A 72089-nucleotide genomic window follows, 5' to 3' on the forward strand; every position below is an offset into this window, starting at 1 on the left:
CCTAGGCTTGGAAAGAAATATACTACAACTAAGCCCTCTTGTAAAGTCAAATTAAAATGAAGATTATTGTTTAAATTAATTACTCGACTGGTGTAGGTGTTCTCCATCTGTTGCTGTGCAACACTTGCATAATAAGTTATCTATATTTTCAGCACTCCCTATTGATTGCGTTGCAGCGTTACGTTTCAGCACCACAAAATGGTCCGCTGCCTGCTTTATTAGTTGTTTTTGTTTTTGTCGTTTTGCTTTATCTTGACCAGGTCGCAGTTGGAAGTGAAAACTTGTTCTCAACTGGCCTACCTGGTTAAATTAAGGTGAAATAAAAAATAAAAATAGTCCTGGAGTACTTCTCCTGTCTTATCCGGTGTCCTGTGTGAATTTAAGTATGCTCTCTCTAATTCTCTTTTTCTCTCTTTCTTTCTCTTTCTCGGAGGACCTGAGCCCTAGGACCATGCCTCAGGACTACCTGGCATGATGACTCCTTGCTGTCCCCAGTCCACCTGGCCGTGCTGCTGCTCCAGTTTCAACTGTTCTGCCTGCGGCTATGGAACCCTGACCTGTTCACCGGACGTGCTACCTGTCCCAGACCTGCTGTTTTCAACTCTCTAGAGACCGCAGGAGCGGTAGAGATACTCTTAATGATCGGCTATGAAAAGCCAAATTACATTTACTCCTAAGGTGCTGACTTGCTGCACCCTCGACAACTACTGTGATTATTAGTATTTGACCATGCTGGTCATTTATGAACATTTGAACATCTTGGCCATGTTCTGTTATAATCTCCACCCGGCACAGCCAGAAGAGGACTGGCCACCCCTCATAGCCTGGTTCCTCTCTAGGTTTCTTCCTAGGTTTTGGCCTTTCATGGGAGTTTTTCCTAGCCACCGTGCTTCTACACCTGCATTGCTTGCTGTTTGGGGTTTTAGGCTGGGTTTCTGTACAGCACTTTGAGATATCAGCTGATGTAAGAAGGGCTATATAAATACATTTGATTTGATTTGAAATGTAACTTTTGCATTATTAGGTAGGGTAACTTCCTTCTTGGGACATTGCATTTGGGAGATTTTGCATCTCGGGTCATAATTTTGGGGCTTTGGGGGCCAAATACTATTGCTGGCGGGATTTGGCCCACGGGGCATCAGTTGGGGAACCCTGCTAATCACAGTATTTCTGACAGGGAGTTACTCCAGGGGCCTCCAAATCACTAAATCCACCCATGCATTTACTGCACTACTGAAACTACAGTATGTAACCTAATCCTATGAGGATGATATGTCAAATCCACAAACAAACAAATTCACAAAGAGATCAATTCAAAATGATTGAATACATCCAATACAACATAACAAAGAAAGAAAGAGAGAAAATAATTCATATATATTCGAAAGAGTGTAAACTGCCTCACACGCAGAAGAAAGAAAAAAAAACAGTTTACTTTCTCGCGATGTTTATTTCTGGTCCTTTGACGTTTGCGTGATTTTGTGAAGCAAGTGATGCGCAGTAGCTTGTAGGTTATACCTGCGCAGTAGCTAGATCTACATGGAAATGGCGCCTGCGTTGAACTCTAGCAAGTAGACAGTTATCTCGTAGCTAGTGCAACTAATTCAGTAGACACGGTCCTTCATACTGAAACATTTGTGGGTTTTCGACAGTTGTCCTAAAAAAAAAAACCGTGTTTACAAGAAAATCGGATTATTATGACAGGGCCGAGGAAGAGTCCCAACGGAAAAGACATCACATTTTATTAGCTACTAACGTCGTTGGTAGTAGTGCGTTACGACGGTCAACATCAGGTAACGTATAGTTAGCTAAGGTTATAACGTTAGTTACCTTTAGGTAGTTACTCTAACAACACTACCAGTTGGAAGAACGGGCCGATTAGCTTCCTTTAAGCACACCGGAACAGTTAATAGGTTTGTACCCAAAGTTGGCTAACTATTTAGATACGTTAGCTTGCTAGCTAGGCGGTTAATTTTAGCATAATGCTACCTCATGCGAGGTTTTGATTCACCCGCCTCACACGTTACTATGATTTAACTATGTCTAACGACGTTACGGGGTATTTACAGGATGGTTACGTTAGCATAACACCGGTTATTTGCCAATATGTAGCAAGACTTGTAACTAGCGCACAGCATATAGGAGTTAGCTAGCTAACGTAGCTAGTTTACTGCAGCAGCTCGTTGCTGCAGTCTAGCTAGCTGGCTAGCAAGGCCGTTTAAATATTGGGTAACTCACGTTAGCTAGCTAGTTAAGTCAACGGATGCAGTTTCTTGTAATTACTGTTTTCGCTACAGTCCCCAAAGTCACTGTCAACTAACTATACTAGTTAGTTAACTGAGATATTAAGTTAGCTGGCTAGTAAAAAAACTGACAGTGGTGTCGGAATGAACTATATGTCCGAGAGACTGCTAGCTAGTAAAGTTCGTTAGCTTAAATCAGAAGTCAAGGGTGTCATTTCCCCTTGCCTTGGTTTAGTTAGCTAGCTTAACGTTACATTGTTACATCACAAATGTTTAGATCGACAGCCATGCATAACGTTACTTATAAAATTAAGTAACTTACATGGTTCTGAATTTCGGCATTTAGCCTAGCTAGTTACTGTTAGTAGGACATTGTTTTGAACACGTTAGTGTAGGCAAGGTGTGATAGTGATACCGACACACAGGTAACCAATTACGTTTTACATTAGCTAGCTAGCTAGCTAGCTAGCTATATTAAGTCTTGGAGTTGCTCGTTAATCGAGGTAAGAGCATGTTAGTAGATTCCGTTTTATATATACTTTGTTTTGGGGTATTTAGATGTCAGACGGTACTCGACTAGCTACTCCAATACTCTGCATCTAACCGTACCACGCCTTGTCAATCTGCGCGGGAGTAGTCTCGGTTTCTTTTACATAGATAGCAAGTAAGTTAGCTAGGTAGGCTACTTGCTTGTGAAAGGGGTGGTATTTTGCATGATGCATTGCCGTATGCATGACACATGGCATGTTAGGTGAAATTCTGAGGCTAGTCAAAGTAATCAATTGGTGAAAGAAGTTATGACACTAACTCTATATGGTGTTTTGCTCTATATGGTGTTCAATACTTAACGTTACCCTTTAATGTACGTTTATACAAGGCTCTCTAAGATAGTGTTGTCTTGTGGACCATGCACTCTTCATTGGGAATCAAGTGTGTAAACAGTAACGCAGTTTTAACATGGTTAACACATAGAGCAACGTGCCATTTCGGAGGTTTCCGATAATTATATAACTTCTCACGATACTGTTTATTTATGTGATTGTGTCAGTTGTTTAGGCTGCTACTGGTAATATGGTAATAGCCTACTAGATAATCATCTGTCAACGCTTTACATGCACACAAACACGCCTGCAGCTTTTATGCCAGCAGGCCCAGAGCCCAAACTGCTGACAACTGGGAACCAAAACGCAGCATAAATACCTCTTTTGTCTCTGAGTCCCCTCATAGCCCCAAAGGCAAAACCTGGTGGAGGCTTAGAGAGGAACTGTTTTCTTATGGTCTGATTAGAGCTCAGTTGCTGTGCGTGGTGCTGTCATTCTGTTACCAAACTTTGTTTCTGCACTGTTCAAGTAAATGTGTTTTTGTAACGTTTTCAGTGGAAGTTAAAAGTAGTCATTGTACATAATTGTATGGATTGTTTAACTTTAGAATCATTGGTTTTTGTTTGCCATTTCTAAGGTGAAAAATCTGAGTCTCAACAACATTCTGTTACTGTGGAATTGCCAAGCAACAAGATAACCGTGTAGGTTTTGGCACGCATATGTGCCTCAAACCTGAAGTTTGAAAGAATCACAAGTAAAGCAATGTCCGTTTTTGTCTTTTGTACATAATGCAGTGCAATGTCATGTTTTGTGTGTAGTGAACATGCGTGACCTGGCTGCCCAGGTCACCAGCAGCCTGCTGCGTTTCCCGGGGGTGACTGTAGATGCTCTGGGGGAGGATGAGATCACCCTGGACTCTGTGCTTCATGGGAAGTTCACTGTCGGTAAGTCAGTGTGTATGCACGGCGGCCATCTCTCACAAACAACCCAATGCATTTAGGTTTTCTTTATTTTCTCATTTCAACTGATTAGAGGTCGACCGATTATGATTTTTCAACGCCAATACCGATTACTGGAGGACCAAAAAAGCCGATACCGATTAATTGGCCGATTTTTATTTATTTATTTGTAATAATGACAATTACAACAATACTGAATGAACACTTATTTTAACTTAATATAATACATGAATAAAAATCAATTTAGCCTCAAATAATGAAACATGTTCAATTTGGTTTAAATAATACAAAAACTAAGTGTTGGAGAAGAAAGTAAAAGTGCAATATGTGCCATGTAAAAAAGCTAACGTTTAAGTTCCTTGCTCAGAACATGAGAACATATGAAAGCTGGTGGTTCCTTTTAACATGAGACTTCAATATTCCAAGGTAAGAAGTTTTAGGTTGTAGTTAATATAGTATTTATAGGACTATTTCTCTCTCTACCATTTGTATTCCATATACCTTTGACTATTGGATGTTCTTATATGCACTTTAGTATTGCCAGTGTAACAGTATAGCTTCCGTCCCTCTCCTCGCTCCTACCTGGGCTCGAACCAGGAACACATCGACAACAGCCACCCTCGAAGCAGCGTTACCCATGCAGAGCAAGGGGATCAACCACTCCAAGTCTCAGAGCGAGTGACATTTGAAACGCTATTAGCGCGCACCCCGCTAACTAGCTAGCCATTTCACATCGGTTACACCAGCCTCATCTCGGGAGTTGATAGGCTTGAAGTCATAAACAGCAGAGCTGCTGGTGCCCACGACCGCTCAGTCAGACTGCTCTATCAATATCAAATCATAGACTTAATTATAACATAATAACACACAGAAATACGAGCCTTAGGTTATTAATATGGTTGAATCCGGAAACTATCATCTCGAAAACAAGACGTTTATTCTTTCCGGGGAAATACGGAACCGTTCTGTATTTATCTAACGGGTGTTATCCATAAGTCTAAATATTCCTGTTACATTGCACAACCTTCAATGTTATGTCATAATTACGTAAAATTCTGGCAAATTAGTTCGCAATGAGCCAGATGGCCCAAACTGTTGCATATACACTGACCCTGCTTGCAAGAGAAGTGACACAATTTCAACTGGTTAATATTGCCTGCTAACCTGGATTTCTTTTAGCTAAATATGCAGGTTTAAAAATATATACTTCTGTGTATTGATTTTAAGAAAGGCATTGATGTTTATGGTTAGGTACACATTGGAGCAACGATACGCACCGCATCGATTATATGCAATGCAGGACACGCTAGATAAACTAGTAATATCATCAACCATGTGTAGTTAACTAGTGATTATGATTGATTGTTTTTTATAAGATAAGTTTATTCCTAGCGAGCAACTTACCTTGGCTTCTTACTGCATTCGCGTAACAGGCAGGCTCCTCGTGGAGTGCAATGAGAGGCAGGTGGTTAGAGCGTTGGACTAGTTAACTGTAAGGTTGCAAGATTGAATCCCCGAGCTGACAAGGTAAAAATCTGTCGTTCTGCCCCTGAACGAGGCAGTTAACCCACCGTTCCTAGGCCGTCATTGAAAATAAGAATTCGTTTTTAATAACTGACTTGCCTAGTTAAATAAAGGTGAAAAAAAAAAAAAAAGATTTCCGATTTTTATGAAAACTTGAAATCAGCCCTAATTAATCGGCCATTCCGATTAATCGGTCGACCTCTACAACTGATATTGGGGGGGAAACGTATGTCTGCCACTATAGCCAACTGCCCATACCTTCCCAGCATACGTTGTTTGCAGGAGGCAAGCTTTGCATTCCTGCCTTCTTCAGTCTTAAAATAACAAAATACATCTCAAACAATCCCTTCTCAGAGGAGAGGTTTTACAATAAACCACCATGAACCAGTAGGCCTAACTTGGCTGCTCCCTTTTCCCTACCTCACTGATGTGCCTCCCTCCCTGGGTGCAGGTCGTAGCGGGCTAGCTTGGCTTGCCTGTGGGCCCCAGCTGGAGGTGGTCCATGCGGTGACGGGTGAGCGCCTGTCCGCCTACTGCTTCTGCGGCGATGGGGAGCACCCCCCCAGCGTGCTGGCGGCCAGGGACTTCTCCTGGCTGAAAAGGACCGGGCTGCTGGTGGGCCTTGAGGAGGCCCAGGGCAGCATGCTCTGTCTCTATGACCTGGGTATCTCCCGAGTGGTCAAAGCCGTAGTCATACCGGGCAGGGTGAGTGCGCTCTCACCATCTACTACTGTCGCTTACATCAACCGGTTGATTTGATTGTGATGTGGACTGACTAACTGATGATTGGCAGATCAGGGCCATCGAGCCCCTGGTGAGCTATGGCGGGGCCAGTGCCAGCACACAGCACCTCCACCAGAGCCTGCGCTGGTTCTTTGGCGTGGCAGCGGTGGTCACGGACCTGGGACATGTCCTCCTAATGGACCTGTGTCTGGATGACCTCTCCTGCAGCCAGAGCGAGCTGGAGGCCTCAGGTCAGCGTGTGTGTGTTTTAACCTAACACAGACAAAACATTACTGGCCCACAGTTCCTCTCAAGATTGTGAGAGTTTGATGTGTGTGTGTTTTCTCTCCCCCCTCTCTAACCCACACCCTCCTCTGTCCTCTCCAGATCTGGAGGTGGTGAGTAAGTCCCTAGCTGAGATCCCCCGGCTACGTGAGCAGGAGACGCGTCAGGGGAGGCATCTCTGTCTGCAGCTGAGCAGCCCCACGGGCACAGGGGCCACAGCTCTGCAGTACATCCCTCGCACCAACCAGCTGGCTGTGGGCTTCTCCGACGGATACCTGCAACTCTGGAACATGAAGACGCTCAAGAAGGAGTGAGTTAACGACCCAGGGATGACATGGTGGCTATGGTAAACCTTCAGTTATAGATTTTTCTGACTGTCTCTGCTGTGTTCTCCCACAGGTATCACTCCCAGCTGGAGGGCGGCAGGGTGCCAGTGTACGCCTTCACATTCCAGGAGCCAGAGAACGACCCCCGCAACTGCTGTTACCTGTGGGCCGTCCAGTCTGCCCAGGACCAGTGAGTTCTCCCTCCCCACCTGTCTGCCTGCTAGAGGCACAAAGTTCTATTTCTCTTGGAATAGGCCACAGTGTGCACACCAGATCAGGATGTGATGTATTTGAAATACTTGAGGGTGTTTTAGTTTGTCCTGGACAATGGAACCAATGGAATAATTGCAGCTCCATGTGGGCTCCCAGCTCCTTCCCCTCAGCCCCAATCCCCTTTGGTATTCACATACAGTACCTGTCAAACACACCTACTCATTTAAGGGGTGGCAGCGTAACCTAGTGGTTAGAGCGTTGGACTAGTAACCGAAAGGTTGCAAGATCGAATCCCCGAGCTGACAAGGAACAAATCTGTCATTCTGCCCCTGAACAAGGCAGTTAACCCACTGTTCCTAGGCCGTCATTGAAAATAAGAATTTGTTCTCAACTGACTTGCCTAGTTAAATAAACAATTCCAGGGTTTTTCTTTATTTGTACTATTTTCTACATTGTGGAATAATAGTGAAGACATAAACTATGAAATAACACATTCAATCAAAAAGTGTTAAACATATCAAAATGTATTTTATATTTGAGATTCTTCAAAGTTGTCACCCTTTGCCTTGATGACAGCTTTGTACACTCTTGGCATTCTCTCAACCAGCTTCATGAGGTAGTCACCTGGAATGCATTTCAATTAACCTTTCTGCGCACAGATCCCGATTACGGGATCATTTCCCTAAACAACCGCTGAATTGCAGGGCGCCAAATTCAAAAATATTACAAAAAATATTTATAATCATGCAATCACAAATGAAATATACCAAAACACATCTTAGCTTGTTGTTAATCCACCTATCGTGTCAGATTTTGAAAATATGCTTTACAGAGAAAGCAATCCAAGCTTTTGTGAGTGTATCAATCAATGCTAGAACAGTTAGCCTTATATTAGCTTGGTTAGCTTGGTCACGAAAGTCAGAAAAGCAATAAAATGAATCGCTTACCTTTGATAATCTTTGGATGTTTGCACTCACGAGACTCCCAGTTACACAACAAATGTTATTTTTGTTCGATAAATATTACTTTATAAGAAAAAAACGCTGTTTGGATTGCGCGTTATGTTCAGAAAACTACAGCCTCGTTCCGTTCAACGAACATTCCAAAAAGTATCCGTAATGGTCGTAGAAACATGTCAAATGTTTTTTATAATCAATCCTCAGGTTGTTTTTAACAAACATAATCGATAATATTTCAACCGGACCGTAACCTATTCAATAAGAGAGAAATGGAAAATGGAGAGCTCCCCTCTAGCGCGCAGGAACTATTCAGAGGACACCTGACTACTTTTGAAAAATCTCGTTCATTTTTCAAAATAAAAGCCTGAAACTATGTCTAAAGCCTGGTCACAGCCTGAGGAAGCCATTGGAAAAGGAATCTGGTTGATACCCCTTTAAATGGAAGAAAGACTGTCCAGGAAACACATATATATATATTTTTTAATATCACTTCTGGGTTATATTTTCTCAGATTTTCGCCTCCGTAATCAGTTGTTATACTCACAGACAATATTTTGACAGTTTTGGAAACTTTGGCGTGTTTTCTATCCTAATCTGTAAACTATATGCATATTCTACGATCTGGACCTGAGAAATAGTCCGTTTATCTTGGGAACGTTATTTAAAAAATATATTTTAAAAAATCTGACCCCTAGCGTCAAGAAGTTAACAGGTGTGCCGTGCCATGTTAAATGTTCATTTGTGGAATTTCTTTCCTTAATGTGTTTCAGCCTATCTGTTGTGTTGTGACAAGGTAGGGTTGGTACACAGAAGATAGCCCTATTTGGTAAAATAACAAGTCCATATTATGGCAAGAACAGCTCAAATAAGCAAAGAAATGACAGTCCATTACTTTAAGACATTAAGGTCAGTCAATCGGAAAATGTCAAGAACTTTGAAAGTTTCTTCAAGTGCAGTCGCAAAAACCCTCAAGCGCTATGATGAAACTGGCGCTCATGAGGACCGCCACAGGAAAGGAAGACCAAGAGTAACCTCTGCTGCAGAGGATAAGTTCATTAGAGTTAACTGCTCATTGGATTGCAGACTAAATAAAAGCCTCATAGAGTTCAAGTTACAGACGCATCTCAACATCATCTGTTCAGAGGAGACTGCTTGAATCAGGCCTTCATGGTCGAATTGCTGTAAAGAAACAACTACTGAAGGACACTTATAAGAAGAGACTTGCTTGGACCAAGAAACACAAGCAATGGACATTACACCGGTGGAAATCTGTCCTTTGATCTGAGTCCAAATTGGAGATTTTTGTTCCTAACCGCCGTGTATTTGTGAGACACAGAGAAGGTGAACGGATGATCTCCGCATGTGTGGTTTCCACCATGAAGCATGGAGGAGGAGATGTGGGGGTTGCTTTGCTGTTGACACTGTCGATTTATTTACAATTCAAGGCACTCTTTACCAGCATGGCTACCACAGACTTCTGCAGCGATACGCCATCCCATCTGGTTTGCGCTTAGTGGGACTATCATTTGTTTTTCAACAGGACATTGACCCAAAACACACCTCCAGGCTGTGTAAGGGATATTTGACCAAGGACAGTGATGGAGTGTTGCATCAGATGACCTGGCCTCCACAATCACCCGACCTCAACCCAATTGAGGTGGTTTGGATTGAGTTGAACTGCAGAGTGAAGGAAAAGCAACCAACAGGTGATCAGCATATGTGAGAACTCCTTCAAGACTGTTGGAAAAGCGTTTCTCATGAAGCTAGTTGAGAGAATTCCAAGAATGTGCAACGCTGTCATGGCAAAGTGTGGTTACTTTGAAGAATCTCAAATATAAAATATATTTTGATTTGTTTAACACTTTTTTGGGGGTTACTACATGACTCCATATGTCATTTCATAGTTTTGATGTCTTCTATTATTCTACAATGTAGAAAATAGTGAAAATAAAGAAAAACACTTTAATGAGTAGGTGTCCAAACTAGAGATCGACCTATTAATCGGAATGGCCGATTTCAAGTTTTCATAACAATCGTCAATCGGTATTTTTGGACACTGATTTGACAAATATTTTATTTTTATTTTATTATTACATTTTCTTATTTTATTTTTTACACCTTTAACTAGGCAAGTCAGTTAAGAACACATTCTTATTTTCAATGACGGCCTAGGAACGGTGGGTTAACTGGATTCGTTTTTGCAATCTTCCGGTTACTAGTCCAACGCTCTAACCACCTGCTGCCTTAGATTGCACTCCACGAGGAGCCTGGGTGGCAGGCTGACTACCTGTTACGTGAGGGCAGCAAGAAGCCAAGGTAAGTTGCTAGCTAGCATTAAACTTATCTTATAAAAAACAATCAATCTTAGCAAAATCACAAGTTAACTACACATGGTTGATATTACTAGTTTATCTAGCGTGTCCTGCGTTGCATATAATCGATGCGCCTACTTCGACAAACAGTGATGATTTAACAAGCGCTTTTGCGAAAAAAGCACTGTCGTTGCACTATGTACCGAACCATAAACATCAATGTCTTTCTTTAAAATCAATACACAAGTATATATTTTTTTAACCCTGCATATTTATTTAATATTGCCTGCTAACATGAATTTCTTATAATCAAATTATGTCACTTCTCTTGCGTTCCGTGCAAGCAGTCATGGTATATGCAGCAGTTTGGGCCGCTTGGCTTATTGCGAACTGTGTGAAGTCCATTTATTCCCAATAAAGGCCTTAATTAATTTGCCAGAATTGTACATAATTATGACATAACATTGAAGGTTGTGCAATGTAACAACAATGTTTAGACTTAGGGATGCCACCCGTTAGATAAAATATGGAACGGTTCCATATTTCACTGAAAGAATAAACGTCTTGTTTTCGAGATGATAGTTTCCGGATTCGACCATATTAATGACTGAAGGCTCGTATTTCTGTGTGTTGTTATGTTAGACTTAATTATATGATTTGATAGAGCAGTCTGACTGAGCGATGGTAGCTTTCGTGCGTTTGCCAGCAGCTATTGCGCTGTTTATGAATTCAAGGCTATCAACTCCCGAGATTAGGCTGGTGTAACCGATGTGAAATGGCTAGCTAGTTAGGGGGGTGCGCGCTAATAGCGTTTCAAATGTCACTCGCTCTGAGACTTGGAGTAGTTGTTCCCCTTGCTCTGCAAGGGCTGTGGCTTTTGTGGAGCGATAGGTAACGATGCTTCGAGGGTGGCTGTTGTCGATGTGTTCCTGGTTCGAGCCCAGGTAGGGGCGAGGAGAGGGACGGAAGCTATACTGTTACACTGGCAATACTAAAGTGCCTATAAGAACATCCAATAGTCAAAGGTATATGGAATACAAATCGTATAGAGAGAAATAGTCCTATAATTCCTATAATAACTACAACCTAAAACTTCTTACCTGGGAATATTGAAGACTCATGTTAAAAGGAACCACCAGCTTTCATATGTTCTGAGCAAGGAACTTAAATGTTAGCTTTTTTACATGGCACATATTGCACTTTTACTTTCTTCTCCAACACTTTGTTTTTGCATTATTTAAACCAAATTGAACATGTTTCATTATTTATTTTAGGCTAAATTGATTTTATTCATGTATTATATTAAGTTAAAATAAGTGTTCATTCAGTATTGTTGTAATTGTCATTATTACAAATAAATATAAAAATCGGCCGATTAATCGGTATCTGCTTCATTGGTCCTCCAATAATTGGTATCGGCGTTAAAAAAATCATAATCGGTCGACCTCTAGTCCAAACTTTTGACTGATACAGTGGACTGGATCAGTGAAAACAGTATGGTGGAAGCTCCACACTTTACAGCTTGTATGCAAATGTAGCATTGGTCCAGTGAATACAGCTATGGTACTCAGTGGTCATAGCACATTGTTGTCCTTTATTTTGCATAAATACTCATGCAGCATTAACCACCTCATGTCAATGCACATGACTTGGTGTATTTGCTGCCCTTTAACACATCTCCCTCTCCCCCCTCTTTCTCCCTCTCCAGTGAGGGAGACGTGGTCAGTCTGCACCTGCTCCAGCTGGCCTTCAGTGAGAGGAAGTGTTTGGCCTCAGGAAAGATCCTCTATGAGGTAACCGTAATTTCAACCCATGTTCTTACCTCAAAGATTTTGTTCTGTCTAACTGAAATAAGTAGCTATTCCCGCTTCCAGCAATGGATCGAGACACCTCCCGGGTGGCGCAGTGGTCTAGGGCACTGCATCGCAGTGCTAGCTGCGCCACCAGAGTCTCTGGGTTCGCGCCCAGGCTGGGCTGGGTTCGCGCCCAGGCTCTGTCGCAGCCGGCCGCAACCGGGAGGTCCGTGGGGCGACGCACAATTGGCATAGCGTCGTCCGGGTTAGGGAGGGTTTGGCCGGTAGGGATATCCTTGTCTCAGTATGTAAAAATGTAATAAAATGTATGCACTCTACTGTAAGTCGCTCTGGATAAGAGCGTCTGCTAAATGACTAAAATGTAAAAAAAAAAATGTAAATGTAGGTCCAATTTCTGTTCAATGCACCTTTTGTTTGGTAAAGACTGTACTGACTGTCAACTGCATGTTCAGTGTCAAGTGTTTGGACCGCGATTGTAGTGTTAAAGCTCAAAAGCTTGCTGGTTTCCAACAGTTCTTCTCAATGTTTCAGTCCTGAAGATGTCATTTAGTCATCTATTATGCCCAACCATATTTATTTCTTACTAACATGTGGTGCTTTCACTGCTTTGAGACCTTTAAATCTTTCCACTCGTGCTGTATTAACGTTAATCGTCTCTCCCCCTCCGTCTCCTTCTCTCCTAGGGTCTGGAGTACTGTGAGGAACGGTACAGTCAGGAGCTGAGCAGCACAGCCTTCCCCCTGAGGGCTCAGGCCACCAACACCCGCCTGCTCAGCTGCCAGACCATCGAGAAGTTCCGACACCATCCTGACAGAGACGACAGCATGAACGAAGGTACCTTTTCCTTCATCTCAACTCAAATCTTTTCAGGATTATATTGGTGTCTAAGTGACCAGAAAACCACAAAAAAATGGCATGTGTTCTTTATTACCTACGTGGGTGGTATTCACTTACTAGACACCAAACAGACCGAAAAGGAGTGGGGATACCTGAACTTGTCTAACAGGAAATGCACGTTTGTTTTCCTTTGCAAAATTATTTGCCACAGTGTGCTTTAATGAATGCGACCCCGGAGCGAAAAGGATTTACAGTTGAAGTCGGAAGTTTACATACACCTTAGCCAAATACATTTAAACTCAGTTTTTCACAATTCCTGACATTTAATCCTAGTAAAAATTCCCTGTCTTAGGTCAGTTAGGATCACCACTTTATTTTAAGAATGTGAAATGTCAGAATAATAGTAGAGAAAATGATTTATTTCAGCTTTTATTTATTTCATCACATTCCCAATGGGTTAGAAGTTTACATACACTCAATTAGTATTTGGTAGCATTGCCTTTAAATTGTTTAACTTGGGTCAAATGTTTCGGGTAGCCTTCCACAAGCTTCCCACAACAAGTTGGCTGAATTTGGGCACATTCCTCCTGACAGAGCTGGTGTAACTGAGTCAGGTTTGTAGGCCTCCTTGCTCACACACGCTTTTTCAGTTCTGCCCACAAATTTTCTATGGGATTGAGGTCAGGGCTTTGTGATGGCCACTCAAATACCTCAACTTTGTTGTCCTTAAGCCATTTTGCCACATCTTTGGAAGTATGCTTGGGGTCATTGTCCATTTGGAAGACCCATTTGCGACCACGCTTTAACTTCCTGACTGATGTCTTGAGATGTTGCTTCAATATATCAACATTATTTTCCTCCCTCATGATGACATCTATTTTGTGATGTTCACCAGTCCCTCCTGTCTCAAAGCACCCCCACAACATGATGCTGCCGCCACCCCCGTGCTTCACGGTTGGGATGGTGTTTTTCGGCTTGCAAGCCTCCCCCTTTTTCCTCCAAACATAACGATGGTCATTATGGCCAAATCGTTCTATTTTGTTTCATCAGACCAGAGGACATTTCTACAAAAAGTACAATCTTTGTCCCCATGTACAGTTGCAAACCGTAGTCTGGATTTTTTATGGCGGTTTTGGAGCAGTGGCTTCTTCCTTGCTGACCAAGGAGCACTTTTTGCACCAAAGTACGTTCATCTCTAGGAGACAGAACGCGTCTCTTTCCTGAGCGGTATGATGGCTGCGTGGTCCCATGATATTTATACTTGCGTACTATTGTTTGTACAGATGAACGTGGTACCTTCAGGCATTTGGAAATTGCTCTCAAGGATGAACCAGACTTGTGGAGGTCTACAATTTATTTTCTGACGTCTTGGCTGATTTCTTTAGATTTTCCCATGATGTCAAGCAAAAAGGCACTGAGTTCGAAGGTAGGCCTTGAAATACATCCACAGGTACACCTCCAATTGACTCAAATGATGTCAATTAAGCCTAACAGAAGCTTTTAAAGACATGACATCATTTTCTGGAATTTTTCAAGCTGTTTAAAGGCACAGTCAACTTAGTGTATGTAAACTTCTGACCCACTGGAATTGTGAAATAATCTGTATGTAAACAATTGTTGGGAAAATGACTTGTGTCAAGCACAAAGCAGATGTTCTAACCGACTTGCCAAAACTATAGTTTGTTAACAAGAAATTTGTGTAATGGTTGAAAAAAGAGTTTTAATGACCCCAACCTAAGTGTATGTAAGCTTCCGACTTCAACTGTTTGTGGTGCTTGCTCTTTCGTTGTTGTGGTCACTGCTTGTACTAAGGCATTCTCTCCTTTCTCCCACGTCAGTTGCGTCTCCAGACACCAGCGTGTCCATTTTCAGCTGGCAGGTGAAGGCCTACGGACAGGGCAACCCCTCCACTTACATCGGCGTCTTTGACATCAACAGATGGTACCATGCACAGATGCCTGACTCTCTGAGGTAACATTCTGACATAAATATCCCATCAACAGCCGCCTAAATTGCATGGTGTGTCCAATTTCCCCGAATACCAGGTGTTTATCAATCAGGTTATTTATTCATTTATGAATGTAGTTGGTTTCGATTTGTTTTACAAACAAGTCTACTTTTTGGGGGGGGGGGGGTGTTGATGGGAAATAATTTTTGGGGTCGATAGAAAGATTTTACATGAATATGAAACCAACGTGTGTGTGTGTCAGAACGGGGGAGTCTTTGCGCAGCTGTCCCTACCTGGCCGTGTGGTCTCTGGATTCGGTGGTGGAGATGACGTCACCCTGCCCCCTGTTGGACGTCCTGGTGCACGAGCGCAGCCTGAGCCGCGGCCTGCCCTACACCTGCCCCCCGCCAGAACAGTTCTTCAAACCCACCACATACAACTTTGGCAAGTTGGACACACAATGCAAGCCTTTTCACACAACACCCTGAGCAAATAGAAATACATTTAGCTCTTTAAACCCATTCAGATAAGTTTTGTAAATGTTGTCATGACTTGGTAATTTGTTTTTCCTTGGAACAGATGCAACCTGTTTGCTCAACACTGGTATTGTGCACTTAACTTGCTCTGGGTATCAGAAAGAGGTGAGTTTATTTTCTCCATCTGTATCTTTGCAAAGATAGTTATAGTGCATGCGGAAAGTATTCAGACCCCTTGACTTTTTCCACATTTTGTTATTTTACAGCCTTATTCTGAAATGTATTAAATTAAAGATTTTCTTCATCAATCGACACAATACCTCAATGACAAAGCAAAAACGGGTGTTTTGACGTTTGCAAATTTATGTTAAAAAAATAACTTTATTTACATAAGTATTCAAACCCTTTGCTATGAGACTCGAAATTGAGCTCAGGTGCATCCTGTTTCCATTGATCATCCTTGATGTTTTTTTCAACTTGATTGTGAAGTCCACCTGTGGTAAATTCAATTGATTGGACATGATTTTGAAAGGCACACACCTGTCTATATAAGGTCCCACAGTTGACAGTCCATGTCAGAGCAAAAACCAAGCCATGAGGTCGAAGAAATTGTCCGTAGAGGTCCGAGACAGGATTGTGTCGGCATTGATCTGGGGAAAGGTACCAAAAATGTCTGCAGCATTGAAGGTCCCCAAGAACACAGTGGCCTCCATCATTCTTAAATGGAAGAAGTTTGAAACCAACAAGACTCTTCCTAGAGCTGGCTGCCCGGCCAAACTGAGCAATCAGGAGACGAGGGCCTTGGTCAGGGATGTGAGCAAGAACCCGATGGTCACTCTGATAGAGCTCCGGAGTCCCTCTGTGGAGATGGTTTTCCTTCTTGAAGGTTCTCCCATCTCTGCAGCACTCCACCAATCAGTCCTTTATGGTAGAGTGACCAGAGAGAAGCCACTCCTCAGTAAAAGGCACATGACAGCCTGCTTGGAGTTTGTCAAAAGGCACCTAAAGGACTCTGACAATGAAACAAGATTTTCTGGTCTAATGAAACTAAGATTTAACTTTTGGCCTGAATGCCAAGCGTCACGTCTGGAGGAAACCTGGCACCATCCCTACGGTGAAGCATGGTGGTGACAGCATCATGCTGTGGGGATGTTTTTGAGCGGCAGGGACTGGGAGACTAGTCAGGATCGAGGGAAAGATGAATGGAGCAAAGTACAGAGAGATCCTTGATGAAAACCTGCTCCAGAGCGCTCAGGACCTCAGACTGGGTTGAATGTTCACCTTCCAACAGGACAGCGACCCAAAGCACACGGCCAAGTCAACGCAGGTGTGGCTTCAGTACAAGTCTCTGAATGTCCTTGAGTGGCCCAGCCAGAGCCCGGACTTGAACTCGATAGAACATCTCTGGAGAGACCTGAAAATAGCTGTGCAGCAACACACCCCATCCAACTTGAGAGCTTGAGAGGATCTGCAGAGAAGAATGGGAGAAACTCCCCAAATACAGGTGTGCCAAGCTTGTAGCTTGTTTTTTCTATGTCATTATGGGGTATTGTGTGTAGATTGATGAGGGGAGGAAATGATTTAATCCATTTTTGAACAAGGCTGTATTGTATCTTTCCGAATGCACTGTACATGTGGCCATACAGCAGGATGTTATCTTGTGAATCACATTAACTCTCTCTTGCTGTCTCAGACTCTGAGCTACTTGAAAAAGGCTGCTCCCTGCTCCAGTGATGTCATCTCAAACGGCTACTCCCGCTGCCTGATGTCTGGCCTGCTCTCTTCTCGCCTGGCCGACGTGCAGCCCTCCAGCCTCTCTCAGGTACACACACAGCTTCTGAGAGGGTGACGGTTATTCCTTTTTGCTGTACAAACTTTCCAGTGTCTAAAGGTTAAGGACTATTTTATATACACTGCTCAAAAAAATAAAGGGAACACTAAAATAACACATCCTAGATCTGAATGAATGAAATATTCTTATTAAATACTTTTTTCTTTACATAGTTGAATGTGCTGACAACAATCACACAAAAATGATCAATGGAAATCAAATTTATCAACCCATGGAGGTCTGGATTTGGAGTCACACTCAAAATTAAAGTGGAAAACCACACTACAGGCTCATCCAACTTTGATGTAATGTCCTTAAAACAAGTCAAAATGAGGCTCAGTCGTGTGTGTGGCCTCCACGTGCCTGTATGACCTCCCTACAACGCCTGGGCATGCTCCTGATGAGGTGGCGGATGGTCTCCTGAGGGATCTCCTCCCAGACCTGGACTAAAGCATCCGCCAACTCCTGGACAGTCTGTGGTGCAACGTGGCGTTGGTGGATGGAGCGAGACATGATGTCCCAGATGTGCTCAATTGGATTCAGGTCTGGGGAACGGGCGGGCCAGTCCATAGCATCAATGCCTTCCTCTTGCAGGAACTGCTGACACACTCCAGCCACATGAGGTCTAGCATTGTCTTGCATTAGGAGGAACCCAGGGCCAACCGCACCAGCATATGGTCTCACAAGGGGTCTGAGGATCTCATCTCGGTACCTAATGGCAGTCAGGCTACCTCTGGCGAGCACATGGAGGGCTATGCGGCCCCACAAATAAATGCCACCCCACACCATGACTGACCCACCGCCAAACCGGCCATGCTGGAGGATGTTGCATGCAGCAGAACGTTCTCCACGGCGTCTCCAGACTGTCACGTCTGTCACATGTACATGTGAACCTGCTTTCATCTGTGAAGAGCACAGGGCGCCAGTGGCGAATTTGCCAATCTTGGTGTTCTCTGGCAAATGCCAAACGTCCTGCACGGTGTTGGGCTGTAAGCACAACCCCCACCTGTGGACGTCGGGCCCTCATACCACCCTCATGGAGTCTGTTTCTGACCGTTTGAGCAGACACATGCACATTTGTGGCCTGCTGGAGGTAATTTTGCATGGCTCTGGCAGTGCTCCTCCTTGCACAAAGGCGGAGGTAGCGGTCCTGCTGCTGGGTTGTTGCCCTCCTACGGCCTCCTCCACGTCTCCTGATGTACTGGCCTGTCTCCTGGTAGCGCCTCCATGCTCTGGACACTACGCTGACAGACACAGCAAACCTTTTTGCCACAGCTCGCATTGATGTGCCATCCTGGATGAACTGCATTACCTGAGCCACTTGTGTGGGTTGTAGACTCCGTCTCATGCTACCACTAGAGTGAGAGCACCGCCAGCATTCAAAAGTGACCAAAACATCAGCCAGGAAGCATAGGAACTGAGAAGTGGTCTGTGGTCACCACCTGCAGAATCACTCCTTTATTGGGGGTGTCTTGCTAATTGCCTATAATTTCCACCTGTTGTCTATTCCATTTGCACAACAGCATGTGAAATTTATTGTCAATCAGTGTTGCTTCCTAAGTGGACAGTTTGATTTCACAGAAGTGTGATTGACTTGGAGTTACATTGTGTTGTTTAAGTGTTCCCTTTATTTTTTTGAGCAGTGTATGTGAATGCATTAGCTCAATGTGCCGAACTCTCTCCCTCCCTCTGGTCAGGAAGAGCAGTTGGACGCCATTTTGTCTACAGCCATAGAGACCAGCTCCTTGGGCCTGATCACCAGCTGTATCAAGCAGTGGACTGCTGAGGGTGAGACACTGCATAACAACACTGGCACCCTGTTATTTAGATCAACCCTGGCTTCATCTCCTCTACTACATGTACACTGATCCGAACACACACAACAGGGGAATCACTTTCAGATATTCACATCCTCGCAGATAGAGGAAATGAGACGAGGTGACACAGCCAGTTTTGGTTATTGAGATGCACCCCTAGATTGGATTTCTCTCTAATGTAAAATGGTGGTGTTGGCTTCACAGAGCAACCAGGCTCTGCGGTGAACCTGCGCTACATTCTGGAGTGGGCCTGGGACAAGGTGGTTCACACCAAGGAGCAGCTGGATGGCATATGTGAGTGTTTCCTACCACAGTGATCAGCATGACACTGTCAACACCTTGTTGATCTTCTGGTTTACATTAAAAAGAATACTCATGGCTGCGTATTTGGTTGGTAACTGTAGCAACTTGCAGCTGTGTTGTAATGTGATTTCTTCAAGCATTTTTGGATTTGATATGTTTTCCTAGGGCAATAGATTTTCTTACAAGTGAGGAGGTCCAGCAATCGGGACTGTGTTTTCTGATTTCCATCTGCCCTTATTCTTTGTCTCCCCCCAGGTGCTCCCCTGTTTGACAGCTCGTCTAACTTCACGGACTCCCCGACCCTTCAGCTGCTGCAGCACAGCCAGAGGCTACTGGGGAACCTGAGCACCATCTTCCACTGTCTGCTCAGAGAGGCACAGGAACTCACTCAGCGAGGTGAAGCCTAATTCAGACAAGGGGCACCGTTGCAAGGAGGCTTATTTATTTCAACGTTGAAGCACTGGTCGTTGACCGAGCAGAGCGGCTTGCGGTGCGCATGCACCTGAATACCACTTTGCTTCTGTAGAGAAAATGTACAAAATATCAATATTTTGAGAGGCAGAGAGGGGGTTCACATTAGTTTCTTGGTTGGTGGCTTTCACTCCCTGTGGTTAGAGCCATTAACACACCCTTTACTAAAATGGCGCTAGAGAAGAAGGCTGACGTTCTACGTGTCCCCAACCAATTGTTTTTTTGTTTATTTGCATTTGTAACATTTTTAAACTTATTTTGTACATAATGTTGCCGCTACCGTCTCTTATCACCGAAAATAACTTCTGGACATCAGGACTGCAATTACTCACCACGGACTGGCAGAATCCTTTTTTTTTTTTTTTCTTTTTTTTTGCGAGTCTGATGAGCCCGAAGTGAACGATATACTGCTTTCTCGGAACAGGCCCAGATCCCCGTGATTTGTGTGAAGAGGAGGCGGAGAAAAAGGGGCCAGAGGGCAGGTTGCCTTCTGAGAATTTGTAGGCGATCGAATAAACCCCCAACTTCCTTCCATTCTGCTATCAAACGTGCCGTCTTTGGAGAATATAATTGATGATTTACGAGGAAGTTTAAACTACCAATGGGACATTCAAAACTGTAATCTTATGCTTCACGGAGTCGTGGCTGAACGACGACACTATCAACATACAGCTGGCTGGTTATATGACGTACCGGCAGGATAGAACAGCGGCGTTTGGTTAGAAAAGGGGCGGCGGGGTATGTATTTTTGTAAACAGCTGGTGCACGATATCGAAGGAAGTCTCGAGCTATTGCTCGCCTGAGGTAGAGTTTCTTATGATAATCTGTAGACCACACTACCTACCGAGAGAGTTTTCATCTGTTTACATACCACCACAGTCAGAGGCTGGCACTGAGATAGTATTGAATGAGTTGTATTCCGCCATAAGCAAACAAGAAAACGCTCACCCAGAGGCGGCGCTCCTAGTAGCCGGGAACTTTAATGCAGGGAAACTTTGATTGGTTTTACCATATTTCTATCAGCATGTTAAATGTGCAACCAGAGGATAATAAACTCTGGACTGTAATTTCTCCACACACAGAGACGCATACAAAGCTCCTCCCTCAGCCCTCCATTTGGCAAATCTGACCATAATTCTATCCTCCTGCTTACAAGCAAAAATTAAAGCAGGAAGCATCAGTGACTAGATCAATAAAAAAGTGGTCAGATGAAGCAGATGCTAAGCTACAGGACTGTTTTGCTAGCACAGACTGGAATATGTTCCGGGATTCCTCCGATGACATTGAGAAGTACGCCACATCAGTCATTGGCTTCATCAATAAGTGCATCGATGACGTCCTCCCCACAGTGACCGACCGTACATACCCCAACCAGAAGCCATGGATTACAGGCAATATCCGCACCGAGCTAAATGCTAGAGCTGCCGCTTTCAAGGAGCAGGACTCAAAACCTGGAAGCTTATAAGAAATCCCGCTATGCCCTCCGACGAACCATCAAACAGGCAAAGCGTCAATACAGGACTAAGATCGAATCGTACTACACCAGCTCTGATGCTCGTCGGATGTGGCAGGGCTTGCAAACCATTACTGACTTCAAAGGGAAACACTGCCAAGAGCTGCCCAGTGACACAAGCCTACCAGACGAGCTGAACTACTTCTATGCTCGCTTCGAGGCAAATAACACTGAAACATGCATGAGAGCCCCAGCTGTTCCAGAAGACTGTAATCACGCTCTCTGCAGCCGATGCATGTAAGCAGGTCAAACAGGTCAAAATTCACAAGGCCGCAGGGCCAGAAGGATTACCAGGATGTGTACTCAAAGCATGCGCTGACCAACTGGCAAGTGTCTTCACTGACATTTTCAACCTCTCCCTGTCCGAGTCTGTAAAACCAACATGTTTTAAGCAGACCACCACAGTGCCCTCATAGCTCATCAATAAGCTAAGGACCCTGGGACTAAACACCTCCCTCTGCAACATGATCCTGGGCTTCCCCCAGGTGGTAAGGGTAGGTAACAACACACCTGCCACGCTGATCCTCAACACAGGGGCCCCTCCCTCCTGTACTCCCTTTTCACTCATGACTGCACTGCCTGGCACGACTCCAACACCATTAAGTTTGCCGATGACACAACAATGGTAGGCCTGATCAACGACGAGACAGCCTATAGGGAGGAGGTCAGAGACCTGGCCCTGTGGTACCAGGACAACAACCTCTCCCTCAACGTGATCAAGACAAAGGCGATGATTTTGGACTGCAGGAAAAAGACGACCGAGCACACCCCATTCTCATCAACGGGGCTGCAGTGGAGCAGTTTGAGAGCTTCAAGTTCCTTGGTGTCCACATCACCAACAAACTAACATGGTCCAAGCACACCAAGAAAGTCGTGAACAGGTCACGACAAAACCTATTCCCCCTCAGGAGACTGAAAATATTTGGCATGGGTCCTCAGATCCCCAAGTTCTACAGCTGCACCATCGAGAGCATCCTGACTGTTTGCATCACTGCCTAGTATGGCAATTGCTCGGCCGCAAGGCACTACGGAGGGTAGTGCGACTGACCTAGTACATCACTGGGGACAAGCTTCCTGCCATCCAGGACCAAAAATGCTAGGCAGTGTCAGAGGAAGGCCCTATAAATTGTCAATGACTCCAGCCACCCTAGTCGTAGACTTGGATCGAAGATGGTGTAGCAGTCGGACATGCGTTTGTCTTGGTCTGCGTAAATAATAGTTTTCCTCGTTTTTTCCCGTATATATTTTAATTTCACTTTCCATCTACGGACTGAGTATACTCTTCTGCAACATGCCTCACCCAATGTGGTATGGATCTACTATTTTTATACTTTAGAACCGGAACCCCCATCAGAAGCTAGTCAGCTAACTAGCTACTAGCTAGTGGTCAGTTAGCCACTGCTAGCGGTCTTCAACGTTAACTCGGACACCAGCCAGCTTCAGCTCGGTCAATATCAAATCAAATGTATTTATATAGCCCTTCTTACATCAGCTGATATCTCAAAGTGCTGTACAGAAACCCAGCCTAAAACCCCAAACAGCAAGCAATGCAGGTGTAGAAGCACTGTGGCTAGGAAAAACTCCCTAGAAAAGACAAAACCTAGGAAGAAACCTAGAGAGGAACCAGGCTATGAGGGGTGGCCAGTCCTCTTCTGGCTGTGCCAGGTGGAGATTATAACAGAACATGGCCAAGATGTTCAAATGTTCATAAATGACCAGCATTGTCAAATAATAATAATCACAGTGAACAGGTTAGGGTTCCATAGCCGCAGGCAGAGCAGTTGAAACTGGAGCAACAGCACGGTCAGGTGGACTGGCGACAACAAGGAGTCATCATGCCAGGTAGTCCTGAGGTATGGTCCTAGGGCTCAGGTCCTCAGAGAGAAAGAAAGAGAGAATTAGAGAGAGCATACTTAAATTCACACACGACACCGGTTAAGACAGGAGAAATACTCCAGATATAACAGACTGTCCCTAGCCCCCCGACACACAAACTACTGCAGCATAAATACTGGAGGCTGAGACAGGAGGGGTCTGGAGACACTGTGGCCCCATCCGATGATACCCCTGGACAGGGCCAAACAGGCAGGATATAACCCCACCCACTTTGCCAAAGCACAGCCCCCACACCACTAGAGGGATATCTTCAACCACCAACCATCCTGAGACAAAGCCGAGTATAGCCCACAAAGATCTCCGCCACGGCACAACCCAAGGGGTGGCGCCAACCCAGACAGGAAGACCATGTCAGTGACTCAACCCACTCAGGTGACGCACCCCTCCTAGGGACGGCATGGAAGAGCACCAGTAAGCCAATGACTCATCCCCTGTAATAGGGTTAGAGGCAGAGAATCCCAGTGGAGAGAGGGGAACCGGCCAGGCAGAGACAGCAAGGGCGGTTCGTTGCTCCAGAGCCTTTCCGTTCCCCTTCACACTCCTGGGCCAGACTACACTCAATCATATGACCTACTGAAGAGATGAGTCTTCAGTAAAGTCTTAAAGGTTGAGACCGAGTCTGCGTCTCTCACATGGGTAGGCAGACCATTCCATAAAAACGGAGCTCTATAGGAGAAAGCCCTGCCTCCAGCTGTTTGCTTAGAAATTCTAGGGACAATTAGGAGGCCTGCGTTTTGTGACCGTAGCGTATGTGTAGGTATGTACGGCAGGACCAAATCGGAAAGATGGGTAGGAGCAAGCCCATGTAATGCTTTGTAGGTTAGCAGTAAAACCTTGAAATCAGCCCTTGCCTTAACAGGAAGCCAGTGTAGGGAGGCTAGCACTGGAGTAATATGATCACATTTTTGGGTTCTAGTCAGGATTCTAGCAGCCGTATTTAGCACTAACTGAAGTTTATTTAGTGCTTTATCCGGGTAGCCGGAAAGTAGAGCATTGCAGTAGTCCAACCTAGAAGTAACAAAAGCATGGATACATTTTTCTGCATCATTTTTGGACAGAAAATGTCTAATTTTTGCAATGTTACGTAAATGGAACAAAGCTGTCCTTGAAACAGTCTTGATATGTTTGTCAAAAGAGAGTTCAGGGTCCAGAGTAACGCAGAGGTCCTTCACACAATACCTGCCAGTCTTCACAGCGCGATATCAACCTAGAGCATATCTGACTGCTTTTTCTCTACCACATCTCCGGATTCTTACCGCAAGCTCTGGACCATTACACCGGCTCATCGCAGCTAGCTAGCTGCAATTTGAGTGGCTACTCCTGGCTAATCCCTCTGTCCCAAAGCAAGCACCAGTTAGCCTTGCGCTAGCCTCGAGCTAGGCCCAGCACCCGGCTAGCCGAAGAGGTCTACCAGCTAATTCTTGGTCTACAATGCCTCTTTTGCCAATTGGCCTGGACCATTTATTGCCAACACGGAGCCCCGCCGATCCATCATGACTGGTCTGCCGACATAATCGTCCGAGGTGGTTTCAACAGGCTTTTCCGTTGCGACGTCGCCGAAGACCCATCTGCTAGCCCCGGCCTTACTAGCGTTCTGAATCGCCGTGTCTCCAGCTCGCCTAGCGTAGTAGCGACTCCCTCCCCTATTGCTGCTCATTGGACCCTATGATCACTCGGCTGCACATGCCTCTCCCTAATGTCAATATGCCTTGTCTACTGCTGTTTAGGTTGGTTATTATTGTTTTATTTCACTGTAGAGCCCCCAGACCCACCCTAAATGCCATAGCTAGCTCTTTTGTCCCACTCTCCACACACGCGTAGACCTCACCTGGCTTAACTGGTGCCTCCAGAGATGCAACCACTCTCATCGTCACTCAATGCCAAGGTTTACCTCCACTGTACTCACATCCTACCATACCATTGTCTGTACATTATGCCCTGACTCTATTCTACCACGCCCAGAAATCTGCTCCTTTTAATTCTCTGTTCCCAACGCACTAGACGACCAGTTCTTATTAGCCTTTAGCCGTACCCTTATCCTACTCCTCCTCTGGTCGTCTGGTGATGTAGAGGTTAACCCAGTCCCTGTAGCCCACAGCTATTCCCAAGGCGCTCTCATTTGTTGATTTCTGTAACTGTAAAAGCCTTGGTTTCATGCATGTTAACATCAGAAGCCTCCTCCCTAAGTTTGTTTTATTCACTGGTTTAGCACACTCCGCCAACCTTGATGTCCTAGCAGTGTCTGAATCCTGGCTTAGGAAGGCCACAGAAAATTCTGAAATTTCCATCCCCAACTACAACATTATCCGACAAGATTGAATTGCCGAAGGGGGCGGAGTTAGCCTGCAGAGTTCTGTCATGCTATCCAGGTCTGTGCCCAAACAGTTTGAGCTTCTACTTTTAAAAATCCACCTTTCCAGAAACAAGTCTCTCACCATTGCCGCTTGTTATAGACCACCCTCAGCCCCCAGTGGTGCCCTGGACACCATATGTGAATTGATTGCCCCCCATCTATCTTCAGAGCTCGTGCTGCAAGGTGACCTAAACTGGAATATGCTTAACACCCTGGCCGTCCTACAATCTAAGCTAGATGCCCTCAATCTCACACATAATCAAGGAATTTCCAGGTACAACTCTAAATCCGTAACCATGGGCACCCTCATAGATATCATCCTGACCAACCTGCCCTCTAAATACACCTCTGCTGTCTTCAACCAGGATCTCAGCGATCACTGCCTCATTGCCTGCGTCCGTAATGGGTCCGCGGTCAAACGACCACCCTCATCACTGTCAAATGCTCCCTAAAACACTTCAGCGAGCAGGCCTTTCTAATCGACCTGGCCGGGGTATCCTGGAAGGATATTGACCTCATCCCATCAGTAGAGGATGCCTGGTTGTTCTTTAAAAGTAACTTCCTCACCATCTTAATTAAGCATGCCCCTTTCAAAAAATGTAGAACTAAGAACAGATATTGCCCTTGGTTCACCCCAGACTTGACTGCCCTTGACCAGCACAAAACATCCTGTGGCGTACTGCATTAGCATCGAATAGCCCCCCCGATATGCAACTTTTCAGGGAAGTCAGGAACCAATATACACAGGCAGTTAGGAAAGCAAAGGCTAGCTTTTTCAAACAAATTTGCATCCTGTAGCAGTAATCCCAAAAAGTTTTGGGACACTTAAGTCCATGGAGAATAAGAGCACCTCCTCCCAGCTGCCTGCCCACTGCACTGAGGCTAGGAAACACTGTCACCACCGATAAATCTACGATAATCGAGAATTTCAATAAGCATTTTTCTACGGCTGGCCATGCTTTCCACCTGGCTGCCCCCCCTCTTCTCCTTCACCCAAAGCCAGACAGCTGATGTTCTGAAAGCTGCAAAATCTGGATCCCTACAAATCACCTGGGCTAGACAATCTGGACCCTCTCTTTCTAAAATGATCTGCCGAAATTGTTGCAACCCCTATTACTAGCCTGTTCAACCTCTTTCGTATCGTCTGAGATACCCAAAGATTGGAAAGCTTCAAAGGGGGAGACACTTTAGACCCAAACTGCCTCAGAACTATATCTATCCTACCCTGCCTGCCTTAGTTCTTTGAAAGCAAAGTTGACAGATTACCGACCATTTTGAATCCCACCGTACCTTCTCCAATATGCAATCTGGTTTCCGAGCTGGTCATGGGTGCACCTCAGCCACGCTCAAGGTCCTAAACGACGACATAACCGCCATCGATAAAAGACAATACTGTGCAGCCGTCTTCCTCGACCTGGCCAAGGCTTTCACTCTGTCAATCACTGCATTCTTATTGGCAGACTCAATAGCCTTGGATTCTCAAATGACTGCCTCGCCTGGTTCACCAACTACTTCTCAGATAGAGTTCAGTGTGTCAAATTGGAGGTCCTGTTGTCTGGAACTCTGGCAGTCTCTAAGGGGGTGCCACAGGGATCAATTCTCAGGCTGACTCTTTTCTCTGTATACATCAATGATGTCGCTCTTGCTGCTGGTGATTCTCTGATCCACCTCTACGCAGACAACACCCTTCTGTATACATCTGGCCCTTCTTTGGACACTGTGTTAACGTTCTCTCTGCTAATGCACGGCAAGCAGTACTGGACCGCCAAGTCTAGGTCCAAGAGGCTTCTAAACAGCTTCTACCCCCAAGCCATAAGACTCCTGAACACCTAATCAAATGGTCACCCAGACTGTTATCTATGTATAGTCACTTTAATAACTCTACCTACATATACATATTACCTCAACTAACCGGTGCCCCCGCACAAGCTCTGTGCCAGTACCCCCCTGTATATAGTCTCGCTATTGTTATTTTACTGCTGCTCTTTAATTACTTGTTACTTTTATTTCTTATTCTTGTCTGTATTTTTTAAAACTGCATTGTTGGTTAAGAGCTTGTAAGTAAGCATTTCACTGTGAAGTCTACACCTGTTGTGTTCGGCGCATGTGACTAATAAAATGTCATTTGATTTATGTGCCTCTACATACCATGTTTTGATATGTCAGAATTTGGTGTTGTAATGCAGTTATTTGTGCAGGTCTGCTGGGTCTCATCAATAAGAATCTGGTGTCCAGCCTTATCTCCCAGTACGCCCAGGTGGTCCTCTGGTTCTGTCGGACTGGACTCCTGCCCGAGGGCTCCGGTAAGACCACGTACTGTGGTAGCACTTCTAACATTTGAGTTCAGTCCATATTCCATGCCACCTTTTGGAACATAGACCACTTTCATCATGTACACCAAAAGTAGTGTACGTCATAGGGAATAGGGTGCCATTTCAGATGCAGTGCTAGAGATGTCCACTATTATAGATGTGTAATCGTTTTAATTCCCCTCTCAACCAGGTGACGACGCTGTGCAGATCCCCCGGCCCTTCTACAGCTACTCTGTGAACCAGAACTACTACACCATCCGCAGAGAGGAGCTGCAGCAACTGTCCAAGTGAGTGCTGTTCATATCACCCACAAGAGCTGGTTCAGGACTGATAGTAAAACACATCAACAAGAAGAGATGGGAAAAGTTGAACTTAGTCCCCTCAGTGTCATTCTTCTAAAGATCTGTGTTTTTTTTTTTGTAATGTTGTATACGGTATGGGTGTTTCTCAAAATGCGTACCACTGTGCTCCGAGCACGGGAGCGTTGGGAGTATGAGTCAAAGTATCAAAATGGAGCACGGAGGGTCTTATCGAATGCATACTCCGTTTGTAAGCTTCATCGGAAATGTATGCAAAGAAATATGACGCAACCAATTTAAAAATGATGCAATATGTCTTATTCATCCATTATTTGAGCTGAAGCAAGTATTGTATCTTGATACGTTAATAAATACATGCTGTGTTCATTTTGGCATGTTTACCTTCCTACGTACCGTAGATTGCAACAGAAACACCCTATATTTGGTATGCGTGTCTCATATTAGTGTCCATTTTCCTTAGTGTTCCTACTGTGGAGCCCTACTGTGAAAGACTGTTTTGGGAAACTAATGCATTTCACGTAAGACCACCTCAACCACCATCAATATTTAGAATGAACCATCTGTTCTTCCTAGGGGGAAGTGGTGTGCAGACTGCCTGATGATTGACGGCTTAGTCGCCCAATGCGGTGATCGCTTGGTTGACCTGTGGAAACGAGACGAGGGCGGGACGGGACAGTATCCGCCCCCTACGCTACACGTAAGCATTTGGTACCTGTGCATTCACGCGCACGCAAACACACAGAGCCAAACAAGGATCTAACCTCCTACCTTGAGCACGTACTCTGAATGATTTCCATGGAATTCCATCTAGATGTAGACATAGTATAACAGAAGCTAAAACACACCCAGTGTTGATCTTCTCTCTGCTGTCCACAGGGCCTGCTGGATATTTATCTCCTGGAGAACATAGATGAATCTGCTAAGCACGCCATCGTATCCTTGCTCTGTACTGGGTTCCCTCGCAACCATCTTACTAAGTGTTCATATCAGGGATTTGGTTTGATTTGAAATGCTGTGTCCCGTCCTTACACTCCTAACCCACACAAGTGCCTAGATTTGTGAAATCCACCGAACACATACAGACCCACTCTTCTGCTGACACACACACACACAGAGTATAGTGAGGCAGAACACACTTCTCTCTCTGTGTGAGCCTTGACCCCTTTCCCCAGGTGATCTACCTGTTGTTGGATGTGATGTATTCCTTCCCCAACAAGAGCGGTGGGTCTGTGGAGTCCTTCCCCACTGCCTTCGCCATCCCCATCGGCCTGGTCAAACTGGTGCAGGGATTCTGGCTGCTGGACCACCACGACCACCAGGTAGATGCGCGCACGTGCACATTTACAGGCCAGACGATACAGGGTTATAACCAGTCACATTTTAGAAGACTGTATATCTGGAAGTTAGCATTTAGTGGAATGTGGAATTTCTAATGTGTACAGTGAGTTATATTTCATAGAATGATTTGTTGGTAGACGGATTACCAGGATGTGTTATCAAAGCATGCGCAGACCAACTGGCAAGTGTCTTGACTGACATTTTCAACCTCTCCCTGACCAAGTCTGTAATACCTACATGTTTCAAAAAGAGCACCATAGTCCCTGTGCCCAAGAAAGCGAAGGTAACCTGCCTAAATGATTATCGCCCCGTAGCACTCATGTCGGTAGCCATGAAGTGCTTTGAAAGGCTGGTCATGGCTTACATCAACACCATCATGCCAGAAACCCTAGACCCACTCCAATTCAACACATCTGTCACGCTGATCCTCAACACTGGGGCCCCTCAGGGGTGTGTGCTTAGTCCCCTCCTGTACTCCCTGTTCACCCACTGCTCGGCATCTGACCGTAAAGCGCCACAGAGGGTAGTGCGTACGGCCCAGTACATCACTGGGGCCAAGCTTCCTGCCATCCAGGACCTCTATACCAGGCGGTGTCAGAGGAAGACCCTAAAAATTGTCAAAGACTCCATCTATGTATAGTCAGTATATAAATTACCTTGACTTACCTGTACCCCTGCACATTGACCCGGTACCCCCTGTATATAGCTTCGTTATTGTTATGTGATTTTCTTTACTTTATTTGTATTTTTACTTATGTTTATATAGTAAATATATACATATTTTTTTTTTCTTGAATTGCATTGTTTAAGGGCTTGTAAGTAATCACATTAAGGTCTACACCTGTTGTATTCGGTGCATGTGACAAATTTGATTTTATAATGGTAGTGATTAAAATGGTTTCCTCCAGTTGACCACTGAACTTTGACCCTCTCCAGAACTCCCTGGAGATGCTGCTGCACCCCACCACCACCCCGTCCCTGTGGGGCTGGCAGCACGATCGCATCCTGCAAGCTCTCATGTGCCAGGGGAAACACGGGATCGCCCTGCGCTACCTCCACATTATGAAGCCCCCCCTCTCTTCCACCGCTCAGGCCCAGCTCTGCCTGGCTGTGCTGCTACACAACAGGTGGCTGTTATAAGTGTGTGTGTGTTTGCTAGCATCCGTGCTAACAGTGACGGCATTGAGTTTTTTCTTTTTTCTTCGTGGTACGGTTAACATGTCTGTGTAACCCCTCTCCGTGTAGGTGTCTGGTGGAGGCCTGGGCCATGCTGAGGCAGCACTCCAACAGGCTGAACACGGAGGAGTTGTTAAGGTTCCTCTACCAGACCTGTCAGGAGCTTGGCCTCATGAAGGAGCTGCTCAAACTGCCCCTGGGTCTGGCTGAACAGGTAGGATGCCTTGTTCCCCCAACTTTCCTTTCTACCAGGGCGAAATCACGACCCTGGCATACTCATCAATAACATTTTGTTTCATGTTGTGACAATCCCATCCCTGAAGATGTATCTGTTTGTGTGTGTGTAGGAGTGCTTGGAGAGGTTCCTGCAGGGTACAGGGGGTCTCCAGAACAGAGAGCTACTGATGATGCACTACCTGCAGCAGGCTAACTACGTCCCCGCCCTGCAGCTCAACCACACCCTCAAGATGAACATGGTGGTACGTACACATGTACATTCTCTTTTATATAAACTCATGGTTTATTTCTACACTTCACCAGTAAACAGAACATATGCTACTATAAATGTTGTGCAGGTTTTAGAAATGTGTCACCCTAACGTGTATTAGTGTTGATATGATGGTTGCATTGTGTAGTGTTGCTGAATTCTGCCGTTTCCATTCCGTTCATATATCTGTTCTCCAGAACGAGAGGGATCCCAAGCTGAAGGAGAGAACTAAAACCAGGAACTCAATCCTGGACCAGTACGGGAAAGTTCTTCCTCGGGTCCAGAGGAAGCTGGCCACGGAAAGAGCTAAGCCATACCACCACCCCTCCACCATCCTCAGAGAGGGTACGTGACCTCATCCCTCCTAGCTGTTGTCGGTGTGTCGAAATGACACACCGACAAGGTTCTTATTACACTGCTCTGTACACGCTTCAAGGTTAGATTTATGTTTTCAGCGTGACCCTTGACTTCGATAATGTGTGTTCTTCTTAGTGTCGCGACCACAGCCGCTGTCGACCATCGCCAAGCGGTCGGCCAATGAGAACGTGCTGACCAGAGCGGCGTTCATCAACAGCGTCCTGTCGAAGATCGAGGAGGTGTGGGTGGGGAAGAACCCCACGCCCCAGTCCTCCCCACTCAAGAGGTGAGACCCCAACCGCCCTGTCCCCAACCCACCCCTATCTGACTAAGATGTAAGTAAGTGGTAAAGATGGGTTTTCCACCCCTGGATTTGATCTGTTCAATTGAGTTGTTTCCCTTCCCCTCTCTACGCCACCCAGCCCCAGGGCAGCCGAGGTGCTCTTCCCCTCCCGGGATCTGCCCGAGGCCTTCGTGGGCACGCCTATCGCCATGGCCTCCAAGAGGAAGTCCAGGTACGACACACACCGAACCTCAACGTGACATAATCCCACCTAACTCAGACTGTCACGTTAATCATACATCCTTGTCAATGAGAGGTTTGGGTGGAAGTTCTAGTTATGTGCATGTTTCTCAAATGTGTACATGTATGTGAGATGAGCTATAAATGACATACCGCTAGTCTTTTGTGTAAGAGGTTTGACATGATGATTTCAATACATGTGACATGCTTTCCTAACCCTTTCTCCTGTCCCTACCCCCAGGGTGCTGGACCTAGTGGTTCACCCCTCTCAAACCACCCCTCCAGAGGGGGCACGACCCCTGCCGACACCCCCCAGGGCAGCCAGCTCCTGGAACCCCCCCAAAAGCATCAACAAGGCTCCCGAGCTCAGCCTGCTGCAGACCCCACAGGTGGTCAAGGTAAGACCCAGACAAAGGGGGAGGGCGTCGACTGTCCCCACTGTCACACATGCTCCCACATCCTAGACACCGATGCTCACTGGCACGATGACTAGAAATCCCCTAGTTTTATAGCTTGGTTGGGAATGAACTCTTAACTCCTACTAGAAGTCACATGTTCCTGAACACCACTGTGGCTGAGACCTAAGCCTGCTGCAGTGGGTTGTCAACTGTGTGTTTGAAACTCCACTGACTGCATGGTTGTTTCTTTCCCGTAGCGAGCGCGAGCCCTGGCAACGTCCGGTCCCTTGTTCTCGGCCTTCACCCCTCAGTCCATCCTGAGGAGCAGCCTGCGCCCCACCCCGGTGGCCACCCCCTCTGCCTCTCCCGGGCGCTCTGTCACCCCCCCACTGCGCCCCAAGGAGAGCCGCATCACCTTCATCGAGGAGACTGCCTCGCCCGAGTCAGAGAAAGGCACCCTCCACTGGAGCAACGGGGTAAGACCACTGGGCCTTATTTAGCAACATAACAGTGGATTTGAGATTTTTTTATTTTGAACAAACAAACTTTTCAGATACTTTACCCTTGTGTACCATGTTAAGGATTTAATTAATTTCTATGTTTTGTTCTCTACAGATCGCAACCGAGAATGAGATTAGCCTGCTGACCAGAGGCTCTCCACTGTCGAAGGCTGGACCTGAGGCCTGGACCTCACACTCTGCTGACTATGATGAGGAAGAGCAGGAAGAGGTGGAGGAAGTGAAGGTGACACATGTGAAGTTCCTGCAACCACCGGTCCGCGAGCTCTCACCAGAGAGGGGAGAGTCTGAGAGTGGCTCCTCTGTCCAAGAGGTCGCTGTGGTAACTGCATTGCCTAGCACGTTGCCAGGACGACTCAGCCTAGGCTTGGAGACGAGCCAGGCCTCTGTCCTTTCAACGGACACCACCCTGGAGTTCCATGATGCACCTCTGCCTGAAGACCTGGAGATGGAGGCGCTTCAACAGCCAGCCAATGAGGTCACAGATGAGGAAGATGATGAAGTGGTGGTTAACCTCAAAACTCAAGCAGTACTGGAAGCCCCACTCTCAGAGGAGGAAGTGCAGCCTGCAGCAGCCAATGAGGTGACTCTCCTCCTGTCACTGGAGGAAGGGCAGAACAAGGACCAGGAAGTAAAGGAAGAGGCGGTCAACAGCGAAGTGGAGCTGGACCAGGAAGTAGGGGAGATGGAGGTCAGCCCTGAACAAGAAGAGCCTAAGGCTGAAAAGGAAGTTGTAGTCCAACCAGGGGTCACAGAGGCAGTAGAACCAACTCCTGACACGGAGGTGGTTGAGAAATCTAAACTTAACAAGGAAGTTATTGATATGCCCAACCATGAGCTTGAGGTGGAGACTGCCAAAGAGGATGAGTCTCAACCCACTGAACCAATGAAACCTGTGGATGCCACGGAACACACTGGTGAGGGTTCCACCCACCTGTGAGGACATCACTCAGCCAGGATCTTACAGCTGCTCCAGTAGACAAATTAAATACATTACATTCATGTCCTGCTTGGTTTCAGCTCTGTGTAGATGGTGTCAAATTATTCAAACCTGTGTAGTCTGAGGCAAAGTGAACACCAAAAATGTGTGTTCAATCAAAAACGTTAATGTTTTTGAGGAACAGTTTAGATTTTTCTCACTGTGCAAAGGCACAACCGTTTGAGGTGATTTAGACTTTGATAATGTACAGAGGGCCTGTGAGGGGGAGCTCAGTGCAGGTAATTCCAACCACAGTGAGATGACGTGACCGAGCTAAACCTAACTGCATCGAAATACTAAGCTTGGAAGAGTTGTACACAGACAGGACTGATCTTGATGCAGTTGATTTTAAACCTACGATGACCTGGTTGAATCCTCTCTTGCTCTTTTAGATCTGGATGAGTTTGTGGAGCGCCACCTGTTTGGCAACGATCTGTCTCCTCCCCTGACCCGCTCGGGCATCCACAAGGCTTCTGACAACTGGACATCCTTCAACAGGTATGTTCTGAAACACATCCCAACAATATTGGTTGTGTATGTGCTTACAACCATTTATTGATATTAAACCTCTCTCTCCCCTGGGCAGTGAGCCGGTGTGTGACGTGGTAAAGGAGGAGTCTACTCCTACAGCCGTCCCCCTGGCCCTCACCACCCAGAAGTCTCTGGCGTCCGTAGCCACCTCAGACCCCACGGGCACCGACTCCCAATGTGAGTGACCTCTCACCTCTTGCTCATGACCGTTTATTTGTCACATACATTGATTTCTAGGTCATGCGATCAGAGATCTAACACGGGCTCACTGTATGAGCTACAACCACAAAGGATTTAGTGTTTTTATTGGCCGGCAGCAGAATTGACACCTCTGGGCTAATACCGACCAATAATGGTCTGGAATGCTCATAATTAGAGATGCACGATATATCGGTGAACATATCGGAATCTGACGATATTAGTTAAAAATACCAACATCGGTATCATCCGATGTCTAGTTTAACTTCTCTGGGGCAGGTGGGACGCAAACGTCCCACCGGCCAATAGCCAGGGAAAATACAGCGCGCCATATTCAAATAACATGATATAAAAATCAAACTTTCATTAAATCACACATGTAAGATACCAAATTAAAGCTACACTCGTTGTGAATCCAGCCAACATGTCAGATTTCAAAAAAGCTTTTCGGCGAAAGCATAAGATGCTATTATCTGATGATAGCACAAAAGTAAACAAAGAGAGAAGCATATTTCATCACTGCAAGCACGACACAAAACGCAGAAATAAAATATAAATCATGCCTTTGATGAAATTCTTTTGTTGGCACTCCAATATGTCCCATAAACATCACAAATGGTCCTTTTGTTCGATTAATTCCGTCGATATATATCCAAAATGTCAATTTATTTGGACCGTTTCATCCAGAAAAACACAGCTTCCAACTTTCGCCAAGTCACTACAAAATATATCAGAAGTTACATGTAAACTTTACCAAAATATTTCAAACTACTTTGGTGATACAACGTTAAGTATTTTTAAACGTTAATAATCGATCAATTTGAAGACGGGATGATCTGTGTTCAATACAAAAAGAAAACAATCTGACGCAACTTTTTTCGTAACGTGACTCTCAAAATATTTACTTCATGTGACCCTCATTTACGATAGCCCTACTTCTTCACTACATAAAGGAATAACCTCAAACGATTTCCAAGGACTGGTGACATCCAGTGGAAGCGGTAGGAACTGCAAGCAAGTCCATTAGAAATCTGGTGTCTCTAAAAAAACTACTTGAAAAGACAGTGACATCAAAAAAATACAAATTCTGAATGGTTTGTCCTCAGGGTTTTGCCTGCTACATAAGTTCTGTTATTCTCACAGACATGATTCAAACAGTTTTAGAAACTTCAGAGTGTTTTCTATCCAAATCTACTAATAATATGCATATCTTATATTCTGGGGATGAGTAGCAAACAGTTGAATTTTGGCATGATATTTTTCCCGAAAGTGAAAATGCTGTCCCCTGCCCTCAAGAAGTTAATGCCGATGTTAAAAACCGATGTCAAAGGTACCGTGCATACATGACGTAATAACGGCACGTAAAATTTTGCGCAACACAGCATTCCTAACCTAGCCCACAATGTCTGCTGTGTGGATCGAGGAGTAAGAACATTTCAGCGATACAACTCAAAGGTGAAATCCAATAAAGCTAAGATAATGGGATTCATTGCCCTTGACAATCAACCGTTCTCTGTCGTGGGTGATGTTGGCTTTCGCAGACTGGTCGAGCACCGGAACACACTACAAACCGCACTATTTTTCAGATGTTGCCCTACCGGAGTTACATAGTAATAGCGTCACTGTTATTAGCTTCACGACAATCATACTTTGGAACGCCGTTTGGGTCTTTGCGTGTCAAAAAATATATAGTAGCACTGTCAAAGCTGTAAAGTCTGCAAACAAGCAAACACCGGCCACGAACAATGTTTACAATACCGCGTTGGTAATAAAGCATAATTTGTTCAACCGCAACTGGGGTAGCTAGCTTTAGCTTGGTACCTAGCTAGCACCAATACAACCAGCCTGAAAACAATGACCAGTAGAAACTGTGGTCATTTTCATTATTCTTAGCAATGATTTTGGAATCCTTGTAAGTATTAGCTAGGTTGCCACTTGTTTTCCTTTTTGAAATTGAACTTCAGTTCATGAACATAAATAGCTAACCAGCTACTTAACCCTGTTTCCCAAAGCTAACGTTATATGCAGCCAGCTAGCTTCATCTGGCTAGTGAGGCTCTACCTGACCGTGTTATGTGCTGTGAAGCTAGCCACAATAAGGATTAGGCACAATAGTGGAGTTTGCGGTTTGCCTTAAATAAAGGTGTTTCATTGACAGTGATGCAAATTAATACAAACAGTAGAATTGTGTGTGTGACTTATTTATCTAGGCAAGTCAGGTAAGAACAAATTCTTATTAACAATGACGGCCCAGACGACGCTGGGCCAATTGTGCGCCGCCCTATGGGACTCCTGGCCCGGATGTGATACAGCCTGGATTCGAACCAGGGACTGTAGTGACGCCTCTTGCACTGAGATGCAGTGCCCTAGACCTCTGTGTGTGTGTGTGTGTGTGTGTTAACTATTTAACTGTACTAGAATGCTTAAAAGGCCGCTAAAAATGTAAATATCTGTTATCAGTGTTTTTTTTGGCAAGGAAAATATCGGATATCGGTATCGGGCAAAAATGTCATATCGGTGCATCGCTACTCATAATAGCTAATGTTACCTTTGGTGAGTGTGTTTGATGAGGCTCTTCCCTCCCTGTAGCTGTGGTGAGCCTGAACGACAGTGAGGAACTCTCTAGTTCTGTGTTGGAGGATGATGATGAAGTTGAGTCAGATGGTCCTGCTGAGCAGGACTCGGGCAGTGAGGTGGAGGTCATCGAGGAGGTGCAGGGGAACGGGAGGCAGCGAGCCCCCTTGCCGCCCCCCTCTCTCTTCCTGGACCACCTCCCACCCCTGCAGCCACACCCCCAGTTCCTGCCTGCCCTATCGGAGCAGGATGCAGCTGTGCTCTCATTGGTCACCACAGAGGCAGACCTAAAGGTAAAACAGTGACTGTCTTAGGATTTCATAACTCAGTCATGTAAGCAGTGTGTAGACCTAAATGCTGTGGATGACTGATGTTAAAAGTTGCACGTTTGAAAAGGGGGTTAAAGTATTTTGTTTTGTGATCGTAGGTTGTGCTCTATAAATGTTCTCATGCTTCTGTGTGTTTCCCCTACAGATGGTGGAGGATGACATAGAGGGGGAGGTGGTGATGGTGAGGCTGGGGGTAGGAGGAGACGAGGCAGAGGGGGTTTGCTACACAGAGCTGAAGCCCTCCACCACCCTGCTGGTTCCTCTGGAGCTGGTGGTGGGGCAGGACCTGGCCGACGGCGCCCACCTGGGGCTCATTGAGGTGGGGGAAGGCAGCCAACCAGAGGTACCCACCTCTGGAGCCCACAGCAGCTTCTCTCTGATTCTGGAGGCTGAGGATGGGGATGACGATGCAGACACTGTACCACTAGAACCCAGTAAGCATCTGACCACAGAGGAGGCAGGTGGCACGTCTGAGACACCTGTGACCGACCCGGAGGTCATCTTCCTGGGCACGGACAACCAGGACACCCCCCTGGCTGCAACTGAGCCCCTGCCGGAGCAGAAGGCTGAGATGAACACCATGGAGGGGATGGACACCTTGGAGGGGATCATGGATAGCTGGACGGAGGCAGAGACTGGTAGAACAGAGGCCATGTCGAAGGAGAATGTTCCTCTAGTCACGGACGTCCTGCCTGAATCCTTTGAGGCTAAACCAGCCAGATCAGCTGAAGATGTTGACACAGACCATGTAGAAGAGCCAGATGAGATCCCTGCTGACTCTGAACCAACCAAAGCAGAAGAGGCGCCACCAGTCCTGGATGAGAACGAGCAGCCGAACGAAGCGTTGGAGGAAACGGAAGAGATGACCATGGAAGAGGAGACTCTCTCGTGTGCTCGTCGAAAGGAGGAGATGAAGGCAGACGTTGTTGAGCTAGAGGAAGAGCGAGAGGAGCCCGTCTCTGTCTCTGCAGACCAGCCTCTGTCTCAGGTAGAAAGCAATGGATCCATCCAGTCAGACAACCATGAACCTGTCCAGGGAGAAGCCATAAGTGAGTTGGCAGCCATACTTGAAGAAGAAGCAGTTCAAACCGGAAAGCCCTTTATAGCCAGTGTGGAGGAGAGGAATCTGGACAAGACCTCCAACAGCCAGTCTAAGTCTGTGGAGGAAATCTCAGTGGGGGTCAGGAAAGCCCCGTCCACTCCGACGCGCAGGACAACCAACCAGAGGAAGATGGTGAAGTTTACCTCAGTGGAGGAAGAGAGGCCTGGGTCAGAGGACGAGAGGCCGGCAGGACAGACTGAGATGGAGACAGATGCTCAGGTCCCAATCACACCCAGACGGATCACCAGGAGCTGCCGGCACAGCCAGGACTTTGGAGTTCCCGTCACACCTCGCCGAAGCGCCCGGAAAACTGAATCCCAGCCAGAACCGGAACCTTGGAGAGAGCAGGAGGAGAGGAAAAGGGAGGAAGAGGTCCCGGTGGCAACTGTGGTCCACTCCAAGGCCACCCCGACCAAACGGCGCACTCCACAGAAGGCCACTCCGAGGACGGGAACCCGCCAGACCAGGAACACCCAGATGGGGTGCAACAGAGAGCCAACAGCCATGGATGAAACAACCAACCAGGTGTCAGTTCCGTCTGTTACACGCAGCGCTAAGAAGAGCACAACTGGAACCAAGACCCCAGCCGCCCATACTCAGCCGTTGGTCCCCCAGACTCAGCCGGTGGTCCCTGAGGAGGAAGAGAAGGGGAACGATGAAGGGGCCAAACAGCCCAGCAGTCCGGGCAGGGTGACCCGCAAGTCGACACGTGCGGGCGTGACCCTCGCCCTTTTCACAGAGGAAGTGGTTGCCCTGACCCCTCCCCGCAGCCGGAGGAAGACGAGGGGCGAAGGCACCGCTGAGAAGACGCCCTCCGCACTCGCCCTGGATGACCCGCCCCTCAGCGTCTACCGTCGACCAACCAGGAGCCGCCTGTGGAGCCACCAGGAGGAGGACCTTCCCCTGTTGGAGACGCCGCTGGAGGTGGGCTCCGGAACGCCGGTGGCCGACGCCCTCATCCAGAGACTCCGTGACGAGGAGGTCAAGAGGGAAGTGGTTGAGGCCCCGGTCATCACAGAGATGGTGAGAGTCAAGAGGAGAGTCACCACGTCGTTGGGTCAGCGGCCGCCCTCTCCACTCCCGATGGGAAACACGATGGTGCCCGAGGCCGACCAGGGAAGCCCCGTCAGGGACTCGTTCATCTACTCACCACCTCGGAGGAGAACCAGAGGTAACTGGCTCCTCGTTTTTTAGCACATTTGCCTGTCAGACTTTGTGGTTAGAAGAGGAAGGTTATTCTGTGGTAGTTCTGGCTTTCTTTCACGCCTTTCATCTTCTGTCTGATAGGTAGGAGAGTAGAGTCTCCCGGTCAGAATGACGTGTCTGCGCCTCCTGTTACTCGTACCAGGCGACCGGCGGACACCACTGCAGCACAGCCTGATAACGAGGTTAGTTGATCACGTCCTTTAGACTGATGTTAGACAAGACAGGACTGGCCGGTTCCATTTGCCTCCATAGACCTCCTCCCTCAGCCACTACTTCAGTGTTCACAGGTTAAAATGGACTGTCTAGGTTTACATAATATGGTGGAGATGATTACTCCGCCTAGCCCTCAAATACGATAACTGGTGCCTTTGGCATATTGCACTCACCTATCCCATCCTCTCAGATCTGTGAACACAGAGGCAGTGTTCACAGATGCATGGTGATTTGCTACATGTCAGGTTGCTGTTAGCTAAAACCATATTCAAGCTTAGTCGCTGACTATATCTTTCTATTGCTCAGGAAAATAACTCATCAGAAGACGATGTGGAGAAAGAGACGGCTGCTGCTAAAACCAAAGCACCCAAAAGGCGAACAACTAAGTAAGTTCTGTTGACATAGTGCCCTCGGCATTCCTCTATTCAAAGCTGTCTTGTGTATTTCTTCCCCTAACTGTCCTCAGAATAACACTCCATCTGCAATGTGAGTGCTCCAACCCCGCCAGGACTTGACATTAGCTCTTGTCCGGGACAAGTAAATAAATTGGCGGACAAGAAGAATATACCAGTTTTTTTTTAAAGTTTTTTTTATCGCACAATATCAAACAATTACACAGATCAGAATTGCATCAGAGGGGCCAACATTGGAATAATATTCCAATCTATTTTCATGTACATAAAAAAAGCCTACAGGTCAAAGTGTAGGTGATATGCATATTGGCTACAGCCTTATGTCCAAACAGATGTTGACATGAGGGAGGCGGCAGAAAATGTAGCTCAACTTTAATGAGACGTTTACTTAAATAAATATAGGTTAAACTGCAGTCATTTTTGACACATATAATGAAGGATGATTAACATTAACGTCTAAAGTCTTGATTCTGTCGACATACTCCAGGCATGGTTCGTTCAGATCAAATGGTCACAAAACCGGAGAGTGAAGGACATGGCCTGTTGAATCGGAGCGGAGGTGGTCAGCATTTCGAAACTATTTAACCATAAACTTAATTGTTTAAAATATGGACTTTTTGTCATTCAGCATATTATTTCAAAGTAGCCTAGCCAAAATACGACAATATAAATGTTAAGGGAATTATTTAATAAAAACGTAGTATGCCATTTAAACCAGCATTTTACTCTGTACTATTTATTGGTTTTCTAAAACGTTATTTTATTGTCCTGCAGCAAAAGGCATAATCCTAATCATTAGTAACCCGTGCTAGTTGATGATAATCCTAGTCATATTAGTAACCCGTGCTAGTTGATGATAATCCTAATCATTAGTAACCCGTGCTAGTTGATGATAATCCTAGTCATATTAGTAACCCGTGCTAGTTGATGATAATCCTAGTCATATTAGTAAACTGTGCTAGTTGATGATAATCCTAGTCATATTAGTAACCTGTGCTAGTTGATGATAATCCTAGTCATATTAGTAAACTGTGCTAGTTGATGATAATCCTAGTCATATTAGTAACCTGTGCTAGTTGATGATAATCCTAGTCATATTAGTAACCCGTGCTAGTTGATGATAATCCTAGTCATATTAGTAACCCGTGCTAGTTGATGATAATCCTAGTCATATTAGTAAACCGTGCTAGTTGATGATAATCCTAGTCATATTAGTAAACCGTGCTAGTTGATGATAATCCTAGTCATATTAGTAAACCGTGCTAGTTGATGATAATCCTAGTCATATTAGTAAACTGTGCTAGTTGATGATAATCCTAGTCATATTAGTAAACCGTGCTAGTTGATGATAATCCTAGTCATATTAGTAAACTGTGCTAGTTGATGATAATCCTAGTCATATTAGTAAACCGTGCTAGTTGATGATAATCCTAGTCATATTAGTAAACTGTGCTAGTTGATGATAATCCTAGTCATATTAGTAACCCATGCTAGTTGATGATAATCCTAGTCATATTAGTAACCCGTGCTAGTTGATGATAATCCTAGTCATATTAGTAAACTGTGCTAGTTGATGATAATCCTAGTCATATTAGTAACCCGTGCTAGTTGATGATAATCCTAGTCATATTAGTAAACTGTGCTAGTTGATGATAATCCTAGTCATATTAGTAACCCGTGCTAGTTGATGATAATCCTAGTCATATTAGTAAACCGTGCTAGTTGATGATAATCCTAGTCATATTAGTAAACTGTGCTAGTTGATGATAATCCTAGTCATATTAGTAACCCGTGCTAGTTGATGATAATCCTAGTCATATTAGTAACCCGTGCTAGTTGATGATAATCCTAGTCATATTAGTAAACCGTGCTAGTTGATGATAATCCTAGTCATATTAGTAACCCGTGCTAGTTGATGATAATCCTAGTCATATTAGTAACCCGTGCTAGTTGATGATAATCCTAGTCATATTAGTAACCCGTGCTAGTTGATGATAATCCTAGTCATATTAGTAACCCGTGCTAGTTGATGATAATCCTAGTCATATTAGTAACCCGTGCTAGTTGATGATAATCCTAGTCATATTAGTAACCCGTGCTAGTTGATGATAATCCTAGTCATATTAGTAACCCGTGCTAGTTGATGATAATCCTAGTCATATTAGTAACCCGTGCTAGTTGATGATAATCCTAGTCATATTAGTAACCCGTGCTAGTTGATGATAATCCTAGTCATATTAGTAACCCGTGCTAGTTGATGATAATCCTAGTCATTAGTAACCCGTGCTAGTTGATGATAATCCTAGTCATATTAGTAACCCGTGCTAGTTGATGATAATCCTAGTCATTAGTAACCCGTGCTAGTTGATGATAATCCTAGTCATATTAGTAAACCGTGCTAGTTGATGATAATCCTAGTCATATTAGTAAACCGTGCTAGTTGATGATAATCCTAGTCATATTAGTAAACCGTGCTAGTTGATGATAATCCTAGTCATATTAGTAAACCGTGCTAGTTGATGATAATCCTAGTCATATTAGTAACCCGTGCTAGTTGATGATAATCCTAGTCATATTAGTAAACCGTGCTAGTTGATGATAATCCTAATCATTAGTAACCCGTGCTAGTTGATGATAATCCTAGTCATATTAGTAACCTGTGCTAGTTGATGATAATCCTAATCATTAGTAACCCGTGCTAGTTGATGATAATCCTAGTCATTAGTAACCCGTGCTAGTTGATGATAATCCTAGTCATATTAGTAACCCGTGCTAGTTGATGATAATCCTAGTCATTAGTAACCCGTGCTAGTTGATGATAATCCTAGTCATATTAGTAAACTGTGCTAGTTGATGATAATCCTAGTCATATTAGTAAACTGTGCTAGTTGATGATAATCCTAGTCATATTAGTAAACTGTGCTAGTTGATGATAATCCTAGTCATTAGTAACCTGTGCTAGTTGATGATAATCCTAGTCATATTAGTAAACCGTGCTAGTTGATGATAATCCTAGTCATATTAGTAAACTGTGCTAGTTGATGATAATCCTAGTCATATTAGTAAACTGTGCTAGTTGATGATAATCCTAGTCATTAGTAACCTGTGCTAGTTGATGATAATCCTAGTCATATTAGTAAACTGTGCTAGTTGATGATAATCCTAGTCATATTAGTAAACTGTGCTAGTTGATGATAATCCTAGTCATTAGTAACCTGTGCTAGTTGATGATAATCCTAATCATTAGTAACCCGTGCTAGTTGATGATAATCCTAATCATTAGTAACCCGTGCTAGTTGATGATAATCCTAGTCATATTAGTAACCCGTGCTAGTTGATGATAATCCTAGTCATATTAGTAAACTGTGCTAGTTGATGATAATCCTAGTCATATTAGTAACCTGTGCTAGTTGATGATAATCCTAGTCATATTAGGAACCTGTGCTAGTTGATGATAATCCTAGTCATATTAGTAAACCGTGCTAGTTGATGATAATCCTAGTCATATTAGTAACCCGTGCTAGTTGATGATAATCCTAGTCATATTAGTAACCCGTGCTAGTTGATGATAATCCTAGTCATTAGTAACCCGTGCTAGTTGATGATAATCCTAGTCATATTAGTAAACCGTGCTAGTTGATGATAATCCTAGTCATATTAGTAAACTGTGCTAGTTGATGATAATCCTAGTCATATTAGTAAACCGTGCTAGTTGATGATAATCCTAGTCATATTAGTAAACTGTGCTAGTTGATGATAATCCTAGTCATATTAGTAAACTGTGCTAGTTGATGATAATCCTAGTCATATTAGTAAACTGTGCTAGTTGATGATAATCCTAGTCATTAGTAACCTGTGCTAGTTGATGATAATCCTAGTCATATTAGTAAACTGTGCTAGTTGATGATAATCCTAGTCATATTAGTAACCCGTGCTAGTTGATGATAATCCTAGTCATTAGTAACCCGTGCTAGTTGATGATAATCCTAGTCATATTAGTAAACTGCTAGTTGATGATAATCCTAGTCATATTAGTAACCTGTGCTAGTTGATGATAATCCTAGTCATATTAGTAAACTGTGCTAGTTGATGATAATCCTAGTCATATTAGTAAACTGTGCTAGTTGATGATAATCCTAGTCATATTAGTAACCCGTGCTAGTTGATGATAATCCTAGTCATTAGTAACCCGTGCTAGTTGATGATAATCCTAGTCATATTAGTAACCCGTGCTAGTTGATGATAATCCTAGTCATATTAGTAAACCGTGCTAGTTGATGATAATCCTAGTCATATTAGTAACCCGTGCTAGTTGATGATAATCCTAGTCATATTAGTAACCCCTGCTAGTTGATGATAATCCTAGTCATATTAGTAACCCGTGCTAGTTGATGATAATCCTAGTCATATTAGTAAACCGTGCTAGTTGATGATAATCCTAGTCATATTAGTAACCCGTGCTAGTTGATGATAATCCTAGTCATATTAGTAAACCGTGCTAGTTGATGATAATCCTAGTCATATTAGTAAACCGTGCTAGTTGATGATAATCCTAGTCATATTAGTAACCCGTGCTAGTTGATGATAATCCTAGTCATATTAGTAAACCGTGCTAGTTGATGATAATCCTAGTCATATTAGTAACCCATGCTAGTTGATGATAATCCTAGTCATATTAGTAAACTGTGCTAGTTGATGATAATCCTAGTCATTAGTAACCCGTGCTAGTTGATGATAATCCTAGTCATATTAGTAACCTGTGCTAGTTGATGATAATCCTAGGCATATTAGTAACCTGTGCTAGTTGATGATAATCCTAGTCATTAGTAACCCGTGCTAGTTGATGATAATCCTAGTCATATTAGTAACCTGTGCTAGTTGATGATAATCCTAGGCATATTAGTAACCCGTGCTAGTTGATGATAATCCTAGTCATTAGTAACCCGTGCTAGTTGATGATAATCCTAGTCATTAGTAACCCGTGCTAGTTGATGATAATCCTAGTCATTAGTAACCCGTGCTAGTTGATGATAATCCTAGTCATATTAGTAACCCGTGCTAGTTGATGATAATCCTAGTCATATTAGTAACCCGTGCTAGTTGATGATAATCCTAGTCATTAGTAACCCGTGCTAGTTGATGATAATCCTAGTCATATTAGTAACCCGTGCTAGTTGATGATAATCCTAGTCATTAGTAACCCGTGCTAGTTGATGATAATCCTAGTCATTAGGAACCCGTGCTAGTTGATGATAATCCTAGTCATATTAGTAAACCGTGCTAGTTGATGATAATCCTAGTCATATTAGTAACCCGTGCTAGTTGATGATAATCCTAGTCATATTAGTAAACTGTGCTAGTTGATGATAATCCTAGTCATATTAGTAACCCGTGCTAGTTGATGATAATCCTAGTCATATTAGTAAACTGTGCTAGTTGATGATAATCCTAGTCATATTAGTAACCCGTGCTAGTTGATGATAATCCTAGTCATATTAGTAAACCGTGCTAGTTGATGATAATCCTAGTCATATTAGTAAACTGTGCTAGTTGATGATAATCCTAGTCATATTAGTAACCCATGCTAGTTGATGATAATCCTAGTCATATTAGTAACCCGTGCTAGTTGATGATAATCCTAGTCATATTAGTAAACCGTGCTAGTTGATGATAATCCTAGTCATATTAGTAACCCGTGCTAGTTGATGATAATCCTAGTCATATTAGTAACCCGTGCTAGTTGATGATAATCCTAGTCATATTAGTAACCCGTGCTAGTTGATGATAATCCTAGTCATATTAGTAACCCGTGCTAGTTGATGATAATCCTAGTCATATTAGTAACCCGTGCTAGTTGATGATAATCCTAGTCATATTAGTAACCCGTGCTAGTTGATGATAATCCTAGTCATATTAGTAACCCGTGCTAGTTGATGATAATCCTAGTCATATTAGTAACCCGTGCTAGTTGATGATAATCCTAGTCATATTAGTAACCCGTGCTAGTTGATGATAATCCTAGTCATTAGTAACCCGTGCTAGTTGATGATAATCCTAGTCATATTAGTAACCCGTGCTAGTTGATGATAATCCTAGTCATTAGTAACCCGTGCTAGTTGATGATAATCCTAGTCATATTAGTAAACCGTGCTAGTTGATGATAATCCTAGTCATATTAGTAAACCGTGCTAGTTGATGATAATCCTAGTCATATTAGTAAACCGTGCTAGTTGATGATAATCCTAGTCATATTAGTAAACCGTGCTAGTTGATGATAATCCTAGTCATATTAGTAACCCGTGCTAGTTGATGATAATCCTAGTCATATTAGTAAACCGTGCTAGTTGATGATAATCCTAATCATTAGTAACCCGTGCTAGTTGATGATAATCCTAGTCATATTAGTAACCTGTGCTAGTTGATGATAATCCTAATCATTAGTAACCCGTGCTAGTTGATGATAATCCTAGTCATTAGTAACCCGTGCTAGTTGATGATAATCCTAGTCATATTAGTAACCCGTGCTAGTTGATGATAATCCTAGTCATTAGTAACCCGTGCTAGTTGATGATAATCCTAGTCATATTAGTAAACTGTGCTAGTTGATGATAATCCTAGTCATATTAGTAAACTGTGCTAGTTGATGATAATCCTAGTCATATTAGTAAACTGTGCTAGTTGATGATAATCCTAGTCATTAGTAACCTGTGCTAGTTGATGATAATCCTAGTCATATTAGTAAACCGTGCTAGTTGATGATAATCCTAGTCATATTAGTAAACTGTGCTAGTTGATGATAATCCTAGTCATATTAGTAAACTGTGCTAGTTGATGATAATCCTAGTCATTAGTAACCTGTGCTAGTTGATGATAATCCTAGTCATATTAGTAAACTGTGCTAGTTGATGATAATCCTAGTCATATTAGTAAACTGTGCTAGTTGATGATAATCCTAGTCATTAGTAACCTGTGCTAGTTGATGATAATCCTAATCATTAGTAACCCGTGCTAGTTGATGATAATCCTAATCATTAGTAACCCGTGCTAGTTGATGATAATCCTAGTCATATTAGTAACCCGTGCTAGTTGATGATAATCCTAGTCATATTAGTAAACTGTGCTAGTTGATGATAATCCTAGTCATATTAGTAACCTGTGCTAGTTGATGATAATCCTAGTCATATTAGGAACCTGTGCTAGTTGATGATAATCCTAGTCATATTAGTAAACCGTGCTAGTTGATGATAATCCTAGTCATATTAGTAACCCGTGCTAGTTGATGATAATCCTAGTCATATTAGTAACCCGTGCTAGTTGATGATAATCCTAGTCATTAGTAACCCGTGCTAGTTGATGATAATCCTAGTCATATTAGTAAACCGTGCTAGTTGATGATAATCCTAGTCATATTAGTAAACTGTGCTAGTTGATGATAATCCTAGTCATATTAGTAAACCGTGCTAGTTGATGATAATCCTAGTCATATTAGTAAACTGTGCTAGTTGATGATAATCCTAGTCATATTAGTAAACTGTGCTAGTTGATGATAATCCTAGTCATATTAGTAAACTGTGCTAGTTGATGATAATCCTAGTCATTAGTAACCTGTGCTAGTTGATGATAATCCTAGTCATATTAGTAAACTGTGCTAGTTGATGATAATCCTAGTCATATTAGTAACCCGTGCTAGTTGATGATAATCCTAGTCATTAGTAACCCGTGCTAGTTGATGATAATCCTAGTCATATTAGTAAACTGCTAGTTGATGATAATCCTAGTCATATTAGTAACCTGTGCTAGTTGATGATAATCCTAGTCATATTAGTAAACTGTGCTAGTTGATGATAATCCTAGTCATATTAGTAAACTGTGCTAGTTGATGATAATCCTAGTCATATTAGTAACCCGTGCTAGTTGATGATAATCCTAGTCATTAGTAACCCGTGCTAGTTGATGATAATCCTAGTCATATTAGTAACCCGTGCTAGTTGATGATAATCCTAGTCATATTAGTAAACCGTGCTAGTTGATGATAATCCTAGTCATATTAGTAACCCGTGCTAGTTGATGATAATCCTAGTCATATTAGTAACCCCTGCTAGTTGATGATAATCCTAGTCATATTAGTAACCCGTGCTAGTTGATGATAATCCTAGTCATATTAGTAAACCGTGCTAGTTGATGATAATCCTAGTCATATTAGTAACCCGTGCTAGTTGATGATAATCCTAGTCATATTAGTAAACCGTGCTAGTTGATGATAATCCTAGTCATATTAGTAAACCGTGCTAGTTGATGATAATCCTAGTCATATTAGGAACCCGTGCTAGTTGATGATAATCCTAGTCATATTAGTAAACCGTGCTAGTTGATGATAATCCTAGTCATATTAGTAACCCATGCTAGTTGATGATAATCCTAGTCATATTAGTAAACTGTGCTAGTTGATGATAATCCTAGTCATTAGTAACCCGTGCTAGTTGATGATAATCCTAGTCATATTAGTAACCTGTGCTAGTTGATGATAATCCTAGGCATATTAGTAACCTGTGCTAGTTGATGATAATCCTAGTCATTAGTAACCCGTGCTAGTTGATGATAATCCTAGTCATATTAGTAACCTGTGCTAGTTGATGATAATCCTAGGCATATTAGTAACCCGTGCTAGTTGATGATAATCCTAGTCATTAGTAACCCGTGCTAGTTGATGATAATCCTAGTCATTAGTAACCCGTGCTAGTTGATGATAATCCTAGTCATTAGTAACCCGTGCTAGTTGATGATAATCCTAGTCATATTAGTAACCCGTGCTAGTTGATGATAATCCTAGTCATATTAGTAACCCGTGCTAGTTGATGATAATCCTAGTCATTAGTAACCCGTGCTAGTTGATGATAATCCTAGTCATATTAGTAACCCGTGCTAGTTGATGATAATCCTAGTCATTAGTAACCCGTGCTAGTTGATGATAATCCTAGTCATTAGGAACCCGTGCTAGTTGATGATAATCCTAGTCATATTAGTAAACCGTGCTAGTTGATGATAATCCTAGTCATATTAGTAAACCGTGCTAGTTGATGATAATCCTAGTCATATTAGGAACCCGTGCTAGTTGATGATAATCCTAGTCATATTAGTAAACCGTGCTAGTTGATGATAATCCTAGTCATATTAGGAACCCGTGCTAGTTGATGATAATCCTAGTCATATTAGGAACCCGTGCTAGTTGATGATAATCCTAGTCATATTAGTAACCCGTGCTAGTTGATGATAATCCTAGTCATATTAGTAACCCGTGCTAGTTGATGATAATCCTAGTCATATTAGGAACCCGTGCTAGTTGATGATAATCCTAGTCATATTAGTAAACCGTGCTAGTTGATGATAATCCTAGTCATATTAGTAAACCGTGCTAGTTGATGATAATCCTAGTCATATTAGGAACCCGTGCTAGTTGATGATAATCCTAGTCATATTAGGAACCCGTGCTAGTTGATGATAATCCTAGTCATATTAGTAACCCGTGCTAGTTGATGATAATCCTAGTCATATTAGTAACCCGTGCTAGTTGATGATAATCCTAGTCATATTAGTAAACCGTGCTAGTTGATGATAATCCTAGTCATATTAGTAAACCGTGCTAGTTGATGATAATCCTAGTCATATTAGGAACCCGTGCTAGTTGATGATAATCCTAGTCATATTAGTAAACCGTGCTAGTTGATGATAATCCTAGTCATATTAGTAAACTGTGCTAGTTGATGATAATCCTAGTCATATTAGTAACCTGTGCTAGTTGATGATAATCCTAGTCATATTAGTAACCCGTGCTAGTTGATGATAATCCTAGTCATATTAGTAACCCGTGCTAGTTGATGATAATCCTAGTCATATTAGTAACCCGTGCTAGTTGATGATAATCCTAGTCATATTAGTAACCCATGCTAGTTGATGATAATCCTAGTCATATTAGTAACCCATGCTAGTTGATGATAATCCTAGTCATATTAGTAACCCGTGCTAGTTGATGATAATCCTAGTCATATTAGTAACCCGTGCTAGTTGATGATAATCCTAGTCATATTAGTAACCCGTGCTAGTTGATGATAATCCTAGTCATATTAGTAAACCGTGCTAGTTGATGATAATCCTAGTCATATTAGTAAACTGTGCTAGTTGATGATAATCCTAGTCATATTAGGAACCCGTGCTAGTTGATGATAATCCTAGTCATATTAGTAACCCGTGCTAGTTGATGATAATCCTAGTCATATTAGTAAACCGTGCTAGTTGATGATAATCCTAGTCATATTAGTAAACCGTGCTAGTTGATGATAATCCTAGTCATATTAGTAAACTGTGCTAGTTGATGATAATCCTAGTCATATTAGTAACCCGTGCTAGTTGATGATAATCCTAGTCATATTAGTAAACCGTGCTAGTTGATGATAATCCTAGTCATATTAGTAAACCGTGCTAGTTGATGATAATCCTAGTCATATTAGTAAACTGTGCTAGTTGATGATAATCCTAGTCATATTAGTAACCCGTGCTAGTTGATGATAATCCTAGTCATATTAGTAACCTGTGCTAGTTGATGATAATCCTAGTCATATTAGTAAACCGTGCTAGTTGATGATAATCCTAGTCATATTAGTAAACTGTGCTAGTTGATGATAATCCTAGTCATATTAGTAACCTGTGCTAGTTGATGATAATCCTAGTCATATTAGTAAACCGTGCTAGTTGATGATAATCCTAGTCATATTAGTAACCTGTGCTAGTTGATGATAATCCTAGTCATATTAGTAAACTGTGCTAGTTGATGATAATCCTAGTCATATTAGTAACCCGTGCTAGTTGATGATAATCCTAGTCATATTAGTAACCTGTGCTAGTTGATGATAATCCTAGTCATATTAGTAAACCGTGCTAGTTGATGATAATCCTAGTCATATTAGTAACCTGTGCTAGTTGATGATAATCCTAGTCATATTAGTAAACTGTGCTAGTTGATGATAATCCTAGTCATATTAGTAACCCGTGCTAGTTGATGATAATCCTAGTCATATTAGTAACCCGTGCTAGTTGATGATAATCCTAGTCATATTAGTAACCCGTGCTAGTTGATGATAATCCTAGTCATATTAGTAACCCGTGCTAGTTGATGATAATCCTAGTCATATTAGTAAACTGTGCTAGTTGATGATAATCCTAGTCATATTAGTAAACCGTGCTAGTTGATGATAATCCTAGTCATATTAGTAAACCGTGCTAGTTGATGATAATCCTAGTCATATTAGGAACCCGTGCTAGTTGATGATAATCCTAGTCATATTAGTAACCCGTGCTAGTTGATGATAATCCTAGTCATATTAGTAAACCGTGCTAGTTGATGATAATCCTAGTCATATTAGTAAACTGTGCTAGTTGATGATAATCCTAGTCATATTAGTAACCCGTGCTAGTTGATGATAATCCTAGTCATATTAGTAACCCGTGCTAGTTGATGATAATCCTAGTCATATTAGTAACCCGTGCTAGTTGATGATAATCCTAGTCATATTAGTAAACCGTGCTAGTTGATGATAATCCTAGTCATATTAGGAACCCGTGCTAGTTGATGATAATCCTAGTCATATTAGTAACCCGTGCTAGTTGATGATAATCCTAGTCATATTAGTAAACCATGCTAGTTGATGATAATCCTAGTCATATTAGTAAACCGTGCTAGTTGATGATAATCCTAGTCATATTAGTAACCCGTGCTAGTTGATGATAATCCTAGTCATATTAGTAAACCGTGCTAGTTGATGATAATCCTAGTCATATTAGTAACCCGTGCTAGTTGATGATAATCCTAGTCATATTAGTAAACCGTGCTAGTTGATGATAATCCTAGTCATATTAGGAACCCGTGCTAGTTGATGATAATCCTAGTCATATTAGTAACCCGTGCTAGTTGATGATAATCCTAGTCATTAGTAACCTGTGCTAGTTGATGATAATCCTAGTCATATTAGGAACCCGTGCTAGTTGATGCGTCTTTCGGTCTCCTCTTTCTTAATGTCTAAAATATATTTTTAATCTGTCACATGAAGCCACTAGTGTGTGCGGTGCGTTTTTGAAAACAGTTTTTTCTGCTAATTGCATTTTAGGACGTTTATACTTAGCCTACAGCCATGTGCTCATTGTTGAGCTGCTTATATGAAGAAAATCAACTTCATCAACAGTTTAAGCTAAACGGTCTGATCTGTTTCATCAGCCTCGTTGCGTTTACATTTTCATATGTGCAGTGGTAATATCAATGTTGGATCTGTCGTCCCACAACCGTCCCAGAGTCTGTTTTGAATTGTAGACATATTTTTTATGGGGCATTCTTTATTTAATTAACATGTAAAGTATTTGGTTGTAGTGTTGCAATATTTTATAGCCTACCAAGGGTGGCCAACCATACTCCAGGAGAGTCTTGAAAAGGGGCAGTGTTGTGTTTTGAGACGGGCTTGAATATGCAAAGAATCCAATGGGTAGTATAGTCTACATTTTTGTTTGATTCTCTACCGTATAAAAAATATAGTACGGCATTTTATTTTGTAAAGTGCTGTTACAGACATTTTAGAATTTTTGGGGTGACTGGAGATTCTGTCCTATTTGTCCAAAGCACAAGTGGCAAAAAAGTTTGTCGTGCCCTGCTCACTCTCAATCAGTTTGTTCCAGAAGTCACGAGATGACCTTTTCTCTCTTACTCTCCCCCAGACCCAATGCAGCGCCCCCTCCCCCAGCCAAGGTGGATTTGATCTCTCCTATGCCCAGCCCGGCTGAGCCTGCCCCGCGCGCCTCGAGGAGGCTGGTGGAGGAGAACGACGCCCCTGCCTCCCGGATGAACCTCCGACGCAAACGAGTGCTGGAGGCAATCTTCCCCAAACCAGTCACCCGCAGGAAGAAACTATGATCGGATGCCATTCTAGCCCTGAACAAACTACAGCATCAACTTGGAATCTTACAGACTGTCAGAACTCATGGGGTGGATCTCCTCGTCTCCTTTCCTTCAACTGCCCTGAAAAATAGGTCAGGGGAAAGTAGTATGGTGCCTGCTAGGTATTTGCTTTTCAATACGCTATAACGCAGATGAAGAAAAGCAGACAGAGGAATCCATTCTAGAGATGCATCTGTGGACTGGACTCCTAACTTTACTCTGAGGAAACTATTTTATTCATATTTTCTTTTAACGGTTACAGCCTGTTTTTTTGTATTTAAGACAGACAACCAGTGGAGAACATTTTTTTAAATGAATTAAGCAAATTTAATTGGATATTGATATAATAATTTTATATAAATTATTGTTATGTTTACAGGGCGGAAGACTGAGGGACTTGAACACCAAAAAAGTGTTTTTTATTTCTGGAGAATTCGTAAATTTCTATAAATTGATGCGTATGTAAATAGTCTCTTTTGCCATGTTATGAATAAAGTTGAATACTTGTGAATGATCTGTTTTTAATTTTATTGTTTTGAAAATGTTTGGCTCATAATCACGATGCCAATGTCAGCCTTAAGACAATTATTTAACAGTTAATTGCTGTTTTTCGAGTGATTTTAATTTGCACTGATTTGGATAATTTGGCCTTATTTTCCTGTACTGTATCATTAACATGTATATAACCTACACAGTGAATCCACTGGGGCTGATGAGGCTTGTTGGCTTGTTTTAAGGTCATTTATTTGACCAGCATAACATGCCGATGAATGTAGAATGTCTTATTTTCCATGAGTGCTCTTTGACAATACGGTAAAGCTGAAGTATTTCATTGAGACTGTGTGGAGTTCTTGTCTCTGTCCAATGTTCTGCTCTCACCAGAAAGCAATAAGAAGCAAGTACTAAGACTTGATCCTGGTTGGCTAGAAACCTTGATTGTGTACGTTTAGTAGTGGGGCACGAGTACAGTGATCCCTCGCCACTTCGCGGTTCACTTATCGCGGATTCGCTATTTCGCGGATTTTCATAATGCATTTTTTTTTTTTTTTTGGTGCATTGTGCTCTGCATTCTGATTCGCTAAAAACTCACTCCCGCTTCTTGTATCAAAACATGCTACGAATTGTGCTATCATTTTGTCGTCTCGTGCAGTTATGTGTACGTACATAAAACAGCTTGGCAAATTTACATTAAGTTGGCCAAATTATCTTGTAATTTCGAACATCTCCTAAACCCATAATGTCGACGAAACGGCCTGGACCGACAAAAGCACCTGCGGATGGGCCCAAACGGCGGAAGATGCTACCTATCTCAGATAAAGTTAAACTTCTGGACATGCTAAGGGAAGTCAGGATGCAGCGGCCCAGTCTGAAGAGCAGTGAAACGGCCTACACGTGAGTCACTGTATTTGTATACATGTAATAGTTGCTAATTGTAAAAAAAAAAAAAAGTTTTCTATTTCGCGGATTTCACTTATCGCGGGTCATTTTCGGAACGTAACCCCCGCGATAAACGAGGGATTACTGTATTTGAATTATCCCATTTTGACTTATGACCAATTTAGGCTCAGGGTCAGATCGAGCTAGATAAGACAATTGAAATGGGGCAATCATGGGCCCAAAATGGCAGTATAAGACTAATGGGGACTGACTGAGGGTTCAGGGAGGTATTAGTACTGTCTCATATGACAAAAGTCAACTGTGTATCAGTAATCTAACTTTTATAACGTTTTGTGTGTCTAGTGTTAGGTTCTAATTCTCAGAGTAAAACACTCAACGGACACTATGAAAGCTTAACCAAGTTAAATTATTTCCAGAGTCAATACAGCTGCATTAGACAAAGATATTTTCACACTGCTGGTATTTAACCGTTCCGCATTGAATGAGTCTCCTACACAGCTGTACAAACATCATTCTTTACTGCTAGGCAGGACACTAGTGATATGGGCCATAAACTTTTATTTCTCCCATAAGGTGACCTGACCTCAAACCCCCCTTCATCACTAATCCATGGCTCTCTCCCCTTATCAATGCCCGCCACATGTAATCGCTTCCCTGCACTCAACACATTCCAAGCTTAGTTGCACACACTATATACCTTCCTCCTATAACCCTTAACTTCTAGTGTAGACCCTCTAAACCTCAGCACTCCATCAGTGACATGAAGAAGTATATTTCATATTCTCAGAACCCAACACTAGCCTTTCTCGATAAATTGCTGTGCATGTCAGTAGCCTTCCTGAAAAGACAAGCTTTCTTTGATAAAAGGTGCTGTGTGTGTGTCTATAATTCATACAGGGAGATGCAGATTGAAAGTGATCAGGTTACTTAGCTACTCCCCTCGGCTGCATCTCAATAGTCTATAATGGTCTTCACGTGTCCTCTCCATCTGCACTATCTGAAAATAAATGCTTGGTGAAAGCAACATGGATGATGACAGTGTGCACAGGAGCAACAGATCAATAGACACCCTGCCCAGGACCCACGCTGAGAAGACCTACAGCCACATACACCCCCCCCAAGTCAACCACGCCCACACCCCATTTAGGCCCCCTCAGATCAGACCTATGCCCACCCCCGCAAAGAGGGCCTCATCGTGGCAGTCACACATATGCCCAGGTCGTGAGCGTGCAAACAGGCCCAACCCCCACTCTTACACTAGCCCAAGCCAATGGCATGTACCAGATGCTCAGCAGGCTCTGCTCACACTTACTGGCCTGAGGCCAAACCACACGACCAACAACATTGGACACTTTATGGAACACAAAGTCTTCACTATCTCATCCTGGAATATCCAAGGCCTGAGGTCATCTGCCTTTGGCCTGAAGAGCAGGAACCTGGACTTCATCAAAGAAATCAGAAATACAGACATTGTCATCCTACAAGAAACCTGTTATAGGGGAGACAGGCCCACTGGTTGCCCTCTAGGTTACAGAGAGCTGGTAGTCCCTTCCACCAAACTACCAGGTGTGAAACAGGGAAGGGACTCAGGGGGTATGCTAATTTGGTATAGAGCAGACCTTACTCACTCCATTAAATTAATCAAAACAGGAACATTTTGCATTTGGCTAGAAATTCAAAAGGAAGTTATCTTAACAGAGAAAAATTTCCTCCTGTGTGCTACCTATATCCCCCCACTAGAATCCTCATACTTTAATGAAGACAGCTTCTCCATCCTGGAGGGGGGAAATCAATCATTTCCAGGCCCAGGGACATGTACTGGACTGTGGTGACCTAAATGCCAGAACTGGACAAGAACCTGACACCCTCAGCACACAGGGGGACAAACACCTACTTGGAGGTGACAGCATTCCCTCCCCCATATGCCCCCCTAGGCACAACTATGACAACATAACCAACAAAAACAGGTCACAACTCCTGCAGCTCTGTCGCACGCTGGGTATGTACATAGTCAATGGTAGGCTTCGGGGGGACTCCTGTGGTAGGTACACCTATAGCTTATCTCTTGGCAGTAGTACTGTAGACTACTTTATCACTGACCTAAACCCAGAGTCTCTCAGAGCGTTCACAGTCAGCCCACTGACACCCTTATCAGATCACAGCAAAATCAGTCTACTTGAACAGAGCAATACTCAATCATGAGGAATCAAAGCCAAAGGAACTGAATAATATTAAGAAATGCTATAGATGGAAAGTAGTGTGGAAACCTACCAAATTTTTTTTGGGCAACAACAAATTCAATCCCTTTTAGACAACATCCTGGATAAAACGTTCCACTGTAATAGTGAAGGTGTAAACTTGGCAGTAGAAAATCTTAACAGTATATTTGACCTCTCAGCTTCCCAATCAAATCTAAAAAATCTCAAATAGAAAACTGAAGAAAACGAACAACAATATCAAATGGTTTGATGAAGAATGCAAAAATCTAAGAAATAAATTGAGAAACCTGTCCAACCAAAAACATAGAGACCCGGAAAACCTGAGTCTACGCCTTCACCATGGTGAATCACTAAAACAATACAGAAATACACTACGGAAAAAGAAGGAACAGCACGTCAGAAATTAGCTCAATGTAATTGAAGAATCCATAGGCTCTAACCACTTCTGGGAAAATTGGAAAACACTAAACAAAGAACAACACGAAGAATTATCTATCCAAAATGGAGATGTATGGGTAAACCATTTCTCCAAACTTTTTTGGCTCTATTACAAAGAACAAACAGAAAAAAACATATACATGATCTAATACAAATCTTAGAATCAACTATTAAAGACTACCAGAACCCACTGGATTCTCCAATTACCTTGAATGAGCTACAGGACAAAATAAAAACCCTCCAACTCAAAAAGGAATGTGGTGTTGATGGTATGCTCAATGAAATGATCAAATATACAGACAACAAATTCAAATTGGCTATACTAAAACTCTTTAACATCATCCTTAGCTCTGGTATCTTGCCCAATATTTGGAACCAAGGACTGATCACCCCAATCCACAAAAGTGGAGACAAATTTGACCCCAATAACTACCGTGGGACATGCGTCAACAGCAGCCTTGGGAAAATCCTCTGCATTATCATTAACAGCAGACTCGTACATTTCCTCAGTGAAAACAATGTACTGAGCAAATGTCAAATTGGCTTTTTACCAAATTACCGTACGACAGACCACGTATTCACCCTGCACACCCTAATTGACAAACAAACAAACCAAAACAAAGGCAAAGTCTTCTCATGCTTTGTTGATTTCAAAAAAGCCTTCAACTGAATTTGGCATGAGGGTCTGCTATACAAATAAATGGAATGTGGTGTTAGGGGAAAAACATACGACATTATAAAATCCATGAACACAAACAGCAAGTGTGCGGTTAAAATAGGCAAAAAACACACACATTTCCTCCCACAGGCCGTGGGGTGAGACAGGGATGCAGCTTAAGCCCCAACCTCTTCAACACATATCAACGAATTGGCACGGGCACTAGAAAAGTCTGCAGCACCCGGCCTCACCCTACTAGAATCTGAAGTCAAATGTCTACTGTTTGCTGATGATCTGGTTCTTCTGTCACCAACCAAGGAGAGCCAACAGCAGCACCTAGATATTCTGCACAGATTCTGCCAGACCTGGGCCCTGTCAGTAAATCTCAGTAAGACCAAAATAATGGTGTTCCAAAAAAGGTCCAGTTGCCAGGACCACAAATACAAATTCCATCTAGACACCGTTGCCCTGGAACACACAAAAAACTATACATACCTTGGCCTAAACACAATCTGAGAGATATGGCAAGAAGTGCATTCTATGCCATCAAAAGGAACATAAAAATCAACATACCAATTAGGATCTGGCAAGAAATACTTGAATCAGTTATAGAAGCCATTGCTCTTTATGGTTGTGAGGTCTGGGGTCCGCTCACCAACCAAGAATTCACTAAATGGGACAAACACCAAATTGAGACTCTGCATGTAGAATTCTGCAAAAATATCCTCCGTGTACAACGTAGAACACCAAGTAATGCATGCAGAGCAGAATTAGGCCGATACCCGCTAATTCTCAAAATCCAGAAAAGAGACGTTAAATTCTACAACCACCTAAAAGGAAGCGATTCCCAAACCTTTCATAACAAAGCCATCACCTACAGAGAAATGAACCTGGAGAAGAGTCCCCTAAGCAAGCTGGTCCTGGGGCTCTGTTCACAAACACAAACACACCTCACAGAGCCCCAGGACAGCAACACAATTAGACCCAACCAAATCATGAGAAAACAAAAAGATAATTACTTGACACGTTGGAAAGAATTAGCAAAAAACAGAGAGTACACAGTGGCAGAATACCCGACCACTGTGACTGACCCAAACTTAAGGAAAGCTTTGACTATGTACAGACTCAGCAAGCATAGCCTTGCTATTGAGAAAGGCCGCCGTAGGCAGACCTGGCTCTCAAGAGAAGACAGGCTCTGTGCACACTGCCCACAAAATTAGGTGGAAATTGAACTGCACTTCCTAACCTCCTGCCCAATGTATGACCATATTAGAGACACATATTTCCCTCAGATTACACAGACCAACAAAGAATTTGAAAACAAACTCGATTTTGATAAACCCCCATATCTACTGGGTGAAATACCACAGTGTGACATCACAGCTGCAAGATTTGTGACCTGCTGCCACAAGAAAAGGTCAACCAGTGAAGATCAAACACCATTGTAAATACAACCCTTTTGTACTTTAACCATTTGTACATTGTTAAAACACTGTATATATACATAATATGACATTTGTAATGTCTTTATTCTTTTGGAACTTCTGTGAGTGTAATGTTAACTGTTCATTTTTATTGTTTATTTCACTTTTGTATATGATCTACCTCACTTGCTTTGGCAATGTAAACATATGTTTCCCATGTCAATATAGCCTCTTGAATTGAATTGAATTGATGTCTTTCACGACATCTTTCACCTGTCTGGTTCTAAGGCTTCTCATAAATGCAGATGGAGAGAAGACAAGGACGAGGAAGCCATGATGCTGCTGTCAGTGGGTGCAGGGTGTCACCCAACCAGTCCCTCACAGGAGCAGGGGGGATCATGAGGGATAAAGGAGCAGAGATGCCAGGGAAGGACTGTCAATGTGGCAGTACGCATTAGACCCTTCAAGGTCAGTTCTGGACAGATCTGGGATGTTTCTACTTGTTGTTTGGCTTGGTATTTCTCTAGCCTGGGTGCTGATCTGTTTCTGCTCTTCTGACAATGCCTAATGGAATTGTCTTGCCAAACATTTGTTTAGCTTGCCAATGACAATGGAGTAGGCAAAAGCACAAACAGATCTGGGACCAGTTTAATATTTCTCCTGCTTTTTCATAATATGCTGTATTATACCAATCTGCCCTGTGCTATGTTGTGCTCCACCAATACTATGCCTACTTGACTGGTCCCCCCTGTCTCTCCCCTTCTGTCCCCAGAGAGAGGGACGCTGGCAGCCGCTGAATTATCTCCATGACCTCCAGCACCATAAACATCCAGGACCTTCTTAGTGGCCAGAGCCCTCGATCATTCTGCTTCGACTACACTTACTGGTTCCATAGTGGCTACACCAGAGACCGATCCTGCCTGTACCTACCCGAGGAGCCTGGAGGACAAAATGCTGAGGGAGGAGGGGGAGGTGTCGTCCCTCATGGAAGTAACTCTGTATGGTCTCCCTCAGGTTAGTAACTCTGTCTCCCTCAGGGCTGTGACTCTGTCTGTCTCCCTCAGGGCAGTAACTCTGTCTCTCCTCCCTCAGGGCAGTAACTCTGTCTGGTCTCCCTCAGGACAGTAACTCTGTCTGCTCTCCTTCAAGGCAGTAACTCTGTCTGGTCTCCCTCAGTACAGTAACTCTGTCTGGTCTCCCTCAGGGCAGTAACTCTATCTGGTCTCCCTCAGGGCAGTAACTCTGTCTCCCTCAGGGCAGTAACTCTGTCTGGTCTCCTTCAGGGCAGTAACTCTGTATGGTCTCCCTCAGGGCAGCAACTCTATCTCCCTCAAGGCAGTAACTCTGTCTGGTCTCTCTCAAGGCAGTAACTCCCTGTCTCCCTCAAGGCAGTAACTCTGTCCTCCCTCAGGGCAGTAACTCTGTCTCTCCTCCCTCAGGGCAGTAACTCTGTTTGGTCTCCCTCAGGGCAATAACTCTATCTCCCTCAGGGCAGTAACTCTGTCTCCCTTAGGGCAGTAACTCTGTCTCCCTTAGGGCAGTAACCCTGTCTGGTCTCCCTCAGGGCAGTAACTCTGTCTGGTCTCCCTCAGGGCAATAACTCTATCTCCCTCAGGGCAGTAACTCTGTCTCCCTTAGGGCAGTAACCCTGTCTGGTCTCCCTCAGGGCAGTAACTCTGTCTGGTCTCCCTCAGGGCAGTAACTCTGTATGGTCTCCCTCAGGGCAGTAACTATGTATGGTCTCCTTCAGGGCAATAACTCTGTCTGGTCTCCTTCAAGGCAGTAACTCTGTCTGGTCTCCCTCAGTACAGTAACTCTGTCTGGTCTCCCTCAGGGCAGTAACTCTATCTGGTCTCCCTCAGGGCAGTAACTCTGTTTGGTCTCCCTCAGGGCAATAACTCTATCTCCCTCAGGGCAGTAACTCTGTCTCCCTTAGGGCAGTAACTCTGTCTGGTCTCCCTCAGGGCAGTATCTCTGTATGGTCTCCCTCAGGGCAGTAACTCTGTATGGTCTCCTTCAGGGCAATAACTCTGTCTGGTCTCCTTCAAGGCAGTAACTCTGTCTGGTCTCCCTCAGTACAGTAACTCTGTCTGGTCTCCCTCGGGGCAGTAACTCTATCTGGTCTCCCTCAGGGCAGTAACTCTGTCTCCCTCAGGGCAGTAACTCTGTCTGGTCTCCTTCAGGGCAGTAACTCTGTATGGTCTCCCTCAGGGCAGCAACTCTATCTCCCTCAAGGCAGTAACTCTGCCTGGTCTCTCTCAAGGCAGTAACTCCCTGTCTCCCTCAAGGCAGTAACTCTGTTCTCCCTCAGGGCAGTAACTCTGTCTCTTCCCTCCCTCAGGGCAGTAACTCTGTCTGGTCTCCCTCAGGGCAATAACTCTATCTCCCTCAGGGCAGTAACTCTGTCTCCCTTAGGGCAGTAACTCTGTCTGGTCTCCCTCAGGGCAGTAACTCTGTATGGTCTCCTTCAGGGCAATAACTCTGTCTGGTCTCCCTCAGGGCAGTAACTCTGTCTGGTCTCCCTCAGGGCAGTAACTCTGTCTGGTCTCCTTCAGGGCAGTAACTCTGTATGGTCTCCTTCTGGGCAATAACTCTGTCTGGTCTCCCTCAGGGCAGTAACTCTGTCTGGTCTCCCCCAGGGCAGTAACCCTGTCTGGTCTCCCTCAGGGCAGTAACTCTGTCTGGTCTCCCTCAGGGCTGTAACTCTGTCTCCCTCAGGGCAGTAACTTTGTCTCTCCTCCCTTGGGGCAGTAACTCTGTCTCCCTCAGGGCATTAACTCTGTCTGTCTCCCTCAGGGCAGTAACTCTGTCTGGTCTCCTTCAAGGCAGTAACTCTGTCTGGTCTCCCTCAGGGCAATAACTCTGTCTCCCTCAGGGCAGTAACTCTGTATGGTCTCCTTCAGGGCAGTAACTCTTTATAGTCTCCCTCAGGGCAGCAACTCTATCTCCCTCAAGGCAGTAACTCTGTCTGGTCTCCCTCAGGGCAGTAACCCTGTCTGGTCTCCCTCAGGGCAGTAACTCTTTCTGGTCTCCCTCAGGGATGTAACTCTGTCTCCCTCAGGGCAGTAACTTTGTCTCTCCTCCCTCGGGGCAGTAACTCTGTCTCCCTCAGGGCATTAACTCTGTCTGTCTCCCTCAGGGCATTAACTCTGTCTGTCTCCCTCAGGGCAGTAACTCTGTCTGTCTCCCTCAGGGCAGTAACTCTGTCTGGTCTCCTTCAAGGCAGTAACTCTGTCTGGTCTCCCTCAGGGCAATAACTCTGTATGGTCTTCTTCAGGGCAGCAACTCTATCTCCCTCAAGGCAGTAACTCTGTCTGGTCTCTCTCAAGGCAGTAACTCCCTGTCTCCCTCAAGGCAGTAACTCTGTCCTCCCCCAGGGCAGTAACTCTGTCTCTCCTCCCTCAGGGCAGTAACTCTGTTTGGTCTCCCTCAGGGCAATAACTCTATCTCCCTCAGGGCAGTAACTCTGTCTCCCTTAGGGCAGTAACTCTGTCTGGTCTCCCTCAGGGCAGTAACTCTGTATGGTCTCCCACAGGGCAGTAACTCTGTATGGTCTCCTTCAGGGCAATAACTCTGTCTGGTCTCCCTCAGGGCAGTAACTCTGTATGGTCTCCTTCAGGGCAGTAACTCTGTATGGTCTCCCTCAGGGCAATAACTCTGTCTGGTCTACCTCGGGGCAGTAACTCTGTCTGGTCTCCCTCAGGGCAGTAACACTGTCTGGTCTCCCTCAGGGCAGTAACTCTGTCTGGTCTCCCTCAGGGCTGTAACTCTGTCTCCCTCAGGGCAGTAACTTTGTCTCTCCTCCCTCAGGGCATTAACTCTGTCTGTCTCCCTCAAGGCAATAACTCTGTCTGGTCTCCTTCAGGGCAGTAACTCTGTCTGGTCTCCTTCAGGGCAGTAACTCTGTATGGTCTCTTTCAGGGCAGTAACTCTGTCTGGTCTCCTTCAGGGCAGTAACTCTGTCTGATCTCCTTCAAGGCAGTAACTCTGTCTGGTCTCCCTCAGTGCAGGAACTCTGTCTGGTCTCCTTCAGGGCATTACCTCTGTTTGGTCTCCCTCAGGGCAGTAACTATGTCTCCCTCAGAGCAGTAACTCTGTATAGTCTCCTTCAGGGCAGTAACTCTGTATGGTCTCCCTCAGGGCAGTAACTCTGTCTGGTCTCTCTCAAGGCAGTAACTCACTGTCTCCTTCAGGGCAGTAACTCTGTCTGATCTCCTTCAAGGCAGTAACTCTGTCTGGTCTCCCTCAGTGCAGGAACTCTGTCTGGTCTCCTTCAGGGCATTACCTCTGTTTGGTCTCCCTCAGGGCAGTAACTATGTCTCCCTCAGGGCAGTAACTCTGTATAGTCTCCTTCAGGGCAGTAACTCTGTCTGGTCTCCCTCAGGGCAGTAACTCTGCCTCCTTCAGGGCAGTAACTTTGTCTCTCCTCCCTCGGGGCAGTAACTCTGTCTCCCTCAGGGCATAAACTCTGTCTGTCTCCCTCAGGGCAGTAACTCTGTCTGGTCTCCCTCAGGGCTGTAACTCTGTCTCCCTCAGGGCAGTAACTCTGTCTGGTCTCCTTCAAGGCAGTAACTGTCTGGTCTCCCTCAGGGCAATAACTCTATTTGGTCTCCTTCAGGGCAATAACTCTGTCTGGTCAAGCCCCAGGGCAGTAACTCTGTCTCGCTCATGGTATTTGGTATTTTATTAGGGTCCCCATTAGCTGTTGCGATAGCAGCAGCTACTCTTCTTGGGGTCCACACTGAACATGAAACATTACATAGTACAGAACATTAATAGACAAGAACAGCTCAAGGATAGAACTACATACACTTTAAAAAAGGCACACGTAGCCTCCATATCAATACATACACACAAACTATCTAGGTCAAATAGGGGAGAGGCGTTGTGCCGTGAGGTGTTGCTTTATCGGTTTTTTGAAACCAGGTTTGCTGTTAATTTGAGCAATATGAGATGGAAGGGAGTTCCATGCAAAAATGGCTCTATATAATACTGTATACATTCTTGAATTTGTTATGGATTTGGGACCGTGAAAAGACCCCTGGTGGCATGTCTGGTGCGGTAAGTTTGTGTCAGAGCTGTGCGTAAGTTGACTATGCAAACAATTTTGACACATTGTTTCTTATAAAAAGAAGAAGTGATGCAGTCAGTCTCTCATCAACTCTTCGCCACGAGAGACTGGTATACATAGTATTTATATTAGCCCTCTATTACTATGAAGAGCAAGACGTGTCGCTCTGTTCTGGGCCAGCTGCAGCTTAACTAGGTCTTTCTTAGCTGAACTTGACCAGATGACTGGACAATAATCAAGATAAGACAAAACTAGAGCCTGCAGGAAGGACTTGCTTTGTGGAGTGTGGTGTCAAAAAAGCTGATCATCTCTTTATTACGGACAGCACTCTCCCCATCTTTACAACCACTGAATCTATATGTTTTGACCATTACAATTTACAATCTAAGGTAACACCAAGTCATTATTCTCCTCAACTTGTTCAGCCACACCATTCACCAGGTCTAGAACTTAGGGAATGATTTGTACCAAATACAATGCTCTTAGTTTTAGAGATGTTCAGGACCAGTTTATTACTGGCCACCCATTCCAAAACAGACTGCAACTCCTTGTTTCAGTGACTTCATTAGATGTGGTTGCTGACACGTATATGAATCATCAGCATACATGGACACACAGGCTTTGTTTAATGCCAGTGGCAGGTCATTGGTAAAAATAGGTAAACATCGAGGGCCTAGAGAGCTGCCCTGTTTGAAATTAGAGAAGCTTCCATTAAAGAAAACCCTATGTTTTATTAGATAGCTCTGAATCCAAGATATGGCAGAGGTTGAAAAGCCATAAAACGTACGTTTTCTCAACAACAGGTTATGGTCAATAATGTAAAGGCTGCACTGAAATCTAACAGTACAGCTTCCACAATATTTTTATTATCAATTTATTTCAACCAATCATCAGTAATTTGTGTCAGTGCAGTACATGTTGAGTGCCCTTCTCTATAAGCGTACTGAAAGTCTGTTGTCAATTTGTTTACAGAGAAATAGCATTGTATTTGGTCAAACACAACTTCCAACTGTTTGCTAATAGCTGGCATTAAGCTGATAGGTCTGCTGTTAGAACCAGTAAAGGCTGCTTTATCACTCTTGGGTAGTGGAATGACTTTGGCTTCCCTCCAGGCCTGAGGACAAACCCCTTCCTCTCGACTCAGATTAAAGATATGACAGATAGGAGTGGCCATAGAGTCAGATACCATCCTCAATGGCCTTCCGTCTAAGTTGTCAATGCCAGGAGGTTTGTCAATTTTGATCGATAACAATATTTTTTCCACCTGTCCTACACAAACTTTACAAAATTCAAACTTACAATGCTTTTCTTTCATTATTAGTTTTTTTTATGCATGATTACGATGGCTCACTGTCCGTTGTTGGCATTTCCTGCTTAAGTTTGCCCACTTTGCCAATGAAGTAATCATTAAAATAATTGGTTTTGTGATGAATAAGCCATCTGATTCGATGAAAGATGGAGTTGAATTTGTCTTTCTGCCCATAATTTCAGTTAAAGTACGCCAAAGTTTTTTATATCATTGATCTTGGCATCATAATAGTTTCTTATTCTTTTTGTTAAGTTTAGTCACGTCATTTCTCAATTTGCAGCAAGTCAGATGTGCAGCCAGACTTATTAGCCACTCCTTTTGCCCCATCTCAGGGCTGTAACTCTGTCTGTCCTCCCTCAGTGTGTTCCAGGACCTGGGGGACGGGATCCTGGAGAACGCCCTACAGGGTTATAACGACACCCAGCTGGCCTACGGGCAGACTGGCTCAGGTAAAAGCTACTCCATGGTGGGGTACGGACCCAACAAGGGCCTGGTGCCCACCCTCTGTGACAGACTGTTTCAGGCCATCAGGGCCAACCAGGACAACCAACAGCACCAGGTGTGTGTGTGTGTATGACATTTTTTACTTCATTTTTTCACCCTTAATAAATAGGTTCGATTTTAGTCATTTTCAATGGGCTCCTCTGTTCCTGAAGGTCTTTTTCAGCATGTTGGAAATCTATAATGAACAAGTAAGTCTGGTTTCAACTCTGTCATGCCTGTATACAGTACACATACAGTGCATTCGGAAAGTATTCAGACCCCTTGACTTTTTCCACATTTTGTTACGTTACAGCCTTATTCTACAATTTATTAAATACTTTTCCCCCCTCATCAATCTACACACAATACCCCATAATGACGAAGCAAAAACAGTTTTTTTTAATGTTTGCAAATGTATAAAACATTTTAAACAGAAATACCTTATTTACACAAGTATTCAGACCCTTTGCTATGAGACTTAAAATTGATCTCAGGTGCATCCTGTTTCCATTGATCATTCTTGAAATGTTTCTACAACTTGATTGGAGTCCACCTGTGGTAAATTCAATTGATACGACATGATTTGAAAAGGCACACACCTGTCTATATAAGGTCCCACAGTTGACAGTGCATGTCAGAGCAAAAACCAAGCCATGAGGTCGAAGGAATTGTCTGTAGAGGTTCGAGACAGGATTGTGTTGAAGCACAGATCTGGGAAACCTGACACCATCCCTACGGTGAAGCATTGTCGGAGCAGCATCATGCTGTGGGGATGTTTTTCAGCGGCAGGGACTGGGAGACTTCTCAGGATCGAGGCAAAGTGAACGGAGCAAAGAGAGATCCTTGATGAAAACTTGCTCCAGAGTGCAAATGTTCACCTTCCAGCAGGACAACGACCCTAAGCAAACAGCCAAGACAACGCAGGAGCGGCTTCGGGACAAGTCTCTGAATGTCCTTGAGTGGCCCAGCTCGAGCCCGGACTTGAACCCCATCTAACATCTCTGGGGAGACCTGAAAATAGCTGTGCAGCGACCCTCCCCATCCAACCTAATAGAGCTTGAGAGGATCTGCAGAGAAGAATGGGAGAAATTCCACAAATACAGGTGTGCAAGCTTGTAGCGTCATACCCAAGAAGTCTGAAGGCTGTAATCGCTGCCAAAGGTGCTTCAACGAAGTACTGAGTAAAGGGTCTGAATACTTATGTAAATATGATATTTCAGTTTATTTTTTATAAATTAGCAAATATTCTAAAATCCAGTTTTTGCTTTGTCATTATGGGGTATGTGTAGATTGAGGGGTATTAAATACATTTTAGAATAGAATAACCTACCAAAATGTAGAAAAAGTCAAGGGGTTGGAATACTTTCCGAAGGCACTGTATATATATTTATTTATTTCACCTTTATTTAACCAGGTAGGCAAGTTGAGAACAAGTTCTCATTTACAATTGCGACCTGGCCAAGATAAAGCAAAGCAGTTCGACATACAACAACACAGAGTTACACATGGAGTAAAACAAACATACAGTCAATAATACAGTAGAAAAATACGTCTATATACAATGTGAGCAAGTGAGGTGAGATAAGGGAGGTAAAGGCAAAAAAGGCCATGGTGGCAAAGTAAATACAATATAGCAAGTAAAACACTGGAATGGTAGATTTGCAGTGGAAGAATGTGCAAAGTAGAAATATAAATAATGGGGTGCAAAGGAGCAAAATAAATAAATAAATACAGTAGGGGAAAAAGTACACAACGGCCGCCACACACATGCTCATCATCCTCCAGCTCAAACAGGTGAGCCACAATTCCCAGTCAACCCCCTAGCCCTTGTCCCTAGCCCTTGTCCCTAACCCCTAGCCCCTTTCTCTATCCTCTAACCCCTAGCCCCTTTCTCTATCCTCTAACCCCTAGCCCCTTTCTCTATCCTCTAACCCCTAGCCCCTTTCTCTATCCTCTAACCCCTAGCCCATTTCTCTATCCTCTAACCCCTAGCCCCTTTCTCTGTCCTCTAACCCCTAGCCCCTTTCTCTATCCTCTAACACCTAGCCCCTTTCTCTATCCTCTAACCCCTAGCCCCTTTCTCTATCCTGTAACCCCTAGCCCCTTTCTCTATCCTCTAACCCGTAGCCCCTTTCTCTATCCTCTAACCCCTAGCCCCTTTCTCTATCCTCTAACCCCTAGCCCCTTTCTCTATCCTCTAACCCCTAGCCCCTTTCTCTATCCTCTAACCCCTAGCCCCTTTCTCTATCCTCTAACTCCTAGCCCCTTTCTCTATCCTCTAACCCCTAGCCCCTTTCTCTATCCTCTAACACCTAGCCCCTTTCTCTATCCTCTAACCCCTAGCCCCTTTCTCTATCCTCTAACCCCTAGCCCCTTTCTCTATCCTCTAACTCCTAGCCACTTCTGGAGCTCTGAGAGGATTAGATAGGTATGTAAAAATCTTGCAGTCTGGTAAGTAACGACAGGGGTTGATTTAGGTGTTAGGCGTGTCTCTTGGTGTTCCTATTGTGTCTCTGACCCCCCTGCAGATCTTCTGTAAGGAGAGCATCCCCAAGCAGTCTAACATCAACCTGGTGGACCTGGCAGGCAGCGAGATGCTGTGGGTGTCAGGCTCCGAGGCCGACCGGCGCAAACAGGGCCATCAACCTCAGCCTCACCACCCTGGGCAAAATCAGGTCAGGGAGAGACCCATGCCCTTCCCACCAGCATGTCACCAAACACTCAGCGGGACTCTACATTTCTTCCTGTCACTGGATTCTCTATTTCCTATTCTCCTCTCCTCTTCATCATCCTCTCCCTGCAGTGCCCTTGCTGATATGGCGGTAGGGATGAAGGTGGGACATCTCCCGTAAAGAGACTCTGTCCTCACCAAGCTGCTACAGTCTGCCCTGTGGGGTGACAGCCGTACTGTCATGGTAACCCTGCTCTGTCTAATACACCTCTATTAAAATAAAGTTATGATTTATATAATATGAACACTTTTTTTGTGTGTGTTTGCTAAAATGAGTGTATATTATCGTGGGTAAACTCTGTCATAATGAAATCCCTGATTCCTCAGATTGCAGCTGATATCCTGATATCTTCATCCTGCTATGAAGAGTCTATCTCAACCCCGCGCTATGCTGGAATGTAGGCTGACTGGCCCAGCATGCCTTCTGTTTCAAGCTGTACACATTTGGTCATCAGATGATTCAATATATGTCTCGCCCTCACCCCCCTCCCATTTACTACCCACCCCTCTCAACACCACTGGTTTCCTCCACCCAACTCATCCCTGCTCCTCTCCACTCCACCCCCCCTCCCTGCTGTCCTCCCCCCTTCCAAAAATGGTCATAATATATGCGTGAACTGTTTTGACTGGGAAGCATGCGACAGGCTAAAGTGTCAGTCAATTAAAAGGGAAATCTGGGATACATTTTTTTATGAAAAAAATAGAACAAAAAGATCAGCAATGACCCCTTTCCCCATCCAGGAGCACCCCACTGTGTACAGTAATGTAAACCGCAGGGTGTCCCTGACCCCACTGGTCGGGTCAAAGGTTATTGTCAACGGAACACCCATCTCCCAGAAGAACAAGCTGCAGCAGCTGGTGCGTCTCTCTAGAAACAAAGTATGTCGGCCATTTTGGAAAAGGTCCCTGTTTAAGGGACAGTGGCTTTTAGTTCATGCAAAAGCAGCAACATGGTTGAAACTGATGAGCAAGAACACGAGCTCATGAGCTGGAGTTATTCATATGGGGTTAAGGTTAGGGATAGGGAAAAGGTTAAGGGTTAAAATAACATTGATGGCTAGTAATCACCGTAGTCTCTCATACTTTCTTGCATGATCAGACGACCACCACTGCCCCTATCCTATACTCTATTTACTCGAAAGTCCCTGACTTCTACACCCATATCAACGCCGCCTCCCATCTAGGACCGACTCATTGGCTACCTTCAGAGCAACTGGAGTTGCTATGACTACGACTACTTCCAGTTTGAGCTCGCAGCCTCTGAGGGCATCCACCTCCACTCACTGTGTAAAGAGCAGACAAAGGGTTGGGGTGTGTGTGTGTGTGTGAGATAAAATCGGGGAAAGAGAGAGAATACCTATGGATGTGAGTGTGAATCAGAGAGAGGTGATTGTGTATATCCTCTCTCTGTCTCCCCCTGTAGGTGACTCCAGTGCAGACCCCAGTCAGACCGACCCCAGTCTCCTGGCTGTGCTCTATGACTACATCAAACTGATGCCCATGGTGGCTGAGGCTAACCAGATGAGACAGAAGCTACACAAGGTGATGGTCAGACAAACACAAGATTACACCTTTAATCCTGTAATAGATTTCCTCATCGGTCACGACCTACTTGTCAATTTAGCAACGTTTTCAACAGTGGGATTAACATAATTTGCTCATACTCCAATACATGATGTTATTCTGGAAATGTATCAACGTCTCCCAAAACCAATGTCCCTTTTCATGAGTTTGTGAGAAAAAGATAACATTTCAAATTTTTAAAAATCACTGTTTGTATTGATTAGTGGATGAACGCTAAATCATAACTTGAATGATGTCATCTAATTCTGTGTCCAGGGGGTGGAGGTCATGACCTAGAGCAGGAAAATAATGATGAGTGAATAATCAACTATCGCACAACTATCATACCTCCAAGACATGCTAACCTCTCACCATTACAGTAACAGGGGAGGTTAGCATGTTTTGGGGGGTATAATATTTGTGCATCTGTAACTTTCTCACTCATCATTATTCATGATTAATTTAGGACTATCCGTAATAATGGTTGCATCCACGTTAATATAGAAGTGTTTATAAACACACTATATTCTTACTTACAATAAAAGTGACTCCAAAATGACACAATACATTACTTACTATTCATTTCTATTGGGCACAAAATAATATGAAACACAGCCAAAACAAACAGCAAATGCATCCAACAAGCTGTTGGTATAATCATTGCATGCTATGAATATGGGACCAAATATTAAACTTTTGACTACTTTAATACACATACGTAACTGAATTTGTCCCAATACTTTTGGTCGCCTAAAATGGGGGGACTATGTACATAAAGTGGTGTAATTTCCTAAAGGTTCACCTTATATGGAAAATACCCTAAAATTAAAGCTAACAGTCTGCACTTTAACCTCATAGTCATTGTATTAATTAAAATCTAAAGTGCTGGAGTACAGAGCCAAAGCAACAGGATACTAAGGATAATCCTAGTACTTGCCTACAAATCTGGCCCAGGGTAGTAAGGGTAAGCCTGGGACTTGCCTGCAAACCTGGACCCAGGTAGTAAGGATAAGCCGGGGACTAATACTGTATTCATACTGTATCGTGGCACGAGTGACGCAGTGGTCTAAGGTGCTGCATCTCAGTGCAAGAGGCGTCACTAGAGTCCCTGGTTTGAATCCAGGCTGAATCACATCTGGCCGTGATTGGGAGTCCCATAGGGCGGCGCACAATTGGCCCAGCGTCGTCAAGGGTAGGCTGTAATTGTAAATAAGAATTTGTC

At 43.9% G+C, this 72089-nt stretch overlaps 1 protein-coding gene across 1 annotated transcript; it reads left to right on the forward strand.

Annotated features, from left to right (window-relative positions):
- Positions 1 to 1544: 1544 nt before the first annotated feature.
- Positions 1545 to 54411, forward strand: LOC120060218 (protein ELYS-like). Its single transcript, XM_039009369.1, has 36 exons — positions 1545 to 1793; positions 3883 to 4008; positions 5999 to 6252; positions 6341 to 6521; positions 6658 to 6865; positions 6955 to 7071; positions 12074 to 12158; positions 12863 to 13013; positions 14855 to 14987; positions 15227 to 15408; positions 15544 to 15605; positions 17134 to 17262; positions 18969 to 19059; positions 19293 to 19382; positions 19647 to 19787; positions 27823 to 27927; positions 28127 to 28223; positions 28830 to 28953; positions 29133 to 29189; positions 29429 to 29575; positions 30531 to 30721; positions 30840 to 30984; positions 31118 to 31249; positions 31455 to 31602; positions 31750 to 31900; positions 32037 to 32129; positions 32379 to 32535; positions 32793 to 33011; positions 33151 to 33970; positions 34425 to 34530; positions 34619 to 34740; positions 37350 to 37627; positions 37809 to 39936; positions 40053 to 40153; positions 40491 to 40570; positions 53354 to 54411. Exons 2-36 carry the CDS (start codon positions 3888 to 3890, stop codon positions 53547 to 53549), a joined length of 7542 nt encoding a protein of 2513 aa, XP_038865297.1. The 5' UTR covers positions 1545 to 1793; positions 3883 to 3887; the 3' UTR covers positions 53550 to 54411.
- The last annotated feature ends 17678 nt before the right edge of the window (positions 54412 to 72089 follow it).

This window comes from Salvelinus namaycush, chromosome 15 (assembly GCF_016432855.1).
Source record: "Salvelinus namaycush isolate Seneca chromosome 15, SaNama_1.0, whole genome shotgun sequence".
In the NCBI taxonomy this organism is placed as follows: domain Eukaryota; kingdom Metazoa; phylum Chordata; class Actinopteri; order Salmoniformes; family Salmonidae; genus Salvelinus; species Salvelinus namaycush.

Excerpts from the sequence above, each read along its gene's own strand:
- LOC120060218 (XM_039009369.1), top strand. The coding sequence starts at position 3,888 with ATGCGTGACCTGGCTGCCCAGGTCACCAGCAGCCTGCTGCGTTTCCCG. Across the intron at positions 14,988-15,226 it reads CAGATGCCTGACTCTCTGAG|AACGGGGGAGTCTTTGCGCA; the intron begins GTAACATTCTGA and ends TGTGTGTGTCAG. Across the intron at positions 30,985-31,117 it reads CCCTGGGTCTGGCTGAACAG|GAGTGCTTGGAGAGGTTCCT; the intron begins GTAGGATGCCTT and ends GTGTGTGTGTAG.